The sequence below is a fragment of the Lissotriton helveticus genome, chromosome 3_1 (genome assembly GCF_964261635.1).
Source record: "Lissotriton helveticus chromosome 3_1, aLisHel1.1, whole genome shotgun sequence".
Classification (NCBI taxonomy): Eukaryota; Metazoa; Chordata; class Amphibia; order Caudata; family Salamandridae; genus Lissotriton; species Lissotriton helveticus.
The window spans coordinates 2089281585-2089353673 of NC_136061.1; the positions used below are offsets into that span (position 1 = coordinate 2089281585).

At 44.9% G+C, this 72089-nt stretch overlaps 1 protein-coding gene across 1 annotated transcript; it reads right to left on the bottom strand.

Annotated features, from left to right (window-relative positions):
* Positions 1-11060: 11060 nt before the first annotated feature.
* IDH2 (isocitrate dehydrogenase (NADP(+)) 2) lies at positions 11061-54696 on the bottom strand. Its single transcript, XM_078683243.1, has 11 exons — positions 54466-54696; positions 38033-38124; positions 36002-36167; positions 33410-33570; positions 33185-33328; positions 32725-32861; positions 26035-26186; positions 25578-25690; positions 22247-22344; positions 21093-21188; positions 11061-11448 (listed from the first exon to the last, which is right to left on the bottom strand). The coding sequence occupies exons 1-11, from the start codon at positions 54584-54586 to the stop codon at positions 11364-11366; spliced, it is 1365 nt and encodes a 454-aa protein (XP_078539369.1). The 5' UTR covers positions 54587-54696; the 3' UTR covers positions 11061-11363.
* Positions 54697-72089: the final 17393 nt, after the last annotated feature.

Sequence of the window (72089 nt, forward strand, 5' to 3'; positions counted from 1 at the left end):
GCTCACTCTCTACCTACATTAATCTGTAATATTATGCTGTGAGCTCGCACTGCACTTCAATTCATCGACACTCATACTGTGAGCTCGCTCTGCACCTATATTAATCTGTAATATGCTGTGAGCTCACACTGCACTTGTATTAATCGATGCTTCTATGCCGGTTTTTCACTCATGAATTGATGCTTTGATGCTGGGTGCTCACTCTGCACTTGCATTCCTTGTTTGCAGTGTTATATATCGCACACTCGACCCAAAGGTTATTAGAGCGTTTTACAAGGGTACCAGTTACATTACGCAAAGATGCATTCATTGTTTGGTAGGCACTGGGGAAATTAGGTGATTTGCCCAGAAACACAGGATGAGCCGACCCAGACTCGAACCTGGTTCCCTATGACTAAAGACGGCAGCTCTGACCGCTATGTCATATCCTGCTTCCACCACTTGTTTATGTTAGCGAGGTCCAACAATTTTGTGGCTACCTTGGTTTCAGTCAGCAAACGTTCGCCCCACTGTTGACATCACAAGCCCAGAGCAGGACCCGGCCTCACTTAAATACAGTGAACAGAAGCACGGATCCGTGCAGCGAGAAAGAGGCTAGTGATGTGTATTACGCGGTGTAACACAGGGGCTGAGTAATGCGTGCTGTGCCCTGCAGGCTCAGGACTTGTGCAGTCTGCCGTGTCATGCAGTACTGGATAATGCACAGTCTGCCGTGTGGAGCACGGCTGGGTAATGTGTTTTCTGTCATGTAATGCAAGGCTATATTTCCCCTGGCGAGGTGTCTACTGCCACCACTCTATAGTGGGTTTGAAAATAGCTGCCAGTTAAATACATTCTTAGAATATAGTTTAGATGATGTTCTGACAATTTTATTGTGTACAGATGAGATATTTTCATCGCCCCTGTCAGAGGCTGCGCGCGCTGCTTTCTCACTTCAGATGTTTGTGGTAAAAGCATGAAACTGCAGTGACGCCTCATTCGGGGCCCAGAGCAGAGGGTGAAGATGGTGAAATGAGGCTACAGATCCCAGCACAGAGGGAAACTGGGGCGGCATCATTCTACCGACCTCCTCTTTTGCCCATTGTTCCTCAACAGTCGGGCCGACCTCCAGAGTCAAATGGCGGCCATGGCCAAGAGTGCTCGGTCCCACCCAAGGCTGCACCCGGGAAATCAGGCAACTCAATCCAGAGCAGGACTTAATATACGTTTTAATCAGTTTTACATAGCGCAAACTCGACCTAAAGGCATTGGAGCGCTTCAAATGAGCACTAGTTACGTTACACAAGGACACAATCATTTTTTGTAGGCACAGGTGATTAGTGATTTGCCCAGAACAGGGTGTTGAGCCTACGCCAAGGCTCAAACCCATTCCCCAGCGCCAAAGTAGGCAGCTCTGGCCGTTACGCCACATTGAGTTGTTCAGGCATTGGTTCTTTCTAGTCTAGACTACGGGAACTCACTACTCTGGGTTTTGCAGTTCTACCTGCTGTGGCCCGCTTTGTTACTGGACACAAGAAATGTGAACGCCTTAACGTTGCAGTGACTATCGCATGTTTGCTTTCTGACTTAACCGACTGGACGGCATCTCCTTTTAAATGCCAGGTTGTCTGGATAGCTCCTGCTCTGTCCGTGCGCGGTACGGGTCCTGTTTCACAAACAATTTGTGAATCTGCACCTTTGCACCGTATGTGTACAGATGTAGAACATTGCTAGTTGTTTCAACCCGTATTCTTACACAGTTCCAATTCGCGATTGCATCTGCTCTAGATGGATGAAAGGCGGAGCTAAAATGGTAAAGATTTTCATCTGGAGACCGAACGCATTCCAAAAACAAGAACTGGCGTTGCCAATAGGTCTCGCAGAAGGGAAGTTGGAGCTATTACATTTGCAAATAATGCCTTTTATTTTTGTTTTCATTTTAAAATCATAAAGGGCTTTGTCATTTACAAGACCAATAGCTCCAACTTTCCTACTGCGAGACCTATTGGCAACGCCAGTGCTTGTTTAAATCCTTCCTATCCAATCGCTCTTTCCAGGTCTTTGAGGGTAACAATACATCTCCCAGCAAGCTCCTTGGCTGTGGCGTACCGCAGGGCTCTTCCCTGAGCCCTACAATATTTAATATATACATGAGCCCCCTAGCTGAGATCGTCCGCCCTTTCGGCGTAAAAATCATCACCTACACAGACGTCACTCAGCTAGTGGTGGCTCTCAACCCTCCACAAAACGCGCCCAATGACCTTAAGAACTGCCTGGAAGCAGTCCACATGTGGATGACATCCTCCTGCCTCAAACTGAACGGGGACAAAAAAAGAGCTTATGCTCCTGGGCAGTCCCATGAATAATACCATCGATTTACTCTGGCCCCCATGCCTAGGAGCTGCCCCCGCACCTAAGGACAAAATCAAAGGCCTAGGAATCTGGCTTGACAAGTCCCTCAACTTCAACTGTCAGGTGGCCAAGCTCTCGGCTACCTGTTTTGGCTTGTTAAGGCTCTTGTGCAAAATCCTCCCCCTTCTACCCTTCCACGCAAGACAAACTATGGTCCAGGGTCTAATCCTGTCCCGTCTGGATTTTGGAAACTCCCTTTATCTAGGTGCACCCCAGACCACTCTAAACAAACTGCAAATCATCCAAAACTGTGCAGCCAGAACCCTCCTCCAAATCCCCTGCAGTCTCCCTGTCAAAACCAGACTCCAGGATCTTCACTGCCTCCCGATCAGGGAAAGGATTCAGTTCAAAGCAATGTGCATTGCGCACCGATCCTTCTGGGGGACAGGTGCCATCATCAACCAACCCCTGATAACCGCCTACCACCCAACCAGACACCTTAGATCGGGTTCTTCCTTCCTGGCCGTAATACCTAGGGTAAAGAGAGCTAGGTGTGGAGGCCGCTCCTTCTCCCATAACACGGCCGGTTTTGGAACTCCCTCCCCCTCCAACTCCGATCAGAACCCAAATTGCTTGCTTTCCGCAAACTCTTAAAAACGTGGCTTTTTAACAAACCTGTTTAGCTCATGACTGCCGCGGATCAAGCGTGATGTCTGCAGCGCTAGGACGCTTGAGGGTAGCTACCGCGCTATATATAAATGGTCTTTTAATTTGATATATATATATATATATATACATACATACATACACACACACACACACACACTACCCTATTTCCCATCCTCTACCTCCATCAATAGCTTAAATCTACATATACTTACCTCCTTTATGCATCTATATACATTCAATCTACTTCTGGATCTATATAGTTATTACTTTCTTCTAATTTAGCATTTCCAATGCACTACACTATTACTCAGCCTATATTTCTCTCAATATATTTTCTAGCCCAACTTTGACCCATCTCAAACTTCTTTCTACTACTCTTTCCAATGCACTGCCCTATCTCTCACCCTATACATCTATCAATATATCCTCTACATCCACTCTTTTATCCCAAAACCCATACCACTATTATGATCCCCAAAATAACTTGTTCTAGACTCTCTCCTACTATACCCCTCCTTGCATCATCCGACACCTCTTTTACTATACCAATCCCCCAAAACAAACCTTTCTAAATTCTTCCCTCTGACTCTTACCCTCCAAAAACCCTTTTACGCATCCAAAAGCCTCCTCCTACTGCTATGACCTAAAGAAAACAAATATATATTTTTAAACCAAATCCTTCACTCTATTCCTCCACTATCCTTCTCATCAAAACAGACTAACATGTTCACTTCTCAAATGCCATATTCCACTACACTAATTCACCACTAATTCTTTATGGGTTCCAGAGTAGCGTGCTACTCGCCAGAAAAGCGCTTAAACACCCATCAGGGGTAACAGGTGCTATATGAATGCAAACCTTTCTTCCCCTTCTATCCCTCCGCTATCCTTCTCACTCCAAATAACTGATTCACCTATCCACCACTCAAATTACTTTCATATTTCACCATACTAATTCACCACTATTCCTTTATGGGTTTACAGAGTAGTGTGCTTCAACACCCATCAAGGGTAACAAGCAATAAATACAAACCTTTTTTCCTCTTCTATCCTTCTGCTATCTTTCCGAATCCAAATAACTGACTAACCTATCCACCACTTAAAATTGGCTTGCATGTTTCACTATACTAACTCAACATTAAACCCCTATGGGTCCCAGATAAGCGTGCTACTTATCAAATAAGCGCTTAGACGCCTCGTCGGGGGTACTAAGCTCTATATAAATGCAATTACAAAACAATGCTTCTTAGTGTTATTATGAGAGGCGTGATGTTTGGATTCATAGTTTAGAAATGTAGGGCTATACCAGTAGATTTTGGTCATCAAGTTTGAGGGTGCAGTTTACTATGGTGAAAGACCTAAAGCTTCTGGTGTTTTTTTTTGCCATCAAGATACCAGCAGCGCGCTCAAACTGGGGACCTAGGGAGCCTTAAGAGCAGGGAGGTGCACAGTGTGGAGCAGAAGCAACAGGTCATCAGGCCCAGTGCGACAAATTTGGTCCAGACAGTTGCCATTGGTGGGCAGCAGGGGAAAATTTCAACATAGATATTATGGGCATTTTTTTGTCTGTTGCCCTCGAGTAGCAGGTGTACCAACACATACGTGCTACACATACACAAAATACAAGATGTCAAGCATACCATGACTTTCACAGGTGTTTCCAGGAGTTGATTTCTCAGAGCATATTAACTGGGTCTGTATGCCAGAGACCGAAAGGTCAATTTGACTTTACGTGCATATCCATTTAGCTTCAGACATGGTGCCAAGTGTGAGGGTTTACTACACATGTGGTATGCAGTGGCTCAGGTGTTTGCAGACAGGAGGTACAGGACTAGAGCAGAAACATGTGGTTTAGTTCTGGCAGGGCTGGGCTAAAACTATGAATAAAGGAATGATTTAACCAGGGCTTTAGTCAATACTGCCAGGAAAATTCCCTTGCACCCCTTGAAAGGCAACACCACAGGGGAACCCATAAGCTGGAGCCAAAAATGGGGCTCATGTGCTTAGACTTAAAAACAGAGTCAGAATTAGGACATGGACAAGGCAGTAACGAGCGCACAAAGACAAGGGTGGTGAGGGGCCAAGTCAGGAGACTGGGTGTGAGCAGAGAAGATTGCAACTAACTTTAGAGCCATTCTGTTCAGAGTGGAATTCAGGAGGCAATTCCTCTCTCCCTTGTAGGTCTTTTAGAGAAGAGACAAGCCAAGGTTTACTAGGATGGTGTGTGGGTAGAATATTCATAGGTACTTCCAGTGCCATATTAGTCCCTCACACAAAGCACCACAACTAACAAACTACTTCAGTGTCTACACCATCGGAGAGGCAAACGATCACCCTAGTATCGAGAGGTGTAGTGCCCCATTCCCAAGACAGTAGAAAGGCTCACAGCTATTGAATCTTCTACTAGCGAGAGAAACTAGCATTTGCAATGCAATCGGTCTCGTCTTTGGGACCTTATATGTATTTAGCTATGCAGCACATTAGCCTGGGTGCTGAACCATCTACTGTTCTTTAACATGGAGGGAAAGTAAGCACTAAAACTGTGTGACACGTAAGGTATGGGAACACATGGAGAGAAATATTGCCTTTCAGCAGGAAATGGTATAGTCCAAAGGTCTGTTTTTTTATTTAATATAAAGTCAGGGCCTTCGGTGGTCATATCACCGAAAATACAAGATTTGAAAAAAATATTGTCTACGGGTGCTCGTGGAAGACAATGTCTATGGACTGGAATTTAGAGAATGCTAAAGTGATTCTGGTATCATACTGACCTCTGCTGGCCGTTTTCTATCAATTAAGTTAAATAGAGGTAGTTGACAGAATAAATAAATAAATAAATAAAATCGTCCCTCAGCAGAAATTAATTCTGGTATTTTACTGACCTCTACTGGTAGTTTTATATCAAGACAGTTAAATAGAGGTCATTGAACAGAAAATAAAAGTCCCTAAGCGGAAGCAGACAAGTCCTAGGGCTGATCTCCAGAGCCCACAAAGTACATGCACATATACGTATATACATGAGGCCTTGAATGCTCGACCAAAAAAGGGCACCACAGGCAGCAAAGACTGAGAGAATGGCTTTGCACACAGATTGCGGAGCTCTGCACTGGTAGACAGTAAAACAACGTTATAACGAGTTTTACACTTTCACTGTGTATAGTCGAGTGCTGCATGTAACCACTGTTACATCAGAGTGCTATTAGGTCAGGAAGGCAGATTCCAGTGTCAATAAAGGTGTCCGCTGGTATACCTAATCAGATTTACAGGTGCAGGAGGCTTACTTGAAAGAAAGCTGGAATCCTTCAGTTTTCAGGTCCTTGCCATATATATGGTTGGGCTGTGTTACACTTGTGGCAGTATCACAGTAACCTAGTTCCGTCTCGTGCACACAGACGCTAAGAAGTGCGCTGCTCCAGACTTTGCATGGATGGTGGCCAGATCACATGACCACCTGCACCATCCTTCACCATTGATGGAAGTGGTCAGTGGTTAGAAACAGAGGGGGGTGAACCTCCACCATAAGACTCCTGACCCCACAATCCTAGGACACGTTTTAAGTATCAGTGGATTTTTCAGTTGGGAAGGAAACACACATTTGTACCAATAATGTACTACTTGAACTGGACTAGACCAACTGGAGTCTATAGCTATCTACATCACTCAATCAGTTTCATCCTTCGAGGAGACTATAAAGTTGGGGCTGACGGGGCCCAAGTTTGCATGTCTGAACCTGTAGCCTCAAGTCCTCTCCTGCCTTCAAAAAGATTGGTATTTTTCAACAAGCTCTTTTTCTGTGTAACAGGCAGAGATTCAGGTATTCCCCCACACAGCTTCACATGAAGTACTCTAAAAGTCAAGTTCTACATGTTTTCTCAGCAGCTTTGTCAGTCTGCCTGCTCTCCAGTCACGCTAGCGCCTAGTGTTCCTCCTATGCACAACAGTTTCAATGTATACCATAAAAACACAATATAAATCACACAAATCTGGACAAATGGTGGGGGAATAATTTTCTGCCAGGCTATTTTCATTCTTCATCCTATAATTTCAAGGCTTCATATTTGGAAGCATGAGATTTTGGTGCAAGACTATCAAATCTTGAATAAAGATTTTGAAATCAATTGGAGTATAGTTTAGAAAGCTTGCGTCTTTGTTCTTTTGCTCAGTGACAAATAGCCTGCAGACTCTGCCTGGCGATCACATTCATTTTTAGAGGTCTCTGCATATGAAGAGAGATTCTAACCCCCCACCTCCTCACAAGGCCATATGGCTAAGCCCATGATAGAATCATTGGGTGTGAAGTCAGCCCACAGGACAATATTTGGGGGCTTCCACATGCACAAAACCTTGAGGGTTTTGCATGTCCAAGTACTCTGCTCTGGAATGACAAAGATCTTCGAAGAAGGGCAGATGGTTGGCTCACAGGCACAAGACAGTCATCATCGAAAATGGAAAGCTAGCCTGAAGCGTCTATTCAGGATATTGACTAGGAGATCTATTAATTCACTGTAGGAAAATGGGGCTTTCATCAATCCGATGTCCTGTTGCATGCACTCACACCACCCTCGGGAACCCCGCCTCCCGCACAGACGACGCACGCAACCTCAGAATCATCCTGGACTCCAAACTCAAAATGGACTGCCAGATCAACACTGTCACCTCCTCCTGCTACAACACCGTCCGCCTCCTCCGTAAGACCTGCAACTGGATTCCCCACAAACACAGTAAAACCATCACCCATGCCCTCCTCAGCAGTATGCACTATGCCGGGCTCAACAAGTACATCACCCGCAGATTCCAAAACGTCGCTACCAGACTAGTCCTCAACCAACCTACCTCACCACCGCCACATCAGCCAACACCTATGGACACTACACAGGCTCCCCGTCGAGAAGAGAATCCCCTTCAAGATCCTCACCCACAAAGCCCTCCACAAAGCCCTCCACAACACCGGACCAGCCTACAAGAACCACCACCTCTCGTTCCACGCACCCCAAAGATCCCTCCGCTTTCCCCAGCTCTCTCTGGCGACAGTACCCCACATCAAGAAGACGCTGCATCTCCTTCCTCACGGCCAAGGCATGAACACCCTCCCCTCTGACAGACACCTTCACTCGTCAAGTTACAGAGAGGCCTCAAGACCAGGCTCTTCGAAGAAGCACTGAAACATCCTGGAGCCGCGCATCTCCACCCCTAACCCCCCTCCCCTCCTTAAGACACCTTCGGGTGAGTAGTCACGCTCTACAAACACTGATTGTGACTGATGGAAAGTGCCAACATGAGAAAGGAATCATTGCACTTACCAGGGCAGCAGACTTCACCAATACCCCACAAGGACTTGCAGTTTCATTACACTTTATATTTAAACTACTTGGTGACTTGAAATGGGATTACATTTTTTTTTTTTAATACTAGAGACTCGTATGGTTGATTTCAATAGGATTGTTCGATTAATTGGGGGATCATAAACTTCAAGACGCTTATCTCAAATTTACCCTTTGAATCTTTTTGGTTTCTAATTTCCACTGAACAATATGGTCTTCTTCAATTTAACTAGAACTCCTTGGTTCGGATCGTTATGTTCTTTGTCTTACCTATTTCTGGGCCAGGGCATACATTTGGGAGAATGTAATTGGTTTCTGCACGATCTCTTGGATCAGGAATATGTTGGCATTAGGCTTTGTGAACAAAGATCTAAGTTTGCCGTCCCTACTCTACCTGCCAGATAGACTTATTATTTTTTTATGAAATAGGGTTCATTCAAGGTGCTTCTCCAGGTTGCTTTCTATGGCTATGATATTTTAGCATTTGTCAACCTGAGTGGGACGGTGAGGGGCCAGTGCTCTCCATGCCACTTAATTCAAGCTAGCCTGGCTTATGAGGGGTGATACCCCAAAAACGGTCCTAGGATGCTTGTTTGCAGTCCAGAGATGACCTTGCCTGGCAGTTTGTGTTTCCATGGAGTATAGGGTCAAGACTGATTTGCATATGGCTGGGTTTTAACTGGAATGGCATGGTGAGCAAAAAAAAAACCCAAAAAACATGGATTTAGGCCTAGATCTCTGTACTGGGGTGAATGTATGACATTGTTCAGCATTTTGTCCATCATTTTTGTTATTTTTGCAATGATCAAGACCAGCCACCAATTCTAAAAGCATAATAGTCCTGGAAGTCACTACTGCTGCATTCTTCCCGGTCATCCTTGAATGAAGTCTGTAAAACAAGGCTGCATAGATTTCATTCTTACCATTAGGTCTCGATTAACTAGATAAACACATTTTAAATTACACCCAAACTGACAGTATACATGGTTTGTCACTTCTTGTACATTATCTATACATTACTAAAACTGGAACATGGTATCTGGGATTGCGTATGGTTTATAGCCTTTGAGACTCTTAATTTCACCAACACAGGCCTTTCATGGGGATTTCAAAGAAAGCCAATTTCCAAGGCACCCACCACGCTGCCTGTGATCAGTCATGACCAGCAACATGCCCACAATGTTTTACTCTCTCCTTTTTCTCCTGGTTGAGCCACATCCCATTATACCTCCAAAGACCTGTGTGCAACCGGCAGTCCGGTTCACATCCTGGTGAGCCCACTCGGCAACAGTGAACTGGACTGGATAGCATGAAAACCAAGTCACAAACTAAGTCTAGGGTTTTCAAGAGGGGGCGGGGGTGGGGGGACACGGGACAGCACGTTAGACGCCACTGGCGTTTTTCCAACAATGAGCTAAATCGCAAACAAGGTGCAGTCCGGAGGCCGGTTCAGAAGGTGAGGTCTCATGTGTTCAGTGTCTAATTACTAAATAGTTTTTGCCAATTAGTACTGTTGTGTTGGAAACAGTCTATAAATCTCCATGATTGGACGTAGAAAATTACAATTCTCGACTAGCCCAGGATCACACAACGGTGTTTTGACCCAGCATGGACTGGACTGAAAATTCGCACCATTTCAATCATGAAAGCAGAGTGGCCCCTCACAACCCTTAACCACCCCACTTCCCCCACATACTCCCAAAACAAATTGCGAGCCGCCAATATGGCATGCCCGACCCAGCATGGACAACAACGTAGGGGTTTCCTGCCTCGACTGCTCCTCGCCGCATCTCAAATTGTTAATTCATTGAGGCTCAAGTAGAAAAATAAAAGCAACAGCAAAGAAACCTATGTACCGTGATAATCTGATGGACCCAGCAGTTAAAGTAGAAATCACATGGGTCCTAAATACATCTCAAAGATTGAATTCCAAGTTACTTTATAAAAATGTTAACAGTGATCTAAACCAACCACTAGATGGCAGCATTGGGAAAGCAATATACATTTTTAAGTTAAAGAAGCTCTAAAATAAGTTGAATACGACTACAAATATCGTCTGCCCCGGCGCAAAGCAAACGCCCCTTAGAACAACGACAACGCATTCTCGAATGCGTACAAAAACATACGAGACTGGACCTTTTTTTATCACTTTCCCTCGTACAAATTCCTCTTTTAGCACAGGCAGCCATGCTCAGTAGTGGCTGGTACAACACACTCCGTTAACTGGGCATTAAGAACCATTCCCTTACTCCAGTGGCCCCCATTGTGGAATCGTTTGGTGTCTTGCACCACATTAGTTAATGGCATTAAAGGCTACATGAAAAATAGGCCATCGGGCATTCGCTTCTCTTGATTTCCGCAGAGCGCCGGTCCTTACTGCTCCATCGGGTTTATTGCAAATTGCCGCTCAATTTGCCACAGCAAGATCTAAACTCAAGGCTCGCCAACTTGTTCTGCAGCCCAAGGAGACGAGTTGTCTAGAACCATTCACCACCCGTCCTTACCTGGGCCGCAGTTATGGTGACAAACCTTGTGATTACCAAACAAAAACAAAACAAGGCCAGGTGAGGAGTGAGGACACCAACATGCGGATGGAAGGAACGCGCAAGTCACAAGGTTACTTGGAGGTCATCCTTGGCTTCAGGCACTTGGCAAGAACGCATCCCTCAAGATTCATAGCTTTGTTTTATTTACTGCACTGACATCCATCCCCCAAAACATCACAAGGGGCAAAAGGGGCACCGTAGAAGATTTATTTGCTAGAAATGTACCATGGAAAGCTGGTTGACATGACATTTACAGTAGGTGAGGTTGCTTCCTGCTAAGAGTCCTGGGGAAGTCCAACACTACGTCCAATGGAATAGGGGCACATTCCAGCTCCACCAGACGAGTTTAAAAACAATCTCAACAGGTTAAAAAAAAAGTAGTTTCTTCTTGATGAGAACCACGTACGCCACCCTGAAACTGGATTTTCTACCCTGTTTTTATGTTAAAAATGAGGTAAAAATATTCTCTGCTGCTTCCCCATCAACGGCTCCTCTTCTACTTCCCCAGTGCCTTGTCAAGGTTGGTCTTGATGGCGTCCAAGAAGTCTGTGGTGTTCACATAATGCTCGTTTAACCGCACGCTGAAACACAAAAGAAAATTTGTTTAGGCAGGGATGCTGTGTGTCACAGAAGAGAGCCAATGGCACAAAAACTGAAATTTTATTTGCCAGATTTAAAACCTTTCCAGATACCCTCATTTCATTTTGGCAAGATGATCAGTATACAAGAGGCCTTCTTTCAATGGAGGTGTCTGAGGAGGTAGGCAGTGGAACACTTTGCTACAAGTAGAATAAACGTTGTAAGAAAAATGAGGTGAATGAACTAAAAGCCCAGGCCTGGCAGACCAAACCATACATCCTGCAACATGAGATTGCTAATGTGTGAGGTAAGCACAGGGGACACGCCAGCGTCATGACAGCCCACTGTCATTAAAACCCTTGCACTTGTAAGAGCTAGTAACTGTGCAGTAATGGTCGGGGAAGCAGGATTTTTTTAATTGTGAGCGGGGGGGTTGGGGGGGTGTAGAGTAGTGGATACGTTTAGTTCAAACAGCTTTATTTCGACAATATATGTCATAAAAACATTCTAAATACATCAATAAAACGCAAATTATAATATTCCAACACTTCATGCTTGAGAGCCTCAGCATCGATCGCAACATGCTAAAAGTACTTACAATTAGTGAACGACAAAAGTCACCTTCATTAATCATTAAAAACAGATGAGATAAAAATACAAAGATATTTTCTAGCTGTGGCGACTAAGAACATGACGACTTTGGGATGCCCAAAAGATAGTGAAAAGAAAGATCTCAGATTGGACAAATGGATAACCCTTGAACTTATAGTCCACACTTAGCCTAGAAACTTGGTAAGAGTATGCATACAGTGGACGTGGGTCAGATATCCATATTATTAGTGCAGCTATGCTGCTCTAGTTCCCAAGATCTTACATATGGTTTTATCTAATTATTACGTGGTCCTACATGTGCTGAGCACACGAACAAAATGTGGGAAACTGTTTCCATTCGATCAGTGCAGATGGGACATTTATCATCCATTTCAAGGGTCGTTACTTGTAAAAGATTTTAGTGGGAGAGATTTGACTCTGAATTGGAAGTAAAGCCTCCTATTGAACAGGGTAGATTTGTTGTTCCAATATGGTTCCAAGAAGTGGGAAAACTTGAATTCTGAAAACCTCCCTGTCAAAATTGTGCTGTTGATCACTCAGAGTTCACCTGTCATGATCATGTACCAGTAGTGTTCTTTATTTTTTTCTTTTGAAGGAAACTGGGCACCGGATGCATTGTCCCATAGAATCCTCATTCGCATGTTGGTCAGTATTCTTGATGTTTTGGAGCCAATTGATTTTCAGGGAATGATCAGCCTCCACAAAATCCCTCAGTGCTTCAGCATAGTCTATCAACTCTAGCCAGTAGAAGAGTGGGAGAAGTTTTGCTCTGTTAGCTAGTGACAGAGCTAGATTTCATCAAGATTAAGCATTGCTCTGTTTTGTGTTTCAGACAGACTGCATTTAAAATGTCTGAGATTTGGTGCAAGTGAAAACACATGGCACATGAAATATGAAATTAGGCCTAGTCAAATGCTTTTCAAAAGGGGCACTTTTGGTGAATTTAAAGTGAAAGACATGAAACGAGCCATGATAAAACCTTTCAGTCTGAAATGCTTATGCTGAATTAACATGCGTTTTTGCAGTGTAGAGAAACTCGGGATTGCAGTTTCCTTTTTAGCTTTGAAGATAATCGTGGAATGTGTTCTTTCCTCCCATCTCCTTTTCCTTGTAATCTACACTCCCTGTTCCAGTCTTAAGAGACTTTGGCTTTGTTGCATATTTAGACAATGCATATTCAGTTCATACCACATCTTATAATGTGTATTAATTAACCATGCACCAACACTACATGTGGGGCAAACACATTTTGCATGAAAAGCTATTTAACCCGTTTACTGCGGCCGTTATTTTGGCGCAGTGCTGGGCGTTCTACAGAGTGGGTGGGGCCGTGTCGGCCGTTAAACGTTCGCAGCACTAGCCAGGTAGTGCTCCGAACGTTCAGCGGCCGATGGCAGCATCAATGGGGTTAAAACATTAGAGCATGTTGCTATGAGTATGTATGCCCTGGTGCATGTTTATGCTATTTTGTACATTGAACATTTTTGCTTGTTGTGCACAAATGACAGAAAAGCTGCTTTAAACTAATAGCTTTTGCTAGGTAATAACTAATACAGGGTAAAAGTATGGAGGGGGGGAGGTAAACATAATGGGTTTTATTTCATAAATTAATACTCTTTTGTGTTTGTTTTGGGCCCACCATAAAATGGTTGCCTAAGAATCCAGCATAGCTGAGAATAGTGCTGAAATGAGAGATGCATGCACAGATTATGCGAGCTGCCTCAAATGAACACACATGGGTCAAGGCCACAGTGAACTATACACTCTTCATCGTGCCAATGTACCAGTGTGTGTGCGATGTGAAAGCAAGGAGTAAATGGACGGATACATTTTTTTTCTATTTCAAAAATGTATAATTGATGGTGATACATGACTGCATTAAGCGTAAACACTTACTTTGTCAGAACTGGTATGGGTAGAATTTGCAATGAGAACAGGATGGTGAGATCCTGAGGTCATCTATGCTAACCAATCACAGAGCAAGTTTCTACTGAAACTGCAACATTACAAGTATAGTAAGCCAAGAATTAAGAGTATAAAAAATGACCCCAAAGGGGGCGTGCCTGCCTTAAGCCTTAGAAGTCTTAGAGGGAGGAGAGGAGAAGCAGATGAGACCAGACATCATATGGGTTAGGTACGTAAAAGTCGCAGGTGCAGCCTGGGAAAAGATTGCGTCCGAGGAGAGAGAGTGAGGTGGGGGTCCTTGCTCATTTTTCTCAGAGAGTCCTTGCACGTCAATTTTTGGCAAGGCAAATCACATTCCTCTGTGGTCTTGTGAAGGACGGGCAGCCTCTCTCAGATGAGCAGAACAGGGCAGAGTGCAGCTGATGGAAACAGGTTTTAGATGCTAAAACTCTAAGCTTATGCTTTGACTAACTAGTTTTGAAAAACATTTGTCTTATGCATTTATTTCTCTTTATGGGAGATTTTTGCCAATTAATTATTGATTTAGCCTTGCAAGACTCACTCTTAAATTATATTTTCCTCAACTCATTAAAGAATTCTGACTGACATTGGATGCCTCATGCCCTTCCTTTATGTAATGCCTTGTATCCAGTCTGTAATATGTTCAGTATTAATTCTATTTTTCCTGTTTTCCAAATTCTGTGACCTGATTGATATTGGACTAATAAGTAAAGGGTCAGAGAACTTAACTTTCAACTAGAAAATAAAACCCTTTAAAAATTACTCCCAACTCTTTATTGGCTTAAATATTAATTGCATTTTGATATTACATATTTATGTAAAGTCTCCTGAAGGTGATATACGGTGACACCTTTTCAGCGGTAAAATAGTGGTAAATGAGGTTTTGTATTGAGAAATTACAGTGAAATTACCGCTGGATCATTAGAGCCTTTCTGCCGTGATCTAATAACAGTGGTTTAAGAAGGGTGCTTTACAGGAGGCGTGTCACACTTCTAAAAAATGTATTCTCTGCGATGGTAAGTGTAACCATGTTCGAGAAGCCCCAGAGTTCTGAGCCATAAAGTACGAAGCCTAAGATTTTGGCGTCATAAATCTGAAGAACTGGGCTAATTGGCTTTAAGAATAAACAGTGGAATTCCTTTACCAATGCACCCACAATCTAGCGATGTTTAAGGGCCATTTATTCCACTTGAGTCAACTTGGCCTCAAATAGGTCAAGGAAACCCAAAAGTAACTAAAGACTTAAGTTAGCTCAAGGGGCTCGTTGGCTAACTTCACAGTGCCCCTAGAGGACTTAAGTTGATTAAACAATATAACGTTTGTTTTAGCTGTGTGGATGACAAGGACCCGAATCCTACAAAATTCCTCAAAGAGAAGAAGCACGTGCTGTTGCCCACTGGGGTTTTTTTTTCAAATGTTCTGCAAACATTTCAATGGGGATTTAAAAAATATATATATAATATATTCAGCCAGGGCTGGAGCATCAGTCGGACAACAAGCAAAAAATTGGGAAATATAGTTACAAAATAAAGAGAACAGTGTAGGGGCAATAACACACACTTGGCACACTCCTTTTCTTATAGGAAACTGGTATGAGAGTTCACCCCAGCTCACTTGGGTAAAGTTGTGGCCATGGAGGCAAATTATTAAGGAAAGCACGTCCAAGGGCACACCCAGATCGTGCAAAACCAACCACAGCTTCTTGCGTGAAACCAAGTCAAAGGCAAATTTAAAGTCAACAAACACAGCATACATGCTGCCAGGGGCAGATCCTCCTCTTTCAATTATTACCATTTTATGTTTGGTTGTGGGCGGGCGGGGCTGCTCTGCGAGCAGGCAGGGGAGGAGTGGTGTGTCCACTCCTGAGGGCGCAATGACCGTTTGGTTGACCGCATCATGTTCCATGCCGCATCTCACATTCTAGTTACAGTTACTCATGCGCACTATGATCTTTCCCAAGCAGGCTGCAATGCAGCCTGCATGAAAAACATTGCCTCCCTGTAAGCCCCTGGCTGGGCAGCGTCTCCACCAATCACAATACTGCTTGTAGCGTTGAGATTGGCTTAGTGGAGGGTCCAAAGGGAGCCTGGCTGCCTGATTCCAGTTCCTGCAGGAGCCGTGAGGCCGGCAGAAAGGGAAGTCTACTTTTTGTTGTTAAATTAAACACCCTCCTCCCTGCGCAACCCCACCCCCCTAGAAACATGCCGGCTGCGACTGCATGCTGCCCATGCCGATGACTACAGTAGTAGTGGATAATCTGCCGTATTTTAAACAGAATGTCCTAAATTTGGCGTTTATCTGCTTCTGAATTTCTTTGGCAGATTTTATACACAATGGGGGGGGGTGATTGCGTGGAGGGGACCAAAGTTTACGACAAATTTTAAGTCATAGAAATTTATCCTCTACGCACTGTAAACTACTGGACATATTTACACCAAAACAGAAAGTAAGGGCTTGGTACAACTTGGAATGCTTTTGTGGGCCGATTTATATCTGTACAGTTGATTTTGATTCTCCCCCGCACCAGTCAACTATTTAAAAAATCTAAACCAATCTGGCTGGTGATAAAAACCCTGATGTCCATATGTAGATTCAGAATTGTCCAACTTCTGCAATCTAACTGACCAACTGCTAACTGGACGTTAACGTCTTCCTTAGCCTACTATTATGATGTTGGAGAATTCGCTGCTCTGTTTCTTACAGCTCGTCAAGAAAAGCAAAATTATAAATGCTGGTTCCCTGTAGAGTGAGGTTGAGCAAGGTACTTGTGATGTAATTTGTGGTATTCCGAGAGATGTTCCAGGCACTGGTGAAGGAGGCAGAGCGGAACAGTGATAGTTAGAAAGTCACCTGCGTAGGTCTGCCTGGATCACAGTGCAATTTCCATCCTCGCTAGGAAGCCCATGCACTAACGCGACAGACACTATTCCCCAAACTTCTGATAGTAGTGGCCAGTTGGTACAAAGCTGTGATACTCTGTGTGGGTCGCTTGCTGCCCTCCTAATTTTTTTTTACATGAGGCCTCCTGGCGAACATCAGTCTGGGTGCCAGTTTACCACACTGAGCATTAATGTTTAGAAAGGTAGGTTAAACAAATGGGTAAGCATTTTTCTTTACAGGGATTTGGAACTGGGTGTTAGTGAGGTATCAGGCGCTCATACACTTATCACACGTGTGTTATAGTACAGGGTTTTTCGCCCGCGGTGCATCCAATGACAGGAGGAAGCACCCTACTACCAACCTAGGATTGGTGAACATTGAGTATATGTTTGAAGCAGACGGCAATCATATCAGTTACAGTTTTTTACAAACTAGACAAAATTAAGCAGGAGCAAATGATACCTGTCTTTTTATTTCATTCTCTTTAGAAGGCCTTCTCTTAGCTGTGGCCAACATGTGTCATCGTTTCTGGGAATTAACACCACGACTAAGGGCTAAAAGGGATATAGATACCAACGTTGTACTACTAAAATACTGATACATAGTTTATATACAGGGTTTACAGTCAGGGCCGGACTGGGAACCACAACCGGCCCTGGCAAAGTGCTCGGCCACGCCCCCGCCTCCCAATCGGGTTGGGTGCCACCGAGCTCTTTGCCGGGGCCGGTGTTCGGCCGATTTTGGTACAGGGTCGATTTTAAAACTATGCTGCAAAAACGGCCCTGTAACAAAACCGGCCACCACCTGTTCGGCACACCAGGGATTGCCCGGTGCCTGCTATGGCCAGTCCGGCCCTGTTTACAGTACATGCGTTTACATAAATTAAGGTACCTAGGGCACTATCATACTTCATGTGTATGCAGGTAGCCTATGCCAGGTGGTAACCCATGCCAAACTCATTTAGAAACTTCACTTGATTAAGATCACGTGACACACTGTGCAGAACTAAGGCGAAAGCATGTGGAGAGTGACAAAACACTCCTTATGTTAAACAGAGGCATATGAATGAAAATATAGTACCACAAAGCAAGCTTATGTGGTGTATATGGGACATCCTTATGTATATACCCACCGCCCATACTGAAAAAGTGAAGGACAGTTCAAAGGAGATACCTTGCTTATGTTGGCCGAAATGCAATGCCATTATAAACTGGTGCATTCAGGATGTATAACTGCATTCAATTTGGGTATGCATTAGCAGCGCACATCACATGGGGCACTGTGCTTGAGGACTTATCATTAGAGGAGCAAATACTAATGGCGCTGTTACATTAACGGGTCGATCTTATGAATATATAGAAAGCTGATCAACAACTCCCCTGATACTCTGCAACAGCTGCGGCCCAAATGGGAAACGGAGTGGGTGACTTTGAAGATGGGGAGTGTGAAGAGGCCACAAGAGCATTAAAGTTAATCGCTATTAAGACTGGTCTAACTGTGTATACTTCATCGATCCTACTACTCCTGTACGGCCCGCCATGCCATGGTGAAGCGCCCCCACGGAGATCTGTGTAAGGGGGTGAGAGGAGGTGGGCACCTTCTTCCATGTGGTGTGGAACTGCCTAAGGTTACAACCATATTGGACGCACAAAGATCATGAGAGTAGACGGGCTGCCTGATACAGCTAAATGCTGCTTTTGAACATGTGGAGAGCTGAGCCCCCAGCCACACCTAGGTACAGCAAACTGTTGTTGACCCTTGGATTGGGAATAGCTAAACGAAATATGGCTAGGCAATGGATGGGAGGGTCAGACACTGGAGGTGTATGAATCGAAGACAGACATGGACTGGTGCATGTTGACCGAAAAAAGCTAACTACCAAAGTAGAAGCTGTCCCTATGGTAGCGAGAAAAAAAAGAAAAAAGTTCAAATCCACCCCCCCAAAAGTTGAGCAGTTCACCGAGGTGGGGCAGATAAATACGCAACCTTTATGGCTAAGTGGGAACGTTCCAGCCATGACACTAGGAGACTTGAGGTATAACCCTGGCTATACAGCATTGCCAAAATATGATGACAGGTTCCACAGCAGTCATTTTTCTTTAGTGAGTAGCTCCGGAGTCTTTCCATCAGAACCACTTGCACACCAGTTGTGTAACGAGCAACTATGGAAAGCGAAGACATGGTTTTGATTAATATTAGGTCTCTCCTTGTGATAAAGTGTGGTTGGGGGCCATCAATTTTTTAATATATTCCTCTGCGCCTCCCCAAGGTCTCCCTCCAGATAATTCCCGGTACCAAGGTTCACCTCTGACCCACACCAAGAAGCTCAAGAGCCAGGGCGAAAATCAGTGGGGAGGTCGGATAACCCGGTCTGGCTCCCGTGTGGGGCAAAAGCACGAGACACCACCCGTTAACTCTAAACTGGGCCATTGAGCCCTTGTATAAGAGACTGATCCATCCTATGAAGCCGTGTTCGACTTCCAGGCTTTCCAGTACCACAAACATGGAATCCCATTCAAATGTGTCAAAGGCCATGGAGGATTCCACTGACAGTAGCACACTGACCACTCTTTCATCAGCCCCCTCTGCCATCACCACAAAATGGCGTCTGAGGTTGAGCCTGGTCCCTCCATTCGGCATGAATCCAGACTGGTCTGGCTGAATCAGGGATGTAATCACCTGTCTAAGTCTATTAGCTAATCACTTGGTGAGGATTTGAACATCTCCATTAAGGAGTGAGATCGATCTGTAGGAGCGGCATCGGTCAGGGGACTTCCCATCTTTGTGTAGAATTACTATTGTTCCTTGTCGTTGGTCCTCTGGGAGTTGGGTAGTTGATTTGACCTCCAGCCACATGTTTAGGTAGGTGGGGCCTTATTTTACTCGTAAGACCCTTATAAAGCTCAATGGGAGATCCATTAAGACCCATTGCCTTCCCTGTGTCAAGCAACAGATGGGCTTGGTCAATCTCACTGGGCTGGAATTTACTATAAAGCATTGATCTAGTCTTTTCGGACAGCCTCTGGACTTCAATAGATCGAAGGCTTGGATTTGGTGTATCTCATATTGCCCACTCGTAGAGTAAAGATCCTCGGAGTAACTGACAAATTCCTCCGCTATATTATCTGGGTTAGTTGGTCTCTCCTCGGTCATTTGTTATTCGTAGGATCTGCTTTCACTTAAGAAGCACTTATCACTCACTGCAATATAACCAGTTATGAATTTGTATTATGTTTTTAAATAACTGAATGAAACATCACCTATCAAAATAAAATAAAGGAAGAACATATTTTTTTCATAACAGAAGTCTCCAGCAAATTGATTTTTCTTTGGGAGTTTAATCGTCGTGAATGATTGATACTGTTTCTGATTTGAAAATTATGGATTGTACTAGATCACTTTTGACATTCCAAATATATGGGCATGTGCTGAGCTTTCTTGAATCGAATATAACCAGTTGCACATTTTAATCCACAATCACCATATTTTAGTACAAGGCAGTACAGTCTTCACGAAGAATAGGGCAATACAACAAAGCAGCAACTGGTTGGTTATCAAATGCATCTCATGTGACTACACCAAATTCTACGGTCTGGTTCTTGGACAGTGACAGCCTAGGGTTTAGTTGTGCTTTTAATAAGCAGTCATGGGTTGTGTGTAATGCAACCTCCCTAACTACTTCAATTACACCCATTCCTATTGTACTTTCAAGTCAGATGTAATATGTAGACTTACTAAAGCGTTTTAGGAGCTTTCAAAAGTGTAGTCAGAAATTAAGCCAAACCTCGGGCTAAAAACAACTGTCTGGGTATTTCTTAGCTACCACTGAAGGGATAACTTGATGTAACTGTACACTGAAGTCTCTCCCTGGATACACCAAACTTGCTTCAACACCCTGGCGTGGCACAGGAAGGTTCCTTCACATTCAATAAACAGGTCCATACTAGGACCTGTATATTGAATGTGGACATACATGGGAGTCCCTGTCACTACTTTGCCTCTTCAAGCAAAGGAGATTGCAGGATCCATGCCACACACCCATACATAAAAAGGTTGCTGCAAGGCTGCTTTACACAATCTCACTCACTCTGGAAAGTGGTCAAATAGTCTGGCTCGCTATAAACTGCAATTCACTTATTGCTAGTACACAAGTTTTATTAGGAGCATCAACACTAGACATGAGATAGAATACTATGTCTAATTAGGAATTACCACTTCAGTGACTTACTTGCTGAAACCTCCATGAATGCAGCCAGCAAGATCCTTGGTCATGACACCACTTTCCACGGTCTCCACACAAACCTTCTCCAGTGTCGAGGCAAACCTTGAAATATATAAAAGACAATTAGAAATTTAAGATTCTATACATGTGGAAATTACATACGATTTTTAGAGTGTGGTCAAATTAAATATTGTAAGTCTCAGTCTACACCCGAAAACTAGCATTCGGTCACAAACCTTCACAAAACAATTTTTAACAGCTTAAATGCAGAGGACGTCATGTTCTATGCATTATCTCTGAAATGCGGAGGACATGAAAGTCTCGTACTCAATATTCAGAGAGAAAATACTACTTGTCCTTTCACACATGGAAGGCACTACGAGGAGAAGTGCAAAACAGCTTGAAGGTAGCAATTTTGTGGACCCTTGCCAATTATAAAACTTGCCACGCACGGAACTGTGTGGAAAATGTGTGATTTAAACCAAACTTAGATGTTTTCAGTGCACCATAGGTAACAAAACAAACCGGCACCCATGCAAGTCACCACACTGAAATCCCTGAGTCTCTAATTTTGTTAAAGTTTCGAGTTTAGCAGGATTTTGTGGGTGGGAGCCAAGGCACAAATAGCACAAATAACACTGCTACCCACATCACTAATATCATTCAATTATGGCAAAAAAGTAATGGCCCCACATAGCTTTTTTGGGACTATCATGTAGAGAACACAAAGCCTAGCTATATGTGGGGTACTCTTTCCTCCGGTGTAGTGTGGGGAATGCAGAATAATAGCATAATAGCTCATCGGTTATCAATGGCATTTGCTCTCCATTTCTGGCTTACAAATCTAAGAGTGAGTAAGGGAGAAAAATAAATAAAGAACTACACACATTTTGCAACTAGTCTACCATCACAGGAGAGAACAACCACTCCACCACCTGAATTCGCAAAACAGACTCTTACATAGAGAGAGCTTGGAACAACTGGACTAAGGATGGAAAGGCAATTAGTCAAGACCAGCCTTCTCAATATTAATGTGACCAATGGGGAAAGGGTGAGGCTTTCTTTAAAAAAAAGTATTCTGAATGCTGTGGAAAATGGGTTTTATATTATGTGCACAAGTTTTAATTAATCGGAGTAGTTAGTACCCAATTTGGACTTACTTGATGAGGTCCTGGTTGCCATCCAACTTGCCTCTGTGCTCCAATCCACGAGTCCAAGCAAATATACTTGCAATAGGATTGGTGCTTGTGGGCCTCCCCTAAAATGCAAAAGAAACAAGCATGAACGTAAAGTTAGTTCACTCGAATTTGGGAGTGGGGAGGCAGAAAGGTAGTTGGTGGTTTAGGTGGCTACCTTTAAACACAAACAATGAACCATTTTGAAAACAAAATGCCTTTTTACTCGGACAGAAAAACTATAAAGGACCCAATGTTGGAGGAATCCTTACGACTACAAAGAAGCCCTCTCCAATGCTTCACTGTCTGCACAGCACAAGCCACTGGGCACTTGATAATGCTTCAGTGCGCTTCCTAACCAAAGCAGACAAGACCCTGCTGCAGCAATCCAGCATTCCAGACCAAGTGTCAGACATACAAAGTACTTTTACCCTTCTACTTTTCTCATATTAGAGTGGTTTTCTTTTATTTGGATGCTTTTGAGGACTTTGTACCTAAAAAAAGGCAGCAAGTCGGGCTTTAATGTGCCAAGACTTGCGCCGTAGGCATGCTCTAGAGCTTACTGCATGTGCTACACATTGAAACAAAACCTACTGTTTGGCCAATGCGCGAGCTCCAGAGAATGACAACAATTTTCAGGCTCCTAGCAAAATTATACTTTGCCATTTGGAGACCAACTTTCCAGCAGCTACAAGGCTTTCAGCATCTGTTGCAATTTGGCAGCACCTTGGGGCCAGTGGTGGTTTCACGGATGGCAACAGCTCAGGCCGGCTCTGTGCTGTGCTGTACAGCCCTCCTTAAAAGAAAATCACCACGTGTCATAATAGCTAGGGTGTATGCATACAAAGGTCTACTTCTCGGCATACTCTCTGGGGTTCCATGTAACACCAATCACTGTCATCCAGAGACTGACACTTATCTTGAATGCTGGATCTTGATTGATTATTTACAACAAGGGGTGGTGATGGACAGAGTCTCTGAATTAAGCAAGTACTCTCACCCAGTCAAGAGATCAGGGCTAGATCCAACACCGTTTTTTAGCTCATTGCACCATCCCAGTTTCAGAACCTGGCTGTATGCAAATTAGTCTGTCCCTGGCCCAGTGCATCATGGGAACAGGGCAGACCAGACTACAAAAGCCAATTCTTACACTGGGAAGGAAACAAGCTTCCGGGGACCGGTTTCTGCCATTTCAGGCGTCTTCGGCCCGGCTTGCTTGAATCCTGATGGTGCAATGAGCAAGGGACTCACATCTGAGTATACCCTTCCACGCTTAGGGTGGACAAAATTATTTACAACAAGGGTTGGTGATGGACAGAGTCTCTGAATTAAGCAGAGTACTCTCACCCAGTCAAGAGATCAGGGCTAGATCCAACACCGTTTTTTAGCTCATTGCACCATCCCAGTTTCAGAACCTGGCTGTATGCAAATTAGTCTGTCCCTGGCCCAGTGCATCATGGGAACAGGGCAGACCAGACTACAAAAGCCAATTCTTACACTGGGAAGGAAACAAGCTTCCGGGGACCGGTTTCTGCCATTTCAGGCGTCTTCGGCCCGGCTTGCTTGAATCCTGATGGTGCAATGAGCAAGGGACTCACATCTGAGTATACCCTTCCACGCTTAGGGTGGACAAAATTATTTACAACAAGGGGTGGTGATGGACAGAGTCTCTGAATTAAGCAGAGTACTCACCCAGTCAAGAGATCAGGGCTAGATCCAACACCGTTTTTTAGCTCATTGCACCATCCCAGTTTCAGAACCTGGCTGTATGCAAATTAGTCTGTCCCTGGCCCAGTGCATCATGGGAACAGGGCAGACCAGACTACAAAAGCCAATTCTTACACTGGGAAGGAAACAAGCTTCCGGGGACCGGTTTCTGCCACACTATAGGTGTGGCAGGGTATACTCAGACATGAGTCCCTTGCTCACTGCTCCATCAGGATTCAAGCAAGCCGGGCCGACGAGGCTGAAATGCCAGAAACCGGTCCCCGGTAGCTTGTCTCCTTTCTGGTGAAGAATTGGCTTGGTAGTTTGGTCTGCCCTGTTCCCATGATGCACTAGGCCAGGGACAGACTAATTTGCATATAGCCAGGTTCTGAGCTGGGATGGGGCAGTGAGCTAAATAACGGTGATGGATCAAGCCCTGATCTTTGGACTGGGTAAGAGTGGTCTGCTTAATTCAGACACTCTGTTCATCACCACCCCCTTTTCTGAATCGTTTTTGGCCACTATAGGTGTGGCAGGGTATACTCAGACATGAGTCCCTTGCTCACTGCTCCATCAGGATTCAAGCAAGCCGGGCCGACGAGGCTGAAATGCCAGAAACCGGTCCCCGGTAGCTTGTCTCCTTTCTGGTGAAGAATTGGCTTGGTAGTTTGGTCTGCCCTGTTCCCATAATGCACTGGGCCAGGGACAGACTAATTTGCATATAGCCAGGTTCTGAGCTGGGATGGGGCAGTGAGCTAAATAACGGTGATGGATCAAGCCCTGATCTTTGGACTGGGTAAGAGTGGTCTGCTTAATTCAGACTCTGTTCATCACCACCCCCTTTTCTGAATCGGATCTTGATTGATGGCTGTTTTCAATCCCTTCATATTTATAATTCTGTTCTAGTTTGATAAAGCTTCCACATGTTTTTACTTCTATTACCTGTTTAGTGTGTGACGGAACCTTGCATTACCGCAACGGCACGCTCTGTGCGTGGCAGTGAAATACAAAGTATACACTTCAACTAAGCGACCAATATTTTAATGTATGATGATTTGGTGTGCTTGAAATGTCCATCATGCACTGCAGTAAGAGGTAAAAGGAATGGTGCACCATTCTACTATTAGCATGTGGTAAGCATACTACTCCTCCTCAGGAACGGAGCCATGGATCACTGTGTACATTGTAAATCAGACAGCTGTGCTGCTAAGGCAGACCTAAAAGGCCACATTGGGAATCACACTATCTTTGAGGAACTGTATAGTCCTGAAATACAGGGAACTTGGGTCTCGAGCTGGACATCTGGCTGTTGCTAATTTATGGATCCACCACCTTGCTTAGTCTACCTTTTAAAAAATCAGTCATGGGGGTCTCCTCAATCACCACTAGTAAATCCCAAGGAAAAAAGGAAGCACCTATTACTATTAATTTACTATTTAAATCTAATCTTGGGTTCCAGTGCCGCAGGCCACTTGCTGTAAACTGCTTTAACGCTTCGTCGGGGTAGTAAGCGCTATATAAATACAATTGGAAATTACCTATACACCTTCAGCAATTCATTTAACTACGACTGCCAATTAGAGCACAGTCTGTAAAAAGAAGTGCAAACCTTTTGGTGTTCACGGTAATGGCGGGTGACTGTGCCATGAGCAGCTTCCGCTTCAATAGTCTTTCCATCTGGGCAAACCAAGACAGAAGTCATCAATCCCAGGGAGCCAAATCCTATGAGAGAAACCCAAACAAAAAAAAAACATTAACACTAAAAATTGGTCTCAGTCTGGCTTTTTGGAATGTCAAGTAGTCCACTAACCAGATTAATCATATATGAATATTACCATTGCCACAATAATGACAAATATTTAATTTTCAAGTGTAACATGGAAAAAAGACATTGCACATGAGAATCAGGTTTCAAGGTTCGTGATTGGATTGATTAGTGACGAGCTGACATTACACAGAGTGCAGCCCAAAGGGTCTGCTGGGGTGACAGTAAAAGCTACAAAAGCACCAGATAGCAGCACTATAGGTCCCCTTCTGCCCCCATACTAGAGGGCAAGGTAATTTACCTTGAGCCAGGATGTCAGACTGCACGTCCCCATCATAGTTCTTGCAGGCCCACACAAAGCCGCCAGAGGATTTAAGTACCTGAGCAACCATGTCATCTATCAGGCGGTGCTCGTACCAAATCTTTATCTTCTCAAATTGTGACTGGTAGTTCCTAGAAAAGAGAAAAACATTAACCTGTATCCTGAATGCTTATTTAGCACAATGTATTCGGAAAAGGCTACTTAGATTGTTTTGCAATTTGAGACTAGTCTAGATACATATGATGTGCATTATTCTGCCATCTTCAGAGGACTTCTGTTTTTGAAGAGAACAAGACTCTAGCAAAGCCAGAAAACAGCCCACTCAAAGATCATGGTTGAATGGATGGAGTAAAGGTCTCTGTAATAAAACATGGGTCCCAAAAAAATACCCATATACTTTATTTTTATTTTTATTTATTTATTTTATTTTATATGCTTATAGAGCGCCAGACTAGACCCCCGAAGGGGTATCTCTGCGCTAAACTGCAGGTATAGAGAGAGTAAGAGACTGTGTCCAAGGATGGGAGGGCAGTTAGTAGCTGGGAAACAGAAGGGTCTTGAGGTTTTTCCTAAACATCATGTGGTTGGTGATTGACCTTAGTTCGAACGGCAATGAATTCCATAAAACAGGTCCGGTGTGGGCCAGTGCACGTCCACCTTGCCTGGCTTTCTTAATTCTAGGTACTTTAAGTAGTAGTTGGTCGCTAGAACGCAAGGAGCGTCCTGGGGTGTAAGGCTTGAAAATATCTATAAAATACTTAGGGCCCATCCCCATTAGACTCTTGTGTATGGTGCACAGAGTCTTAAAATGAACACGCTTCTTCACAGGGAGCCAGTGAAGCTGAGACAATAGGGGACAGGATGGAGTCCTAGGAGGAGCATTCATGATAATCCTTGCGGCTGTATTTTGAATGACCTGCAATTTCTTGATTTGCTCTTCATTAGCTCCTTGGAGCAATCCGTTGCAGTAGTCGATCCTACTAATAACAAGAGCCTGCACCAGGGTTTTCCTGTGGTGATCCGGGAGATAGGGAAAGACACGTCTGAGCATCCCTATAGCCCGGAAACAGGTGCCGGCTACTTGATTGACATGGTCCTTAAAAATGAGTTGTTGGTCAAACATAACTCCCAGGTTCTTGACCTTAACCTTGGGGGTAGGAACAGGACCAAGTTCCAGAGGCCACCAGTCAGAGGACCAGTGTGTTGTTGCTTGGCCGAACAACACAACCTCTGTTTTCCCGACATTGCACTGCAGACAATTCGATGACATCAACCATTCTTGCTCTCTCCCAACGCCTTCCTGTACTGCTAGCGGTACTTGACACAGTACAGTTCCCGCCATATAGAGCCAACAATCGTCTACTAACTGCATCCGTCACATCACCCTTCTCATTTTGAAGTGAAATAATGCAAACTTGGGCCATTAATGAGACTGGGGTGTGACAGGAGTACACTCCTTGGAACTAATCCATATCTTTAGCTAAAAGGACTTCATGAACTACATTGCCTCAGCTGATCTTACATGCAACTACTGCATTTCTTCCCCAGGACTGATCAACCCTGGCCTCCACCTTGACCCCCCCACCCCCTAATCACCTTCCAGCATCGTCCAACCCAATCTACCATTCAAGTCCTTGCTCTTCAGTGTATAGCCACATTAGAGCAATGGCATCGAAAGAGTCTGGTAGACGCCCTTGTGAGAAGTTAAACTAAGCAAAGTTTTCAAGCCCTAAAGTGGGATATGCACAATGACCCATTTGAAACTGGATTAAGAATATTAGAAGGAGGCAGTTTAGACATAGCTGATGACCACTTCTACAAGCACTGCATTTAATATGCCATAAAAGCCAAACTCTAAAAATCCAATAGCTTCAGCAAACAAGGTTTCATTTGTAGTATTTTTACTTTGGAAAGATCACTCTTCGTTCATAAAGGACCATGACGGAGTACAGTGCGGAAAGTAGATAGTTATGAGGGTCCCAAGAGGCACCCACGCACAGAGGTGGGCTAACCAAGCACAACTGGCTAATTAAAGGGGTATGTAGTCTGAAGGACAAGACTAAATATTCACAAATTGAAATGAGTTCTAGGCAACTTTCAGAACATGGACTTGGTTTGTGTCGAAATAATCAAAGTCATAGGATTGCTAGTTCTTGCGTAATACAAACAAAAACACTGGCTGGGTAAACCAAGCGCACTCTACTCCTTATCCAAAATGATCTGCAAATGAAATATTCAATTCAAATAAAATTTCATCTGGTGCTCCAGGAAGAGAGAAAGCCAGTCGTCCCTCCCAAAAGGACAGAGTCCACAAGTTATAAAACAATTTTCTCCAAGCACACAGAAAGTAGGCTGAGGTCGCGGTTTCAGATGTTCTTTATTCCGATATCTTTGTCATAGCCCATATGCCAACAAATAATTAATCTATAACGGTTTAAAGTCACAGCTAACTTCATCAGGGCACATGTACCTACAATACAAATATATAAAATAATCGGGAGTAGTAATTCCCTATCAAAGCACAGTTCCCATCACCTTAATTTTGTGACTAGACTTGGTTTGAGGAGGAGAGGGTCTGGGGCAGGTTGAACTCCCAGTGGTCACAATACATACATTGAGGGAGATTCATAGATGATATTCCTATGCTATGGACTGGTTCTTTGAGACAACTACATGATTTTGCACGATATTTGAATGACAATCCTTACAATATGTCATTCACTATGATACTCTTAAAATAAAATTTTTGAATATGGAATTGTATATTCATGAATCGAAAATAATGAGTAGAACGTATAGTAAAGAAACATTGTGCAATGCTTTATTACAGGCAAAAAGTGCTCACCCCAAACATCAAATACAAGCCATACCCTATGGGGAAATGGTCAGAGAAAGAAGAAATTGTACCACTGAGGAATTTGTTAGAACTGACAAATATGAGACAGATTTTCAATCGGAGGTTATGATAAAGAAATAAATCAAGAAAGCAACTAAACGAGTGAGTAATCTTGAAAGATCTAAAACACTGGCACAAAAGAAACAAGAGATTAACCCTATTCTTCCATATGGCAGCAATACAGGCGACATAAGGAGGATACTAAACAAACACTGGCATCTGCTTAGAGAAGATAACATCCTGGCACAACACCTAAATGACAAAGCGAAAGCCACATTTCGGAAAGGTTTAACACTTTAAGGAATGATTAGCCCCAGCTTCACAAGCACATCACGCAGTTGCTGGCTGACCAAACAATAAGTGTTCCTACAAATGCGGTCACTGCTCAATATGCAGGCTAAAAATAGAGAAAACATACTTGTGTTACAATAACAGCCGCATGTTTAACATCACTAATAACATTACATGCACCAGACGATATGTAGTTTACCTATTGTTATGCAAATATAGCAATATACTGACGGTACTACAGGCCAGTCAATGACTTCCCCGGCATCACCCCAGGCAGCACCGCAATCCAGGTGATGGTTAGGCAGCTGAGCCACGCCGCATCACCACACTGTCAGGCGAAAGTCGCTCTCTGAATCATTTAAAACTGGGCTGCATGGCGCGGGCTGCCTGCAACTGCAGACTCAGGCCATCTAACAAACAGTCCCGTACTCGCAGGCAGCCAGCCAGGCCCGTCTATGCCACTGGTTGTTGGGCAAATGAAAACATGCAAGTGAAGACTCTTGTGATCCTGCCGTAACGTCAGTGAAATTTCCGCAATATCAGGTTAAACACAGTTGCCTGCCCGCAAGGACATGGCACTGCCAGCTAAGCTGTGCGTAGTCCGGAGGTGTCAAATAGCAGAGCTCTGGCAGACAGCGGAGGCACTATAAATGTGTGATCATGCATTTCAGTGCGGTGATGGGGACCACCACACTGACATTAGTTAGTCTAACACCTGATGCGTGGTAATTGGTATAAGCCATCCATACATCCAAAGTTTACCTGAAATCTACTGTAGCGGGATCAATGACTTGCGCCGTCTTATATTACTTGTTACCTGATTGTATATCGATATGTTTTCTGTACATTACTGTTATCCTATTATGTTAGTGACTATTATACTGCTCCCACTATTTCTGTTCAGTCCTGTTGCCCCTACCCCTATCTCTGTGAAGCGCTCTGATATCTGTAAAGATCTTGTTCGCGCTATATAAAACTTTGAATAAATAAATAAATAAATAAATACTTGGCAGGGCTGCAAGTGGGGTACAGAAGGTCTAAGTTTATGGTTGCATTCTATGGGAGACAAATAGGGCATTGGTGAGTAGTTTAATATGTATGTGTTAAAGAAGTGGTTTTAGTGGCCAAGTAGCACCAGGTACATTATCGAATACGCCAATTTCTTTAAATTTGGTCTAAAGTAAAGTTTGTGGCAAGAGTAGATCAGCAGTGCAGGATAAGGACTTCTGCTGTGATTCTTTCCACCATTCTTTGCTCCCTCCACCCCCTTCCGCCAGACTAGAGCATATACTGTTTAATGTTTCAGGCTTAGGTAGTTACATCCATATTTGGATAGTTAAGACTCCACTGGTTTAATCTGTAGGTATACAAATGTGTATGCTAGACAAAATATCAGGACTAGCAACAAAATGGTGGGGTGGACTGTATTTATTTTATTTTGAAAGTTTTATATAGCGCGAACAAGATCTTTTCAGATAACAGAGCGCTTAACAAGGCAAGGGTTAAGTGAGTGGTAGGGTGGGTACACGAGGGAGCATAGTTAAGAAGGTAGGTCATCAATGCAAGTAGTACAAATAAGAGGTAGCATGAACAAACAGGTAGGACAATAATACAAGTAAAACACATGTGCAAAGGGATCAGACAGGTAGTATAAATCGACGCAAAGTCTTAAAGGATCAAAAGTATCAGTTCAAGTGTATTTAGCCATGAGGATAGCTTTAACTTCTTTCTTAAAGCGAAGAGTGGAGGAGATGAGCCTGGTTTCAGGAGGGAGCGAGTTCCAAATCCTAGGCGCCATTCCTGAGAAGGAGCGCTTATATATATGTAAGAGGGTTGGGTATGCAAGAGGTCGACAGAATGCCCTTAATCCATCTATGCTAGAGTAAAGCTGGTCTCAAAAGACAACCAGACCTATCTAACTTTTTGGTAAGAAACATGGTGTATAACTTCCAGCACCACTGGCAGAAACCCTGCAGGACCATGAAAGAAGGAATCCAAACGTAGATTCAAGTGCAGATTAAGGGATCCAGTGCATTTCATTCTCTTGCACCGGAATAATAGTTTAAGCAATAGAGTGAGAATGGAAGCTGCAAGGGAGTGAGGGATCCAGTAGACGTAGGCTGGGTGAAGCTTCAATTCTGCCACCTACTAGTCCAACAGGTGGGAAAGGAGTTAGTTACAGCCATCGAATGATGTGGGAGATAAGTCTTTAGTAAGGGTTGCAAATCTTAAGAGGCCAATAAACAGACCATGGAACTGGCTTCATTCATGAATTTCTTTTAGTGGTGAACAGGTTTACCATAGGATGTGGCTGGAGGCCTGAACCTGGGGTGTGACCACCAGGATGAGTGGTCTTTAGTACAGAAGACCTGTCCAGTCTTCAATGGGAAAAATGCAAGAAGTCTACATGCAACAAGAGAACGGAAGTCAAACCCAACGAGGAAGGGATCAACTTGGAGTAACAAACATGACTGGCTTATTTCCAGAGTAACAAGAGGCGGTGATGGTCAGAACCACAAAGGAAAAAGTCAGGTTACAGGCACATATTCTGTACAACCGGAGACATTGAACCGAAGAAGGTATAGTAGATTTTGGTGAAATTTCAGACAGCAGACATTAGTAAATAAAGGCAAAAGATTGGCAGGGGGCGGGTGGGTGACTAAGCCGACAAAGCCAAATTGCACAAAGTAATATAGAGGCAAGCTATAGGTAGGGGCAAGGACACAAAGGTCATTAGTTACCAATTCAGATCTGTGCTGGTAAGCAAAGCAGTTCTCTAGTAGCCACCCAGGATATACACCAAGAGAAAACTGGGGTTCCCAAGTTCCCCAGCAGGAGTACAAAGAATTGAGGTGGGAGTTTTAGGTTGTTGAGCCTGTGAACTGAACAGGGGTCTTAGTGTGTGGTTAAGTGGGCAGTGTAGATGTGTGTACGCGACAAAAGGCAGGGCACAAATGAGGATGAGTAGAAAAGCTGTTGAAAGGGCAGGGAGGTAAGAGACCTCATAAGACGGCTACAGGCAGCTTAGTGTGGCGAGGGAAGAAGACTGGAGTAGAACATAAAATTCTATCTGGATGAAAATAGTCCCATGAGTGTTTGAGGTGAACAGTGGTTACAGTAAGAGCTGGCGCAGAGATAACCAAAAAGTGATGGAGGACTGATTGAGACGCAAGTGCATTGCTTCACAATTAAAATCGCCATTGCGGATTACCAATGAAGTGACTGTGGCAACAGGAGAATACTGTTGATTAGTGAGGTAATGGATTATTAGGCAAGAACGAGTACTAGGTTACCATTTAGTGTCTGTAAGAGAATACCAAAGAGTTAGTAGCAACAATCAATGGTTGCCAAGTTAACTTTTCACAAGATAACGCTAACCGTACATTTATCAGAGGTCATGCATGCACGTTGCTGAACCAGGAACCCTCATGGCAATGGAATCTGTTATATTCACAAAGAATTATGTAGGTAGCTAAACTTACTTCTCATAAATTTCTTGGAAGATGTCTTTAAAACGCCCATCGTAAGCCTTCAGAATGGTATTCTTAGTGCTCATGTAGAGAGGCCATTGCTTTTGAATTGCATACTGGAAGCAGCTGTGTGCAAAGCCAGAGATTGACTGCAAATAGACAGGATAAGTCAACCAGAAGAAAACTGAAGTTTAACAAAGTCATTCACTAGAACATTTAAATTTGGTATTCTACTCGCTCAATCCCTCCCCGCGAGTTCTCCAATTATCTATCTTTTCCCCCTGAGATACATAGACACACACATATAGATACATATTAATGTTAACCAACACCATGTGAAACAGGACAGTCAGTACAAAGATTAACAACTACACCCCACAAAACAATTGGTGCTAGAACACAACCAAATAAGCTCTCAAGTTATCTGATGAGCCGTGGGTTTAACAATCACCCTCAAACACAAGACACTTACCTCATCTGTGTTGTACATGCCCATCCCTACACCTCCTGCCGGAAAATTGTACACCTCCCATTCCTTGGCTGCAGTACCATCAGTTGGAGTGAAAACCATCTTGAAGGTGCCAGCTCGGTCCACTACAAAGTCTGTAGCTTTGTACTGTAATTTTGAGATACATTTATATCAAAACCTTTTCACTGCAACATGTTCAATCACAACTCTTACTTCTAATCATATTACCTGGTCACCAAATGCATGTCTGCCAATCGTTATAGCTTGTGTCCAACCTGGAACAAGACGTGGAATGTTCTTACAGATGATTGGCTCGCGGAAGACGGTTCCACCCAGGATATTTCTGATTGTACCATTGGGACTTTTCCACATCTTCTTTAATTTAAACTCTGATTTGAAAACAAGAAAAAAAATGTATGAATGCTTCAGGCGCCAAACATGGCTTGAATGTTTTGACCGTAGTTTTACTGGTTTGAAGCTAGTTCATTGTAAATAGGAGATTTGTCAAAGGGATCAATCGGAAAGCATATTTATGAATAGCAACTATCAAGAACGATTTACATTGGCCACATTAGGAATTGCACGGCAAGGATCTCTTTTAATGTCCTTACTGTTTGTAGAAATTGGGTGATTTGTTTTGGATATTAATCTCTTTAAACGCCATCTTATCTTCTAGACTCTGTACAAATAGAACACGCTCAGATTTTTTTATATAGCTTACATTATGTACTTTGTACAATTCATGTACTTAAAGTATTTTATTTAATGTTCATATCCGAATTAATTTTGATACATTTCTAATCAACACTGGTTCCAATACTGCCAATATAAATTGCATTAAATACTGCATTGAGGTATAACGAAATATTACTGCAAAAGGAAACTAAAAGGCCACTGGGGTGAAGTACTAGATGGGTTCTTGTTATATCATATTCGATCTATACAGCCGTCAAGGTGTGTGCTTCAACTAACCCCCCAAAATTCATGTCAAGAAGAACATGGAGTCCTTAAACATATAGAAACGCATAACTAAATCCAATACAATCATTTGATAAAGGAGAGAAAAGCAACCAATGATACTCTATACCTCTAGCTGCCCAAAACTGAGGGAATGAAAAAGAAGTTGCTCAACCAGAAGACATTCTTTAGCAACTGGGAGATAAGCTCCTATGAGGGAACATTTATTTCCTTTGCTCGTGTGTCCTGCAAGTTACATTTTAAGTGGTGGATAGGTTAGTCAGTCAATTGGATTTGGAATGATAGCAGAAGGATAGAGGAGGACAAAGGTTTGAATTTATATAGCGCTTGTTGACGCACGCTATTCAGGAAGCCTACAAAGGATTGGTGGCGAATTAATATGGTGAAATATGAAGTAATTTCAGTGGTGGATATTAGTCAGTTACTTGGAGTGAGAAGGTTAATGGAGGGATAAAAGGGGAAGAAAGATTTACATTCATATAGCACTTGTTCACCCAGAAGGGTCTCATGGCGCTGCAGCGGGTGCAATGGAGGGAAATCATTCACGGCATTGAAAATGTTTAAAACAAGACAGGTTTTAAGTTCCATTTTGAACAGTATGTGGTCTATAATGCCTCGAAGTTGTGTTGGAAGCTTGTTCCATAAAAGGGGGGCTAAGTGGGAAAGGGATCTGCCACAATTTCTGGCGGTTCGGATTTTAAAAGGGGTAAGTAAATGTTTTGTTCCCGACCAGAGATTCATAGGTATTCAGAGGGGTGAAATGGCCCTCACAGACAATATTTTCTTTAAGATAGTTCTGGGCACAGGCAGAAGAAATTATGCCCAACTATGGGGACCTCTAGTAACATCTATAAGCGATAGCTGGTTTAAGAATTTTTATTGGGGAGGATACAACGGGTCCCGCTAGAAAGCTGTTGTTGCCCTAATTAAATTAAATAGGAGGATCCTGGGCAGTCCGATAGCTTTATTTACATGGGAATTACATGGGAAGACTTTACAGTTGTGAATCTACACTATAACTCGCCTTTGTATAATCATACAAACCCAAAATGTTCTTTTATGGCCGCCTCATTAGTAATAATGATATCTTCCATAGATAGCGGAATCCTCAAAAAAACTGTATGTTATATGGTGTGAAAATACAACCTCCCGTCACCAACCAACCTGGTGAAAGGAATGCCTGGCTGTGTATTGGTTATATTTAAAAGTAAAATAAGTTAAATACATTAAAATAATAATAATAATAATAATAATGTCCCACCCAGGCGTTTGGGGTGGCTGCAAGCCTGATAAAAAGGAGTGATGACAAAGCCACCAGAGGACAAACTTCTGCAAGTCTCTTTAAATCTCTGCTAGCTGAGCTACCTTCATAAAGAGCTACACACCAATAAAGAAGGAATTACTGGTGAGAGATATTCACAGCCGAGAAGTTGACGAAATCAGGCAGCAAGTGAACGCACTTAGTTCAACCAAGCATCAGACTAAGTATTGCAATGATCAGGGACCCCATTCCTTAACCTGCATCAAGGACGCTGGTGAAGGAACCTAAACCAGAGACACCTAAAAACAAACCTCTCAATAGCAAGAGCCATAAAAAAAAAAATGAGGTGACCGTTTTAATGCACATTATCAGGAGACCGTTGCATTTACTAAACATGCAATTGGGCGTATGGGTGACAATTTGGTTCTGTGGTTGTATCACATTTACTGCTTTAAGGTGTCGGTGTTGTAGTGGCGAGAAGCTGGAAGGGAAGGAAGAGGATGCAACATAAAGGCTAGAAAATTCACTGGCAAACATTTCCTGCCCACCCCTCCTTGCGTTACTGAATAAATGAGCTGTACCTTCAACTCTGGCTTCATCAGGCGTGATGGTTGCACATTTGACAGCTACGCTGTATTTCTGGGTTGCTAGTGCAGAGTCAATGGTCACCTGGTCATTAGTCTGGTCTCGGTATGGAAGCCCAAGATCATAGTATTTAAGCTCAACAGCTACGTTGGACAGGATGAGCTAGAACAAACAAAAAATTGTTTTGAACAAAAATTCGAAATACACATCAACTTCACTTGGGGTTTAAATAGGTTTCGAACCATTAGGTAAGACTTCTAACCAAGGAAGCAAACAGCTACGAGCAAGACACCGGCCCAAAGCACTCCAAGTTATTAGCTGGAGGCCTTGCTAATGCTGCAAAGGATTCAAGTGACCCAGCATTCGTATCAAACCCTTCACTCAAGCAATGCAGATACCGAAGTCAAGACAGATTTCCAAGCCTACACCAACTGTAGACTTGGCCACTAGGATTTCCCAGAAGACTTCAAGCTGCTTACCCGCTACCGCGCTTTCCCGCTGTGCGCAGATTTTTGAAAAACGCGCGGTTTGTGACAAAGCCAGCTCGTCATCCGCGTAGCGCAGGTAACGCCCATGACGAGCTGGCTTTGTCATCAGCGCGGAAGGGGTTACAAGGCTATCAGTTCATTCCTAAAAATCCACCCTGAAGAAGCGGCTGTGCCAAACAGCCTCCAAATGGGCCTGTGACACCCTAAGTGACTGCGCCACGGTCATCGCTGCTAGCCCAGAGCACTGGCACTCCATACAGAAGCAGGCCTCGCGCACAGATGCAACCCAGACAGGGACAGGCATGAGGGAAACAACAGCACACCGTAGAGTGATCTGCAAGAGCTTAACATCCACTTATCTTATCTCTGAATTTGTAAAGCGCACTGACACCATAAGTTTCCTGGTCAGTCAATCTCATTTTGCGACACTTCTCAAAATCTGGAATGGGAATTACAGGTCACATCAGATAATTAAATGGCTTAAGATACCTGCTGCAGAGCTCAGTTTTAGCAAGTAGGCAAGAGGGTCGAATCCCAGTAAAAAAAAAAAACAGTGCATAAATGCATTTACTTCAGGTGTGTGGTCAGTGAGTTAATGCAGCTATCGCCAACATTTATGAGCAACATGCACATACTCCGATAAAAGTGCAAGGGATCAATGCACCCAACCCTAACATCAGGGGAGCACCCAACCCTAACATCTGGGTGCAATTTGAATGTCACAGGTTCAAATCCTAGGGGAAAAGGCTTTAGGGCCGGTAGGGGTAATTTGATGCTGCAACTTGGCATATCAGTGGTCTTATGTGCACTTTTTGCAGTGCGCAGGCAACCGTAGTTTGGACATGGCAGGCCCTTTGTCAGAGTGTGAGCAGTTCAATCTCCAAATCCACCAGAATCACCACAAATCATTAAGCAGACCAACCAAACCTCTGGTAGAAGCAGCACTTGGTCGTGGTGGTTCTCGGTTACTGCCTTATAGCAGCCTAGTAGATCCAAGTTCCTTAATATACTTCATAGTCTCAAACTCCAGCCATAGTGACTCGAGGACCCAATAAGAATAGGGCAAACAAGAAGTAGCGCATATGCACAATGCTAACCGGTCTTTCCCTAGCAAAGTTTAGGATATGCCCCCCTCCAGAAGTTATTATCCCTTTCCCACACTGCGCTCAAAGTGGCATCAAGGAGTGCCAGACGACCTGCTCTGCACATCGGCTTCATAACATACTTTGGTTTTGACTGTTTTCTGCAGAACACTTAAATATAAAGCACTCCACAGCAATGCCTATTCAATAAGAGGATCAGTTTTAGCAAACGCTGGCCAGGCACAACACCAGGGTATGTTGGCACACCATTATTATCCAAGGAAATACTGCATGTAGTAGGGGCTAGGGAAAGCTTCCTAGGCGCATGAAATTTGTACATTGCAGACAACCATCAATCAAATCACAGACCTGATGATTGCATCAACATCACTGCACTAACTGAACTCTGTACTTCTGAGAGGGCAATTTAACGTGCATCCACATTACCCTACATTACCTTTTCCTTGATGAACTCCCAGATGATACGGGTCATCTCATCCCCATCCATCTCCACCACTGGGTTTGCCACCTTAATGCGATTATCGGCATCTAGCAGAAAGGTACAAAAACATTAGACGGCTATAAATTGAGTTTCATCAACCGAAAGAAGATCCTCCTGAGCTACTGATAAGAGATGCAATTTTAACCACATTGGACACGTTTACATTTGTGGCAATCATGGATGATAACCAGCAGTGATCACCTCGGTGCATCAGGCACATCTGCTGGCTGTAATGTAAAAATTGCTATGTCAATGTGGAATGTCCTACCTGGGTGGTCAATAACAGCCATAGTTGCAAAGCCCGTATCACCAAGTTAATATTAGTAAAGAGTTTCCCCGAAACCATTTGATTTTTATCACTCAAATATCAGTTTAAAATATATATTGGAAATTCAACCATTTTCTCCAAGTATCAGCTTAGGAGTTCTGAAAATAGACCTATTTCCATCTCAAGCACATGCTTTTCACTGTTGGCATACATATTTTAATTCAATCAAGCAAAAGCCAATTTGGTTCACTGGCCTGCTCAATGGAGAGATACTTAAGTTGAAGTGCTACCAGTTGCTATCGAGCTACTCCTTGAAGAAGGCAGCTGTTTAGCATTGGCAAAAAGGCATTTTGCTTTTTTGTCGACACTGCCCAGCATAGGTAAAAAGCATTAGCAAAGCCAACTGGTCAAAAACGTAAGATTTCGTAGGGCAGATGAGGACCAGGGGCGTGGGTGCTTCTTTTCAGTTTCCCCTCACTCTGGTCTCCTCCATCCCAGTCGCTAACATGAAGGTGCATTCCACACCTCCAGCCTCAGAGAAAAAATTGCCATCCAAACAGACTACAAGCATAGAAAAGCACATAGTCAGGGTTGAAGCTTTAGATACATTAGATAGCAATGCCTACCAATGAGAAAAATATGCTAGAATCCAAACAAAACCTAGAACTGGCATATAATGGGTTGCATGTTGTTCTAGCTCTTTGGATAGGAGAACTGGGGACTCAAAGGCATCTTGGTAGTCACAGCAACTTGAATTGCAACATGGTCAACTGGTAATCATTTACTTGGATGGAAACTAGATCGGAAAAAAAATGGGGGAAAGGCATCAGCTTTTAAGTGCTACACAAATAGAACTTTCACAGCAAGTTCTTTTATCTCGATTATATCCTTAATCAGACCCAGGTTGTGGCTTTCAGGGCAGCAGCATATTATGCAAGGGGGGTCTTGGACCATTCCACAGAAGGAGTACTGCTAAGTGGGTCTACCCTAACCCTAAGATACCCTAACAATAAAATGGTAGTGAATACAGAAGTTAAGTGGGGTATCCTTGATGGCGGCACCAAGAATTCCGCTGCAGAAGTCGACTGCATTTCGGCCTGTTGAGGTATTAGGCTATCATCAGGACCAGGTTACAGTTACTTATATGGCAGTGGAGAGTAGGCGCATGTCCAAATTTCAGTCGGGCCAGGTCCAAAGTGAGAAAGGATTGGATCTGCGAAGGTATAGCTAGGTGGGAAGCCACTGGGGTCCCAAGGATCAGCGAATGATAACGGTCATTGTTGCAGTCACGAAATCCAAAGGGCTGCTGGTACGAACATTTTCTGAGTCAGCTAGAGAAGGCATGGCACATCACCGGGCCAGCGTTAGTCAGGGTCTGTGGCTTCGCAGGTCCAATCCTTACTCAATTTGGACCTGCCCGGACCGAAATTTGGAAGTGCGCCTACACTGCCATATAAGTAACTGTAACCTGGTCCTGATGATGGCCTAACACCTCAACAGGCCGAAACACCGTCGACTTCCACAGCAGAATTCTTCGCGCCTCCATCAAGGATGCCCCACTTAACTTCTGTACTCACTACCATTTATTGTTAGGGTATCCTAAATATGTAATTTTAACTCCACTTGTTTAGTGTTGCACCCGTCACTAGCGCTGTACATACTTCTTCACGAGCACTTGTGCACAGTATCTGACAGGTTACATGCCAGTCACTGTAACTCAGTGCTATCGTTCCATATACTTGTACATATGAAACTTAATAGGTAAAATAGGTTTATTCACTAAAATACAATTTATATCACCAAACAAATGTCTCCCTGGTTTTCTCCCCTTTTTTGATTTAATTCTCAGCAATTAATTGTGCTACATGTATTTGGGTTCCAAATAACACCCTTTTGAGACATTGTTGTATGTTACAGATGATTGCCCTAGTCTCTTTAGGGCGTATGGGCTACCTCCAGTAGTCTGATACTGCTTAGCAGAAAACAAGGCACGCAATCATGCACTGGCGTTGCAACTCTGATCATACGATGTGGTAGATAAGGCCAACAAACTCTTGGCCTGGCTTGAAAAGAGGGACAGAGACCGCTCCTGGTATTAGGAGTTCTGAATGAGGAATGTACTGAGAGACTATACACTCCTATGGGAGTCAGGAGAGGCGCAGACTGAAGAGTTTCTAGAAGACCTTACTCTGCAGACACTTCTTAGTGATGCCAGGGAAGCCCTAGAAGCAGACCTTGCGACAGAGAACTGGCAGCTGCTATTCGGGGCCTTCAATCTGGAAAGGCTGTGGTGCATAATGGCCTGACAATAGTTATTTATGGGTCTGGCTGATAAAGTATCCAAATCCATGCTAGAGATGTTTGAGGCTTCACGAGAAAAAGGCTGCCTTCACGAGAAAAAGGCTGCCTACCCGAGGACCAGCGTGCAGTCACAAGTGTGGTAATACACAAAAAAGGCAAAGCCTTAACAGATTGTGGCTCTTACCGGCCTATTTACTTATCCAACATAGAAACTAAAGTGTTGGCAAAAACCCTGGCAACATGGCTTTTTAAAGTCATCACTAGCATTGTACATCCAGACCAATCTGGCTTTATGCAACAAAGGAGCACCCGCCTTAACACAAGACTCTCTATGGTGTGCACCACATGACTGGGCAGTCTCAGGGAGAGCGTGTAGTACAAAGGGCCCTGGATGCGAACATGGCATTTTATAGCATAGAATGATCCCAACTCTTCACCACGTTGACCAGACTTGGTTTTGGGCTGAAATTCTGCAGGTGGCTTAGACTTTTATATCAGGACCCCCCCAGCCACGGTACAACTTAAGGTGACTTCTTCCTGGGTCTTCATGCAGAAGGGAACTCGGCAGGGGTGTCCTCTCTCGCCCATGATGTTTGCCTTTGAACTCAAATAGTGCAGCCAGGATCCACTTGTAAGGGGAATTAGGCCAAACGGAGGTGGGGAGGAGCATGTCTCCCTCTATGCCAATGACATCCTATTATAAGTCCCAAAACCCTACCGCTCGAAAGCCAGAATCTTGACAATCTGATCTTTTCGGCAGCTACTCAGACTATCGAATAAATTGGACTAAGTCCATAACATTCCCCTTATGGGGCTAGCACCATGACTCCCTGCTGACTGTTTTGATACTTGTGACCAAATTTGTTTCTGCGCAGGAACATCCTACCCCAACTGGACAGACTCTGCGACAAATTTGTCAAATTGGCATACTCTACCGCTGTCCTTAATGGGCAGAGCTGCTCTCTATAAAAGGAGAACCCTCCAGCGCCTCCTATACATGCTCCAAAACACACATTAAGGGATTCCACCGGAATACTTCAGGAAAATAGACCAGAAACTGAGGTTGCTCCTCTGGAATGGAGGTGCACTGTGCATAACCCTGGGTAATCTGCAAAGAGGAGTGTACGACTCGGGGTTAGAAATCACAGGTATCAGAGCTGTTGGTAATTAATGACTTGGTCTTCTCGGATAGACAAAAATCTGCCTACCATGTCACCAGAAGTGCTAAGGGATTAAATGATCCCGAAGCAATTCTTCCCTCTAAGAGAAGGGAAAAAACACTACCACCACACGCAGTGACCGTTGGAAAGAAACTCACAGCTTTAACTCCACTGTGGCACAGTGACTTGCTCCGAGAGTTGGTACTCTGGCAGGTTTTTGCAAGTGGGCAACAATAGGTATAGAACATCTGGGGGGATATGAGGATGGATCAATCATTCATAAAATTTGAGGTTCTCCGCCAAGAATTTGAGATGGCGGAGATCGAGAATTAACGTCATCTCCAACTGGCGCATGCATTGCGCAGGCACATCATTGAGGAGGAGCAACTGCTGGAGGCATCCCCTCTGGAAGATAGTTTTCCCATGGAACCAATACCCGGTAAAGGGATCTTCACAATCTCTAGAAAAACAGGTTAATAATTACCATGACCTTCGGGGACCCCTGAGGAACGCCTGGACTGAATACCCTGGGGACATACATGATAAAGACTGGGCAGATGCTCTCCAGAGCCCGTGGAAAATAGCCATTCGAGCAAGCTTTAGAGGAGTCCAACTTAAGATTTTGCACAGGGTATATTTATATTACCCATGGACTTACATAAAATGGGTACAGCTGAAGCACCATTGTGCCTCAGAGGCTGTAACCAAGACAGCACTTTTTCACACTCCGGGATTTCCCAGTGGTTCAAGAGTTTTGGTGCAAGGTGACAGAGGTCATGTCCTGAGTTATTATCTTCAGGGCGCCCTCGATGCAAAATGGCTACTACTGGTGGTGGTGCAAGGGGAGGAACACTGGCCTAAATAGCACAACATTTTGTTAATGATCATGACCAGTGTGGCCAAGCGCAATATAAAAGACAATGGGGCTCAGTTACTCTGCTGAGCACTATAGAGTGGGAGTCAGACCTTGACTGGTGCTAGAGAGTGGAAGAAGTGATCTGCCAGAGACGTGGCAACCCCAAAACATGAGAAAGTGCGGGGGCCTTGAGAGATTTCAGGGGTACAAAGGAGGGGAGGGTCTCTACTAAAGGGGAAACAGGAAAGAGGAAAAGTGTTGCACTACTGTGTTAAATGCACGGATGATCCTATGTGAAATACTATGCCATTAAAACGCCAATTTTGATATGCACTGGGGACTAATATTTGAACTGTACAGCCTTTCAGTGACAACCTTTATTTTGATAAAAGCTGTGTAACTCCGATATGCAACGCATGATCAGCAATGTTTAAATAAAAAGGAGTTTTAAAAAAGTTGCTTAATTTTGGATCAGTCTATCCTTGAATAATCAGGTACAGTGAAAGGAATGGGATGAACAAATAATATGGCTACAGGCTATTTGTGGAGGTTCTGTAATCCCAATTCAAGCATGTGACCACAATTGTTGCACTCTTCCCAAACAATACATTTCCCGGTAACCGAACAGACCTAGACAAAAGACTATACTGCTTGCATTCTACATGGAGGACGCCCATCAAAACTGGTTATGTGGCGAACTGCAGACCAAGCATTTGAATGCTATGACCTCAATAATATGTACATTTAGGGAATAAATCCCTTGCCCAGAGTTAAAATAAAATCTTTCCTTGTTGAATCGGGCATTAGGCATTGAAGAGTGAACACCCAACTACACCGCTCCCTCCCCAAGCTCACCCCCATTCTCATTAGATAGTTAAGAGTCTAGAAACGGCAGGCAAAGTATGGGACAAGGCTTTTAGGTCAAACAAGGAAAATCTCCAACTTGTATGAGAAGATTTTACGCAATAGGAACTCTAGAACCACGCAAAACAAACCGGGATATTCGTACTACCTAGCAATCAGAGCTGGAATCTTTTAGATGGGAGGCCAAAGAGCTACACTGTGGTATGGCATTGTATGCCACTTGATTGCCACAAAGGGCAGAGAGGAACAGGCGGGAGGAAAAAGAATGATGAAAGGGCAAGAGTAAAAAGTAGAGAGGTAACAAAGAATGAGCCACGAGAAACCAGTAGCATCTCACATGAGGGAGCAAAAGCATCTCGAAGTCTGTCCCTCAAGGGACGAGGGAGCAAGGAGTTAAGCAGAAGGGGAAAGGAGGTAAAAGGAAGAGACCATTAGGATAAGGATTACAGAGGAAACAGAGCCAGATAGAAATCATGATGGACAGGCACAGCACACAGACCTGGAAGGCAGACACCGATACCACGTTCACCCGCCATACTTTTATAAAATCTATAGACTGAATTCTCATGTAGTCTTTCACTAACAGACTTAGCTGTGAGTCTGGAAGGTACAGGGACCAACTGACAGTTGGAAGCACTGTTTCCTAGGTGACCAAGCTTCTGGGAAGACAGATGCTTCAATGATCTGTCCTTCAGATGATAAAGCTTGGCATTAGCACTCACCTAGCATGGTGCGGCCAGGACACGAACCACGACAAGGGAGGGCCTTTTAAAGCTGAATACCTCAAGTCATAGTCAGGGGCAGGTAGTATCGTACTCTTTCACTCCAGGATTTCTGGAACAAAACCTAGAAGAGATTTCTTAGACAAAGGACTTAGGACAGATGCATGGATTGTAGCTCGGATTGGACTCTTTCAGATATCCGTATGGGGGTGTAATGCACTGTGTGATAGCTATGCTGTGGTTTTTGTTTTGCTTTTATCACTTTCTGCCTTTTATGAGCGGTTATTCACATACACAAAACCAATAAAACAGGTTTTAGGAAAGGTATGAAACAGGAAGGGGTAAATGTAGGGGGAAAGTGTAGCCCAATGTGGATTTTCAAGATTCCAGTGTACACTGCATGGTATGCCTTCATATTTGCAGTCTCTGGTTTGCACTCCGGAGGGATTGGTGCATTCCACTTTCCATGCCACCAGGTCCAAGCCAGAAGATCAAATTGCAATATGAAATAACGGCCACAATTTCCAAATTAATCTATAGGTTTCACACAAACAAAAAAAATCAATTCAAACACAAGCAATTCAAAACCAATTGCAACATGATGGTGATGTCAGCTGAGCGTGTTAGATAACTAGGTTTGCTGTGCCATATATAGTCTTGCCTAATTACGTTTTAGGGGAGCTGTATTGATGCAGTGTCATGACTGCATACAGAAGATGGGCATACACCCTGGTCTTCTCTAAACTGATGCACTGTACATGACATTCTCTAAAGTTCTACAGGTGATAAACTGGAGAAAAACTCAAAGATTCCTCCTCCACCCCCCAAAAGCAGCATTAGAGTCTTCTGACTGGGAGTAGTGTCAAAGCTTTTTGCACTTATCTTCCATATCATAGTGCTTCTCAATTTACCCTGGTTAATATGATTCAGATTGGCCTGTAAAGGTTATGAGGCGGACAAAAAAGCAAATATTTGAATTTAATACAGGCCACTTGTGGTACTGTACCGCTGTACTACAAGTGCTCCCAAAAATTGCTAGTTCTATGCCCAGGGACAATTTTTCCTCAATGTTTGATATGGTTCTGATGTACCTATACTACATTGTAACTCTTGGTACTGAAAGGGTTGACTATACCGAAATAGTTTTGTTTAAATGTTTGTATGTACAAATGCTTCTATTACAAAGTGATAAAAGATGTTACAGCTAAATATGCCTAGTAATTACACCTTAGTTACACTTTTTACGAAAACTTGATTTTATAAATGTCACAGGCAAAAATGCGTTCCACAAATGACTCAGAAAGATTTGCACTGAAGCTTAAAAATCTGATTAAACTATTCCTGGATTTTAAGTCCTTTCAAAACAAAGAAGAGATACAAAATACAGGCACACCAACAGATATTAAGCACCAAAGGAAAACAGAAGATCCTTGGCCAGGCCCTCTCCATTGGTGGATATTCCAATGAGATGTTTCCAGTGAGGTAGCAGAGATGATGACCATATATAATTTGCAGTGTCAGTCTTCTACACTTGAAGGCCTAAGGAGGGACTTGGTTGGGTGTCTTTTGTTGTGAACCCCAGACCATTGCTCTAGATCTTGAAGAATTTATTTTGTTTATTCTCGAGACAGTATGTATCTTTGGCTCTGTGCCTGAAGGACGTTCTGGGTCCGAGCCAACCCAGTAGAATTGAATCATCAGAATAAAGTAGAAGTGGCATGTTGGCCTCTTCCACATGCTCCGGTTATGAACTGGAAATGCAAATGAAAGTGTTCTGAACACGCCTCTAATCTGAATTTATGTTGTAACAGGAAGGTTCAAAAAACACATTTTATAAACAAGTCAAAAGTTGCAAAACCCTTGTTTCATGGACAGTGACAGACAAGTGGACTTTGGGTGTAGACTGCTAAAAAATTCACATGCATCCCTGGCTAATACATCAAGCATTGGCAAAGCCAATAATTTGCCACTGGAACCGATTGGCTTTGGCAATTGCTTTTGGCGGGGCTGTATAGTTGTGACATACACTGGCCAACACACACATTAGAGAAGACAATCTCTGAAGTGCTTCGCTATGGGCACCCCGCTGATACATGGCACGGCTACCGTTCACTTCCTTTGTAAAACTTTATCAGGGCAACCGATGTTGGACAAACAATTTGCAAGCAGAGCACCTTTACCCAACATCCTTGGTGCATACCAGAATTAGTGAAAGGAATACAGACAAACTTCAGTATACATATGCCACTGGAATTCCAGAAATAAAAAGTATTGCACAACATGTGGTTTGTGCATGGATCCCCGCATAAATGTTTGAGTACCGGCACAAGCACACTGCCACGCCAGCTTTCCAAGATACCTTGAAACTAAAGTGGAAACAGTGTCTTGAATAAACAATGGGGCAGGAAGTGGAAGTAAAACTGGAGGGAAAGGGATGGCGAGGTGCACTTACAAAGGCTGGTTAAAGAAAAAAAGTAACGCCCACTGAAGAAACAGGGGAAGGACACAAGTATTTGGGCCATGCTCCATAGGAAGGTTCAGTAGAGTGAGCAGTCATGTGCTGACCAGATACAAGCAGGCATATGAGAGTAGCAAAGCTAACAAATGGGAAGTAATGGGCGGGCTGTAAACCGGCAACAGTAAACAAAATGTATTGAGGAGACAGCACATGTGTCGTCTCGGCAAGACTTACAAATGTGCTGTATGTACACCAGCAACACACCAACAGTGGTCTATAAGGTAACATGCACATTATGGCTCGAATAACCCACCCGTTTTTAGCTCTACAAAGCCTACAGAGAATCTAAGCAAATGATGCAGTCTCTCTTGCACAAAGCACCAAAACCTTAGACAACTCAAACTGAATACAATCCTGAAAAGAATGAGTCACACTAAATATCAGTGCAATTCAAGTTTCTTTACAATAATCTACCAAAGTTACAGCAAAATGAAGCACACCAGCAACAGGTAACTGCCAACTGTAAAGAACAAGATGCCAAATGGGAAAGCCCACACGCAAAAGGGCGATTCAAAGGAAAAAATCTTGATACTGGACAAGGTAATAAGGGTCATCAACATTCATTAACGAAGTAGAAAAGATTCAATTCTCACCAGTCAAACTTTATCTTTACAATCTGTCACACCAAACAAGCCGATGCAACCCAACCGCCAATCAGCAATGAAGCCAATCCCTGTGATCAAACACCACGTGATATAGAAGTGCAAGTACTAAAACTATAATGTAACATAGGAAGTAGTAGTAACCTTTCTATTGAAGGCTCACTGCCACCACAGGGCCAACTGAGCATAGCTCAAGGTAAATTAAATGATGGGCATGCGCAGACCGCACGCCCTGAGGAAAGACATGGACACTCACATGGTTAGAAAGTAGAGTTACACATGCCCAACTACCCTTTTAGAAACAGGATCACAGGACTGAGGGGTGGGTGTGTGGGCGTCTTGCACGAGTGTCCTCCCAGATACAGGGCTGTGGTAGAACGTGTCCTCATTAAAATAAACTTAATTTTGGCATTTTAAGAGTCACCCTGGACGCATTAAAACTAGGGGGCTTTACAATTCAAAATGTGTTCAAACTATGTTGGCGGTTTTGCTGGATACTGCTTATTTTTATTTCAACTGTAAATTAGAATTATCAACAAGCACTTTTTATCGCGTTGTCTAGCTCACTTCCTTGCACTGCTGTGGGGCCATTCTCCCTCTAGTATCTAAGGCAACCAGTATGCCAACGGGTCAACTTACTTCACACACAAAAATTTCCGCAGACGCGCATAAGGTGAAAAGGAGATCAGCTCCTGAAACTTTAACTTTGAAATCACGCACGAGTTACCGAGGCGACAGTTTAACGGGCAGCTAGCCACCCCGAGGCAGGAGAAACTAGTTTCACGTAATCAACAAGCCGCTAACTGTGAAGGTCATTCACAGTACACCTGCGCCAAGGACGTCTCACTTACAATGCAAGAGTAAGGACGTCTCCCCATTCCAAGTTAATGGACGTCCGTTCCCTCATTCTAGTGGCAGGATTAAAGACCCACCTCAATCTCCCCCTCCTCCAAATTCAAGGATGAAAGATTCCCTGGTTTCCCCACCAGGAAGAAAGACGGCCTCCATCGACACAGGTTACTACCCCAAGGGAGATCATTCCAATGTATGACAACGAATGAAACGCAGCCCTCTTTACCATACACGTCCTACACCAATTCATTCATAGGTACTGGTGCCCTTGGTCGAGTCGAATGCATGCACTCAACTCCGAGTAGACACAGACCCCCTACGGAATATGGCTGCCCCCAGACATTGGTGCACCTCTTCCTCAGAATAGAGCAGGTACCTCCAACCTTTTCTGTAACATGAGCTATTTGTGTTCAACGAAATCATCCCGAGCTACCAATATCAGTGACAGTCGTGGCCACCCCATCCAATAGTCAGCAGTGAACACATCATTGCATCAGGCAGGGTTACCAGCAGTAGTACACTATAATATTACAGCCAAAGCTGCACCTCTTGGCACCAAGGTATGAAAAAGTGCTCCGACTCACGCATCGGAAGAAAGTAGTCCTTTTAAACATTGCACACCAATTAATAGGAGCACAAACATAAGTATTTTATTACGTGCATTTGTGTAGCACTCATGACCACTTGGAGAAAGTAGGAACAAGATCAGAGGTTACAGAAGTTCAGCGGCCTAGAACAGAGCAGGTGTCCTACTCTCCCACCACCAATACTTCAAGAGGCAAACAGTCATCATGCCTGGTGTGCTCTGCTGGTCGAGCACTAGTCATGTAAACTGTTCCAGGGTCAGACAGAGGGGCCTAATTCAGTGAACGTTCTATTGGTGGCCAAAGCAGGGACACCTAGCACAAAGAAGCAGAGAAGTGATACCCACACCCCAGGAATTAAAACTTTAATGAATTCCAGCCATCTCGGTCACAATGCATCAAGCCCTAGATAAATAAAACAAACCTCCTCTTGGATGTATTGAAGCAGTCAGCAAACACTTAGCCTGTGCCATTCTACTGCTGTGGCAGGTATAGCTCAGCAGCATCAGCAGGGCTCGAAAATTCTACTCGACCGCTCGCATAGTCGAGCTAAATTTAACATGGTCGAGCTCTTTTAGGTCCTACTCGCCCTTTCTGGCGAGTAGGAAAACAAACCAACTTTTGTCCTCCGTCTGTGAAAACGGAACAAATGGGACAAGATAACAAGATTTAAAGGCATTTTTATTGCTAACAAAGTTAATGAGCAATAAAGATGCCTTTAAATCTTGTTATCTTGTCACATTTGCTCTGCTTTCAGAGACGGAAGTCAAGTAGGTTGCATTTTTTAAGGTACTAGTCCTGCAAGACTAGTACCATTTTTTTTTTGATTTTTCGAGCCCTGATCAGGGTACGTGGGATTACAGATAACACTCATGGGGGAGGTCGGTCAGCAGGTCCATGTAGACATTGAAGAGGTCAATGAGGACAAGCTGTAGCAGTCCATAAGGTATACAGGCGGTAGACAACCTTGTGGATGGGGATGCTGAGGCGGGATGCCACTATCCATCACTTAGTTCATTGGGAAGCTACTAATACACGGAGTCAGTGTAAAGGATACTGCAATTGCTGTAGAAGGCTGCTGAGGCAGTGAAAAACGATCAACGCACACGTGTGGTCCAATTATCTAGTTGGGAACGTTTTTTTCTGTGTATCCATCGGAAGCATCAGTAGGGCCAAAACTGGTATTACATCTCATGCCTGAAATGCCTATAAATTCTAGTCTTCATAGCTAACACCTCAACAAACTACTTCTTCCGGGGCAATTCAAATTTGAAAAACGAACACTTTTCCAGATCGTTAACCTCTAGGACTTCAAATTAATTGCAATTGATTAATAAAGGTCTCACATTAAAATTGAAGTTTCAAGACTTCTTTACACACCTAACAGTTAAACTGTTGCTGGCTTTGAAACCAATAAAAAAAAGTTACATTTGTATAGAAACAGCCAAGGAAGTAATACTTGAAATCTACTCTGCATAGCAGCACTACATCATCATCATCAGGACCCTATGACAAACCACCGCATGTACAACTAAAATAAATTGTTGTTCAGATGACACTAGAAATGGACGTTATGAAACAATGGGCCAGAGGGGGCTTGGCTACAACTAGCGAATTTGAATTAGAAAATGACTGGCTAGTTTGTTCACAAGCCAAGGGTCAATTCTTATATTTTAAAGCAATGAGCGCAATCAATACTTAAACCAGAGGTCAATGATGGCAGCAATAAGCAGGGTGCACAGTGGTGTGCAACCCAAACAACAACCCCTACAACAGCTGAATGAACTGACCATACAGCTGTCCCATTGCATACTTTGCAGTAAACCCCTTGAGGAATACCAATTAGGGGGGAGGGGAGGCAGTGGAGGAAAGAGTTGGAGGGGAAAACTTAAGATCCGATCTTCCTAAAGATCTGCAAACCTAGCAAAGAAATAAATTAATGAAATGAATGTGGCGTCCCACGTTGCCGAGATTAACAATTGAGAGATCATGCTATGTGGAACCAGCAGCTGAATAAAGGTGATGGGTGGGGGGTGGGAAGAGACGGAAGGCAGGATGAGAAATCCACAAAAGGGATATGAAGATTTGAGAGCACCTAGGGAAGGATTCTGGAACCATCTTACAAAATGCAACGCAAACATGACAGTCTGTCCTGGATCAACTTAAAATGAGACTTTATGTCCTATCCTAAGAAACACTGCGAAGACCAACTGTTGGGAGAGGCAGGCTGAAACAGGCAGGACAGGTGCCTTGGAGGAAACCAGTTATCACTCGAGAAAGATTTTTCATGCGAAATACATCTAGAAGTCTACAATCATCTGCTTGAAACTAAAGGAAAGTGCTACGCAAACAAATGATGGATGGAATGCTCAATAAATCATACATTCACCCCAGTCAAGAGATCTGGGTTAAATCCATTGTTCTTTTGCTCACCATGCCACCCCAGTTTAGACCCAGCCATATGCAAATCAGTCTTGACCCCGTGACACATGGGAACAGTCCAGACCGAACTGCCAAGCCAGGTCCTCCCTGGACCGGAAACAAGCATCCTGGGACCAGTTTCTGGGTATTACTCTTTATCAGCCAGGCTCGCTTGAATCCAGTGGCACAGTCAGCAAGGGAAGTAAAGGAAGAGAGGGAAACCCGGATTGTGAGAAAAGGATAGTTTGTGACCTCAAGAAGGCACAGAAAGGCCAGGACCGAAAGAAACACTGTGGAAAGCGCCAAAATTAAAACAAAAGAAAGTTCACCCAATGCATATGTATATAAAAAAAAACATAGCAGATTAACGCAAAGGATGTCCGGACCTAAAGATCAAACTGCTCATTATGCAGGCTAAGCAAAGGATAAAGCTGGGGGGTGGGGTGTTGGATTTATCCAAGATTGGATTGAATCGAGAGCTGAGCCAAGAGTTACCATCTCGCTTAGAGCAGAACTGCCATAAAGTAGTCCATTAAAGTCAATGTTATCTATTGGCAGATGGATCGGGGGGGGAGGGGGCGGGGGACATAACAGTTGGTCAGATATTATATATCTAACGTTCCCACCTACTCTGTGGCGGATACTTCAACTTTTATGAGAATAATGTGCGTAATCGGTGAAGACTAAACTTTCCAAAACTAAAACTAGTTTTGGAAAACAAACATTGGAGACCACTGAAACCACTGGCTAATTTCACTGTTCGCACACAAAGTCGTTCCCTTTTGTGCCAAGAGTTACAAAGGCAAAGTGTGCTTTCCGAGACCAAAATATATATTTTTTTGTTTCCAGTCAAGTTTTTTTTTTAACAAAAAGATTGGCGAGGTTCTGGCCCCTTACATGGCAAACAAAAAAAGTTTAATAAAAACCATAATATAACAAAACAAACCCTGACAACCCAAAAGGTTGGCAGCCAGAGCAGATGGCTTTTCTAATGCTTCTGTCTCCTGCCAAAGACCGCTGAGGTCAAATCGCAACAGTAAAACAAGCACAGAACGACATTGCTTCGACCTCTGGCGCAATAATCTAGCAGATTTGTTCAATGGGCATTACAGTTTACAAAACACGCCGATTTGTACTGCGTGGGGAATGGAGGCCGTGGTTACCAACTACAAACCAGGAACAATCGCCAAACCGGGAAGGAGGATCATCACATTGTGGCAAAAACAACATTTAAGTGGATCCCTCCGTTTCCGATAACCTTGGGACAGGACTCCTGGCGCGGAAGATACCTTAGCCGGGATTTTGTGATGAGCAACAGGTGCCATGGCAAATCGCCAACCGATGACTTTAGATGCAAAAGTTAGTGATGAAGTCGTCTTCGTAATTATTTCTACATTTCAGAAATTCAATGAGATCCCGCGACTTCATCCGCCTGCCACCTATCAATTATGTACTCAAAATAGGTCAATAAACAGAGCAGGGCGACAGACAACGGTACTGCAGACAGCCGTGCAAAAGTAACAAATAGCACATAGTCTAGACTCTAGTGTGTACGTACTGAACGACCGATTCCGACACCTCGCATCGGCAGAAACTAGTGTTCACTAATCTGGAGGTGCTTCGGTCTTAAAGGGCCAATGCAAGCCATCTATGCGCGCATGTAGACGTCCATGACGTGACCCAGCTGGTAATTAATGGATAGCTGTAAGCCGTGGAAGGGCCGGGCGGATCAGGGACGCGCACAAGGTGGAAGGAGGGTGGATGGCGTTCTCTTTACGTAGAACCCAAGGAGTTAACATTCTTATCTAACGTTGAAGCTTCCAATCCCCTGATTTCAAAAGAGCCGCGCTGCCCGCCATTCATAAAAAGACATGAAGAACGGTGGTACCCAGCACCCGATAATTTCCTCATGAACACACTCGCTTGCTGGTAAGCGGCACAGGGTTAACCGGTGGGTGTCTGACTTCGCCGCCCTTCAACTCACCCCCGGCTACACCCCCCCTCACCCGAGCCCACAGAATAAGTGCCTAAAAGATTTCCATATGCCAGGGAGCAGGAATTTTGGATGCGTTTGGTCTGCCATTTAGGTTTAAATCAATGTTAATTTCACTTCACCCCACCCCCTTCGCACCAGACGCCCACAGCGTCACAGCTCACTGTGTAAATCAGAAACTGCTATTAATAGGTGAGTGGAGCTCCCTGCCCCCACCCCCTCCGTGCAGGGAGGGGGTGGGCTGCCGGCAAGGAACAGGCTTAGATATATTCATCAGAAGAGCGCAAGCATGCAAGAGGTACAGTAAATGAATACGCGTCCTGGGTTACGAGATTACTGAAGGGCATTGGCTCGAACCAGTAATACCCTCCCGGTTGAAGGACAAAGGGTTTCCGGAGGCGCAGCCTTCTAGGAATGACAGCGCTAGCTGAAGGCGAGCAGTACTGGGGTTTCCACTAGACACTCTAAAAAAACACTCAAAGATAGGCGAGGACCACTCTTCCATCTGCGGTGCAGGCCACTACTTTTCAGGAGGGGTCCCCGCAAGGACAGGGGCCAGTGAGGGTTCAAGCAGACACTGGGAGAAATAAGAGTTAACGATTTTAACTGTAGACAGCTTTTGATGGGGGGGGGGGGGGGCAACCAGAATAAAAAAAAACCAGGTAGCGTGATAAAGAGAGGGTGCAAGTGGAATTAAATATTTATTCCCCATCACCGGGGCCACAGGGCTCCTTCAAGGTCAGACCCGAGGAAAGGAAGGGCACAGCCTCTAGCGAAGGCCCAGAAACTCATCTGGCAGCAGGCCGGTGCTTACCGCCTGGACAGGGAGAGCAAGGGCGCTGAAACTCACTGAAAGAGAGACTTGTAGGGAGCTGGTCACCCATCAGGGTCCCGGTACGGCCGTTACCCAAAATAGTAGGCTGGGTGTGCAGCTGGGTTGCAGGTCCAGAACTTGCCTATAGCTGAAAGCCTGTGCGGCGATTACAGGATCTGCTCTCCCCCTGCGTACACTTCGTGCGCTCCAATGACCCGCTGAATGTACTGCACACGAACCCCCACCCGGCACAGCACAAGCGGTCCCCACGTAGTCACAGCACCCACATCCCAACAACAGAACTCTCGTTGCTCAACTGGCGTTGGCAGAGCACTCCTCCACACCGCCTGTACCCGCTATGTACAGTGGCCGCGCCGATGCCCTCACTGCCGGTGATACTCCTCGCACAGCTCCATTACCCTTTAATACTCACAGTTCCTACGCTGCTGTGCCTGGCTCACGGCGGGCCCCAGGGTCCCCGCGCTCTTGTTGAGAACGCCGCTGGCATGGGCTCTGCTGCAGACGGAGTGCAGTCCTCGGAGGTAGCCGGCCATCCTGCAAACAGAGCGGGGCACGGAGCGGAGGCTGCTGCACGCGCGCACGGGGAGAGGGAAAAGAAGGAAGCTGCGGCCCTGCGCGCGCCGCTGTAACCGGCTTCAAGGGCACCACGTCACCAGCCTGTCTTCCTATGGGAGTGCAGGAGGGGTGCACGCGCAGTTCAGCGGCTGGCGCCTCGTACTCCTCTCGGTCGTCACTCAGGCATCGCATTTCATTCATTCCTCTCCCTGCGCGTGACCGGGCTCAAGGGCGGGTAGTAGCGGGTGTTTGGTTGATTCGTCCTCTAATTTAGCCCGTTATATGCCTGAAGGAGAAACACGCATTTGCAATGGAATAGGTCTCGCTTAGGAAAGTTTGAGCTATTGGTATTGTAAATGACACATTTTTATTTATGTGTTCTTTTTGAAAATAGCTAAATTAATAGCTTTGTCATTTTACAATGCCAATAGTTTTAACTTTCACAAATGTGACACCTATACAGACCCTCCAGCTTTTCGCAATTTCGCGATTTGCTAAATAATCGCGAAATCAGCTGAAGGGCGCGATGACCGCGAAATTGACCTTTTTGGCCGCGAAAAAGGTCTTCGGCAGGCAGCAAAAAAGATGGTGACATCTTATTGGCTGAACGTACCTACGTCACCACATGAGCGCGTACAGCCGTAATAGCCACACAACCAGCCGAGTTTCATTTAGTACCAGTAAACATAACTTTGCCCTTATCCCAGTCCCCTCTCCAATCCTTCATGCTCTCTCTCCCTAAACTAACTGAAACAAACAAAATAAATAAAACGTGTGTCTCATTCTTAATCTTGTCATTTCAAGATCACCCTTTTTGCGAATAAACAATCACCCCACTGTAACTCCAAACATACCCCCGATTTTCCGTGCCCAATACTTCGAAACTGTGATGAAATACCTTGCCGAAGCCGCAGCCGGCGACCTAACCTCCTCATCCATCTTCCCCATTGCCTCGAAAAATCATCTGCTCCCGCTGTCACTCAATCCGTTCATTTTTAATCACATCCTCACCGGCTCATATCCAATCCTTTCGAACATTGTTAACCCCGTGACTTGCTCTCATCAGCTGCACCACGTTACTCTCACTGTTCTCGAACTACTGATCCCACAATGCACCCTCCCCTACCTCATACCAAAAGTAATGCGTGAACCTAAATCTAAGTATTAAACCCCCCATCCATGCTCTACCTTTTATCTCCAATGTGAGTGTAGAACCAAACATCCGAATGATGTTAGAAATAATATGTGATAATTCCTTAGTGCTTCAAAATAACTACGTCCATTTCTATGCAATTATATGTGCTAACAGCGATCATAACACAGGCTTTACATGCCCAGTTGTGACAACTTCAATGCAGAGGAACTCGTTGCATTCTGCCATCAGCGCTGAATGCCAGCTCCGCAAATTAACTCACTTTAATATCAAAACCAAAAACTCAGCTTACAGTACTTGGAGGTCTCCTATCCAAGTACTAACCAGGCCCAACCCTGCTTAGCTACCGAGATCGGGCGCATTCAGGGTGGTATAGGCCTAGGCCGTAAAACTAATTACTTACTTGATTCGTTGTCTGGGCACATTGCCCCGTGCTTTCATTGTGCTACATGGTTTTGTGAGTACCTTCATTCCCTGAATGTGTCAGTTTGCATACAGAAATAGACACGCTCTAGGTGCTCTCCTTTGGACCCCAGTGCAGCCAATTTTTTACTTTTACCATATCATTTTGCTGCTGAGACACCCATAGGCAGAAGCTTGTGACATTTTTGCGGAAGGTTAAACAGGCCCCTGCTGACACTTTCCATTGGTCCATTTTGTCTGAATAGTACAGCCTGTCACTGCCTCTGATATACTTCACCGAGAATGTAACTCCAAAGGAGTTCGTGTTTCAGGCTTGTATAGCGCGAACGCAGAGCACTTCACATGGGCGCCAGTCACATTACACAGGACATATTCCTTATGAATAAACGAACGTAAGACTGTCATCTCAGATCAAAGGTCGGCTGCTCTAGCCTTACGTCACAACCTCGCCCACTACACACGCTTCTTATTCCCTTGAGGACTGCAGACTGCTCTTCCTGCATTAGACAGACCCTCTAGCTTTTCGCGATTTCGCGATTTCGCGATTTGCAAAATAATCACGAAATCAGCTGAAGGACGCGATGACCGCTGCATTGCCTTGTCTTTGTCCACTCACTAAGTGGCACTTAAATTGCCACACTTAAATCGTTGCATTACTTTTTAGTAAGGCGCTCTAGCAGCAAAGCAAGACTTACTCTATGGGTCATATTTGTATTCACAATATATTTTCAATGTTAAAAAGGGTGATAGAAATTACTGTTTTTTAAAATGGACGAGTCTAGGAGGCAGTGGTGCCCCGGCAGGGGTGCATACATGGGTGCTAGAACATCCCAGGGGGAAATGGGGCCCCCTCTCACGAGGTGCATAGTGGAGCTGTGCTTCCGTAGAGCCACAGACACTTTAACCATGCCAGTTTCACAGTGGAATACCCTGTTAAATCAGTTTACATTGATTTAAGGCTGAAAAGGAATGATTACGAAAAAAGTAAGGTGCCGCAAGAATGCCGCTAAATACCCACGTTTGTGCCGCTATATTTCATTTTTTGTGCCGCTAAATTTGCAAATCTATGCCGCTATATCCTGGGGGGTCAGGCTATAGCATTTGTAATGTAATCTGTGTTGTATTTACGCGACTTAATGTATTGATATTACAAATAACAATGGCTTTTATTTTTTTTTAATAATGAATACTTAAATAAAAGCTATTGTAATTTATAATGGCAATATCTTAAACTTTTGTAAATAACTTTTGTGAAGATTATGTTCAGTGTATTTTATTATGACGAAAATCCAAGAACAGAAGTGAACTATTAACATCTTTTTGTGACATTTGTAAGGAAGCTTGAAACATTGAGAGAACATATTTGAACCAGTTGTTGTTGAATGGTTGCACAGATTGATGCTCTGGTAGCGCTGAGTGATGTTGTGGTGGCGACGAGTGATGCTGTGGCGTTCAGTGATGCTGTGGTAGCGCATAGTGATGTTATGGTGCCCCTGAGTGATGCTGTGGTGGTGCTGAGAGATGCTGTGTTTTTTTTAAATAAAAATCTTTATTGAAATATTCAAACAAACAAGTTAACAAAAATCACAAGGCAAGAAAACAATGAAACATGATCATGAGGCCATGCAGGCAGCGCTCCAGCGTGTAGTACATATAGTGCAACCAATATTAGTGGAGGGGGAGGGGAGCAGCGAGGAGACAAGCGACAATACAATCAAGGACAAAGATCAGAATGTCAGTTAGGGGGACAAGGAGGGATCGGGAGATGAATCATGTGGGGGAGTACATACATTCCCACGATATGCGTTCCATTGCGACCAAATCCTGCCCCATTTCCTGGGCCTACCCCGTGACAGATACACAGTTTTCTCCCGAAACATGCATCAATCCATGTTCTCCTTCCATTTCGATACAGTGGGTGACCCGTGGGAGCCCCAAAGCTGAGCGATGTCTCTCTTCGCTACCATATCAACACCTCCCATCAACACCTCCACTCTGACCTGTTTCCCCACACTCGACCCCGACTCTTTAGGCAAGTTGGCTACTCGGGTGAAATCTGGCTCCCCTAAGGATTGTTGCCCCCCTCGTGTGTTTTGTGACATTTGTCATGCTTTACCGCACTGTATTCTACCCCTACTCAACACCTCCCTTAATTCTGGCACAGTCCCTTGTTCTTTCAAGGAGGCCGTACTGGTGCCCTTGTTAAAAAAACCTGGCGCGGACCCAGCGGTCCTCGCCAACTACCGGCCCATCTCTCTCTTGCCTTACCTGTCTAAAATCTTGGAGGCACATGTGACTACTTGCCTCTCGCAATTCATCGAGGAGTCCAACTTCCTGGAAATGAACCAGGCCGGTTTCAGACCAGCCCATTCTACCGAGGCTGTGATCCTCGCCGTGTTGGACAACCTCAGTGTAATGCTGACAGAGGACGCCCCCAGGCATTGGTCCTATTGGATCTGTCGGCGGCATTCGACACGGTGGATCATAACATCTTACTCCACCGTGTCGAGTTCGCCGGAGTCCGTGGGCTCGCCCTGTCCTGGGTTAAATCCTTCTTAGAGGGTAGATTTCAAGCAGTTAGTTTGGGTCCCTTCAGCGCCACCAGTGCACCATCACCCTGTGGGGTTCCCCAGGGCTCTTCTCTGTCCCCCCTCCTTTTTAATTTGTATCTTCAGCCTCTTATTCACTCCCTGGGTAGTTGGGACATCACCGTATTCAATTACGCTGACGATTTACAAATTATTTTTCCCCTCTCCTCCCCTGACGCCGTCACCAACTTTAAGGCGGTCATGATACACATCCAGCATTGGATGAATCAAAATCAATTAAAGCTCAATCCTGGGAAAACTGAGCTCCTCCTCCCTGGGAGAAGCGCTTCCCACTGGGGCCCCCAGTATTGGCCATCTGAGCTTGGTCCGTCTCCTTCTCCTGCTGGCTGTGTAAAGAGCCTCGGTGTCATCATTGACTCTGAGCTCACTCTTAAGGCCCAGGTGAGCACCGTAACATCTTCCTGTATGTTCCAGCTACACAGGATACGGAAAGCTGCCCACCTCTTGACCCCTGAAGCTTTGCTACAAGTTCTAATAGCATTGGTGTTGTCCCGCCTGGATTTCTCTAATTCCTTGTACCTTGGCCTCTCCAAATCCCTGCTGTCTAGGCTACAGATCATTCAAAACCAGGCTGCCAGACTGGCATTTAAAATCCCCAGATGGCAATCGGCCAAACCTTTATTACACCAACTACATTGGCTTCCAGTTAGTGAAAGAATAGCCTTCAAGGCTGGCTACCTGGTCTTTAAAGCCTTGACTGGTCCCTCTTCTGCTTTCTTGAAGTCCCTGGTTACCCCCTACTGCCCCTCCCGTACTCTGAGGTCCACTCACCTTCAGCTTCTAGTCATTACCCGGTTTAAACTTATCAAATTAGGCGGCCGTAGCTTCTCTCATCTAGCTCCCAAATTATGGAATTCTTTTCCACTCTCACTCAAGACTTCATACTCCCTTTTATCATTTAGGAAATCTTTAAAAACTCTTCTCTTCTCACACTCCCAATAAAATCCCTCTTGTACAGTCTCAGTGTCTTATCAGCGCCAGGAAACTCCTGGTGACAGTGCGCTCAACAAATGCCCATTAACATAACATTAACATGACATATTACCAAGGGTCGCCCAATTAGTCTGCGCCGTGTTGTAGTCGTTAGGTTCCCAGACATTCAGCAGACAACGCCTGGCTTCAGGCAGCAGCGACACACCAGTAACCCTTTCCATCACCGCATGTATTCGGGACCAAAACTCAACCACCTCCGGGCATTCCCATAGAATGTGGAGGAAGGTGCCAGTCATACCGCAACCACGCTTACACAACCCGTCTAAAGAGTAAGCCATACGAACCAGACTCGGACCAGTAACATACACACGATGGAGGATCTTAAGCTGGACAAACCTAAGACGAGCAGGTATGGCAACTTCCTTAGGCGAGGATAGAGCAGATTTCCAGTCCTCGTCATCCAGTTCGAGCCCGTCAGCACTCCGCAAAGCCCTAAGGCGCACAAGCAAATCAGCTCTATTATTGATCAGTTTCTTATAGATCAATGAAATTGTGCTGTCGGGCACATGGCCATCCAGGATGCGGTCCTCGAGGGGGGAGGACTCAGGAATATCATGACCCACAGCAAAAACTGACAATAGAGCATGGCGGACCTGAGCGTACCTAAAGAATTCCGTATCTCCGAGCTCGTACTCCGCCTTCAACACCTCGAAGGACTTAACGGTACCCTTAGACCACAGATCACCTACCTTACTTATACCAATCATATCCCATTTATCAAAGCCTTTCGTTCTCCATAGATATCCCAAACATTCAGAATCATACAAAGGGTAAATCTACCACACCACCCCAATGCCGCATTCGCATCCTGCCACACCCGTACAGCAATTCCAGTAGGACCAGTCAGTGTTTTACCGAGCCCCTTGTAGTACAACGCCCTGTTGAAATTCCCTCTTGGCAGAAGATATTTATCCATAGCGAAAGCCGGGGCAGGGCCGGAAACGTAAGTCGCATGGTTGACCGCACTTAACTGAGAAGCTATTCTTTCACTAACTGGAAGCCAATGTAGTTGGTGTAATAAAGGTTTGGCCGATTGCCATCTGGGGATTTTAAATGCCAGTCTGGCAGCCTGGTTTTGAATGATCTGTAGCCTAGACAGCAGGGATTTGGAGAGGCCAAGGTACAAGGAATTAGAGAAATCCAGGCGGGACAACACCAATGCTATTAGAACTTGTAGCAAAGCTTCAGGGGTCAAGAGGTGGGCAGCTTTCCGTATCCTGTGTAGCTGGAACATACAGGAAGATGTTACGGTGCTCACCTGGGCCTTAAGAGTGAGCTCAGAGTCAATGATGACACCGAGGCTCTTTACACAGCCAGCAGGAGAAGGAGACGGACCAAGCTCAGATGGCCAATACTGGGGGCCCCAGTGGGAAGCGCTTCTCCCAGGGAGGAGGAGCTCAGTTTTCCCAGGATTGAGCTTTAATTGATTTTGATTCATCCAATGCTGGATGTGTATCATGACCGCCTTAAAGTTGGTGACGGCGTCAGGGGAGGAGAGGGGAAAAATAATTTGTAAATCGTCAGCGTAATTGAATACGGTGATGTCCCAACTACCCAGGGAGTGAATAAGAGGCTGAAGATACAAATTGAAAAGGAGGGGGGACAGAGAAGAGCCCTGGGGAACCCCACAGGGTGATGGTGCACTGGTGGCGCTGAAGGGACCCAAACTAACTGCTTGAAATCTACCCTCTAAGAAGGATTTAACCCAGGACAGGGCGAGCCCACGGACTCCGGCGGACTCGACACGGTGGAGTAAGATGTTATGATCCACCGTGTCGAATGCCGCCGACAGATCCAATAGGACCAATGCCTGGGGGCGTCCTCTGTCAGCATTACACTGAGGTTGTCCAACACGGCGAGGATCACAGCCTCGGTAGAATGGGCTGGTCTGAAACCGGCCTGGTTCATTTCCAGGAAGTTGGACTCCTCGATGAATTGCGAGAGGCAAGTAGTCACATGTGCCTCCAAGATTTTAGACAGGTAAGGCAAGAGAGAGATGGGCCGGTAGTTGGCGAGGACCGCTGGGTCCGCGCCATTTTTTTTTAACAAGGGGACCAGTACGGCCTCCTTGAAAGAACAAGGGACTGTGCCAGAATTAAGGGAGGTGTTGAGTAGGGGTAGAATACAGTGCGGTAAAGCATGACAAATGTCACAAAACACACGAGGGGGGCAACAATCCTTAGGGGAGCCAGATTTCACCCGAGTAGCCAACTTGCCTAAAGAGTCGGGGTCGAGTGTGGGGAAACAGGTCAGAGTGGAGGTGTTGATGGGAGGTGTTGATATGGTAGCGAAGAGAGACATCGCTCAGCTTTGGGGCTCCCACGGGTCACCCACTGTATCGAAATGGAAGAAGAACATGGATTGATGCATGTTTCGGGAGAAAACTGTGTATCTGTCACGGGGTAGGCCCAGGAAATGGGGCAGGATTTGGTCGCAATGGAACGCATATTGTGGGAATGTATGTACTCCCCCACATGATTCATCTCCCGATCCCTCCTTGTCCCCCTAACTGACATTCTGATCTTTGTCCTTGATTGTATTCCAAGTGTACAAGTTCCACATTGTTAGCCTTCTTGGCGGCAGCAATCAGGGACAGGGACTGCCCACGAATAACCGTCTTAAAGGCTTCCCACAGTGAAACAGAAGAAGAAACAGACCCCACATTTTCATTAAAGTAATGGTCAATAGCTTTCTCAAGTTCAGAGGGGGTTTTGGGATTGCGGAAGTACTAGGGATTAATAGGGGCAACTCTACCCTCACTGCCACCCCGACCTCAAAACAAAGCCACAGAGGGGAATGGTCAGAGATACCCCTGGGAAGCTGGCGAACTTCTCTAATGGAGGAGGATTGGACCGATGGCATTAAGAAGTAATCCAGCCTGGAGAGACTGCCATGGTCCCCCGAATGGAAGGTGTATTGCAACTGAGTAGGGTGCATCACCCTCCAACTGTCTATCAACCCGAAGGTTTCGAGCAAGTCACTCAGCCACATTTGGGACCTAGCCAAGTCCCTAGGGGGACAACGATCAGAAGTGCCAGAAACCACCGAATTAAAATCCCCACCAAGGATCAGGAGGCCCTCAGGAAGTCCTAATATAACCCTGCCGAGATCAGCGTAAGTTGAGGCCTGTAGGCCCGGAGGGATATACACCGAGAGTATGGACAGTGTCTTCCCCTCCCATCTACCAGTGAGCGCCACAAAGCGCCGCCTGTCGTCAAGCGTCACATCATCGATTTCAAAAGTGAGAGAAGACCGGATAAGAATGCCCGCCCCCCCTGGAGCCCGAAGTAAACCCAGAGTGAGCCACCAGCCGATATCCACGTCTATTCATAGCCTGACACGCATTACCTATGAGATGCGTTTCCTGCAATAGGACAATGTCGGGGGAATGGCGTCTAATTAACTGCAAAACAACCCCTCGCTTTATCCTGTCTCCCAATCCATTGACATTCCGAGAAGAAAGCAGAGCAGCACCCACACAAGACCCAATGACCAGAGCAGATGAAAAAAACAATACGATGCCTCGTGAATAAAGGGAAACAAACACACACCCCCCACCACCCCCCAACTGAAGCCCGTTACAACACCCCCCACCCTGCACCCCTGCGTACGACTCATAAGCCTCCCCAACTTGCAGTGTGCCTGTCGCCCCGTCATAAAACTAATCTACAAAAAGAATCCAGGAGGAGGAAGAGTCCCCATTCGCCCCCCGCCACCCTCGGACCGATCTAAACAAAAACAAGAGAACCAATGTCCAGACTCAGCTGAAATAGTAGAAAAGTTCAGACGCCAGGATCCACAGTGTCACTCTCAATCCGGCATGCCACCGTCGGCGCCACCAGGGTGCCCAGATCGACCATCTTTCTTGGGCAAAGAATCGAGCCAGTCACTAACATTGTCTGGGCGATCAAAGAAAAACGTACGTTTCTGATATTCGATCCGAAGTCTGGTCGGGAACAACATGGCGTACTCAAGGCCCAGGTCCCGCAGCCGTCTCTTTACTCCCTGAAATTCCTGCCTCTGAACGAGCGGTGTAAAGTCGGGATAGAAGGTCACAGAGGCATTTTCGAATTTCATAGGGCCTTTGTCCCGCGAGGCTTGAAGGATAGCATCTCTATCCCGAAAGTGGAATAGTCTTGCAATAATGGGTCTCGGGGGGGCACCCAGCTTCGCCTTTCCGCCTGGGACTCGATGGGCCTTTTCCACAGCAAAGAATTTGCTAAGTCCGGCGGGAGCGAGATAATTCGTGACCAGATCTTCCACGAGAAGGTCGGATGCAGGAGTCTCGGGACTTTCAGGGACACCAATAAGGCGTACATTATTACGACGGGCCCTATTTTCATAATCCTCGAGGCGACGAGCCATCATGTCGTGAGAGGGGCGCAAGTTACCGATCTCAGTCTGAGCGTCCGTGACATCCGTAATCAGGCTGGAGGTCTTCAAATCCAACGATTTGACCCTCTCGTTAGTCTTCGCCAAGTCCGCTCTAATCAGCGTGACGTCTACGGCCACCGTGTCGATCTTAGAGGCAAGGGCCTCATACTGCTGTCCCATGGAGGCCCTCATGCTGGTGATGGCACTCATGACGTCCTGCAACGATACCTCAGAGGTTGCAGCAGAATCGGCCTTAGGATGGTCAGAGGTGCGGCCAGCACCGCTGGGGGACCCCTTTAAATGGGAGTAGTGATCCATAATATTCGTCTGGGTCTGTCCCCCACGGAGAGGTGTCTTGACCTTGCGTCTCTCAGTTTCAGGTTTGGTGGCCATATTGGAGAAGGGACCCCAGAGGGGCCCACGCGACCTGGTGAAAATGGCCAGGTGTAGAGTGGCCAAGAAGACAACGAAACTGGGTCAGAATAGCGTAGGCGCCAAGAAAGCTGGAAATAAGGCACTCAGCAAGGACAGCACACAGCAATGTAAAAACACCAGGCCGGCCAAAGGTCGATTAGGGCATCGCTTCACTCAATCCGAGCCGGGAGTAGAAAACGAAACTGAAAGTTAAACTGGGGCGGATCAGAGGGAGACCCCTTCAGCCGTTGTTGTTGAACTACTCCACGGCCTGCCGATCAACCGAGGCCCCGCAAAAGTTTGATGCGATGTAAAAGTGGACCCCAACGTCCGAATTCAGTTCTTCAAAGATCGTCGAGGTCAGCGAGGGATTGCGAACGAAAGCCCGTCTTCAAAAGCAGGATGTAGTCAGGATATTTGCGAAGGGCGGCGCGGGTCCGGGGAGCTCTGTGCTCACACGACCATCATGGATGCCCGCGAAGCTCCTCCTCCCGAGAGATGCTGTGTTGATGCGATAGATAGAGTGAGTGTGATAGATAGAGTGAGGGTGACAGATAGAGGGAGGGCGATAGATAGATAGAGGGAGGGCGATAGATAGAGGGAGGGCGATAGATAGATAGAGGGGGGGCCATAGATAGAGTGAGGGCGATATATAGATAGACAGATAGATAGTGTGAGGGCGATCGAAAGATAGAGTGATGGCGATAGATAGAGTGCGATAGATAGACAGATAGAGATGACGATAGATAGATAGACAGATAGATAGAGTGGGGGCGATAGATGGAGTGAGGGCGATAGATAGATAGAGTGAGGGCAATAGATAGATAGAGGGAGGGCGATAGATAGAGTGAGGGCAATAGATAGATAGAGTGAGGGCGAGAGATAGATAGAGTGAGGGCGATAGATAGAGTGAGGGCGATAGATAGATAGAGTGAGGGCGATAGACAGATAGAGTGAGGGCGATAGAGTGAGGGCGATAGAGTGAGGGCGATGGATAAATAGAGTGAGGGCAATGGATAGATAGAGTGAGGGCGATAGATAGATAGAATGAGGGCGATAGATAGATAGAGTGAGGGCGATAGATAGATAGATAGAGTGAGGGTGATAGATAGATAGAGTGAGGGCGATAGAGTGAAGGCGATAGATAGAATGAGGGCGATAGATTGATAGAGTGAGGGCGATAGACAGATAGATAGAGTGAGTGAGGGCGATAGATAGAGTGAGGGCGATAGATAGAGTGAGGGCGATATATAGATAAATAGATAGAGTGAGGGCGATAGATAGATAAATAGAGTGAGGGAGATAGATAGATGGATAGATAGATAGATAGAGTGAGGGAGATAGATAAAGTGAGGGCGATAGATAGATAGAGTGAGGGCGATAGATAGATAGTTAGATAGATAGATAGAGTGAGGGCGATAGATAGAGGGTGATAGATAGATAGATAGATAGATAGATAGATAGATAGATAGATAGATAGATAGATAGATAGATAGAATGAGGGCGATAGATAGATGGATAGATAGATAGAACAAAAACACTACGGCAGTGTAGGACCCGGGGGAATATTTAAAGACCAATCTCTGGGAACGGCCCCCACAGATACAGAACAACGAAGAAGTACCAGAGGGTCTAAAAGAAAAAGAGAAAAAGAGAAAATTGTTGTCAGAGAAAAGACTCTCTACTTCTTTCTCAATAGCCTGTTCGAAGGCTAGAACCTGTGGTGGCATCAGATGGGTGGGAGGCGTGAAAGTAGACTTACACTTCAACCCGGTATTGATATCCCTGTCATCTTGTATAGGTGGTTCCTTGTCCGCAAAGAAGAAGTGTAGTCTAATCTTCCTCAGAAATTTCGCGAGCTCCAAGCGAGTCTCGAAATGATCATTCCGATGGGTGGGTACAAATCCAAGGCCTTTGTTGAGGGCCTTATCCTCTATTGGAGTAAGGGTATGTCTGCTTAAGTTGATTACAATGCTGGTTCCGCACTGTTCTGTGTCGGGTCCTTGGTCTTCGCAGAATTGCTAATCAGACTCCTCGTCCCTGTCGAGGTGGACGGGGGACTGTAGTGGACCTGGAATTGGGTTTGAGATTGATATAGGAACATCGCGACCCTGGAAACTAAACAAATTCACGAATTGCAACAGTGATCGACTAGTCTATCTCATCACATGCCCATGTGGATATAATTATGTGGGGATGACCACACGTAAAATACGTATTAGGATATCAGAACACAAGAGCACAATCCGTTGTAAAAGGCAGGCTACTAAGCTAACTACACACTTTCTAGAAGCTAACCATCCCTCCACTGCATTCCAATGGACTGTGCTAGAACAGCCCTTCATTCCCTCTCACACCGCAGATGTAGCAACATTTCTCCTTCGGAAGGAGCAGAGATGGGTTCTGAAACTGGATACTCACCGCAACGGGCTGAATGATGAAATTCCCTGGTCCACCCTGTAAATACATGAACATCTAATAGTCTCACCTTTGATACCAGTCATGTCATTCACCATCTTCTCTGTTATGACCTGCTACCCATTTAAGTAGGTCTGGCATTGATAAAAGTAGTCTTGAAGAGTAGTTCGTTTAACTTTATGGACACATCTGTGGGCTAAATCATAGTGACCTCCACGCGGTTATGTATACAAACACACTGGTTACTCAGTGAATGCACTACCGCTAATGACGAGCGTTGTAACCCCGTGGCACTTCCTCTATTTGCTCACATAATTATACAGCTGTAGGACTTGCTATCCAAGTTTTTGTGTTCAGTTTTTGAGTAACTTAAAATCTCACAGAGAGATAACTTTTATAAACACTATCTATATTTCACACGTGACACAGCAGTGTTCGAGCAGAATCTTCCGATTGACTTTGGCTACTATGCAGCCCTCCACAACTAGGGAGTTGACCCTGTGTTCGTGGTCAAGGAATGTGTATTTTTTCTGTATTTTTTCTACAACCTTGTACAGGTCTAAGACAGGGAATATGTACAGTATTTACCGTCGCCTTATGGACACGTATCCTGGTTTGGATTGTAGCGATCGGCTACAGTACCATGTGTATAAACACAAGGGTTACCTGGAGAACGCAATGCCACCAATGACGAGCGTTGTAACACTCTTAGCTCGCTATCTAACCAATCATAAGGCCGATGAGTCTGTCACGTGGTCGTTGCGGCGAATCAGGTTATCCCTTTTATTGAGACACTAAGCGACCGTTCGGTGCCTCCCCAGTCGGTTCAGACGCCGGCCAGGAAGTACCGACGGTTAGGTAAGATTGCTACCTTTCTCCTAGCGTTTGCGCAAGATATTTTAAGCGACATACTTCAGTTGATTCTGAAGTACCGATTGATAGCGGTCGGTTGAATAACTAGTTTGCACTTTATCACGGACATACGAGTCTAGTATCCGGGGTACTCGGTTTCATACTAAATCTACTAACCACCCCTGATAGACTCGAGAGACGGGTGTGGAGTTGTTGTATATAACTCTAAATTCCCCGGAGTTACTAAGTCTCCTGAAGGCTTCTTTATCATGCAGGTGTCTGTACACTTTGGAAAAACATGCCTCTATTTATTTTATTTTGTTCATGTTTCGTAGAGCGGTGCTTCACTCTATTCCGGAGCCACTGCCAGGTGGGGTGAGGTCTTCACGTCTTACAAGCTATGGTAAGATTATATTTGGCATATAAATAATGTATCCCGACATGGTAAACCGATTACACTATTTCTTTGAGTGTCCTTAGTTAACACTACTGGTGTGACTGAGTCTAAGGTCTATTTTTATTAGACCTATCTTACAAATGAGGTTGTGTGTATGTGGTCAGTCGGTCTGACTTGTGACTCTCTTTTCTGTTCTGACCTCTTTAGTGAACGACATAAGCTGTAAGCTACAGACAAGACTCTTCACCGGGAATCTGCAGGTGATCTCTGTACTTGTCTGCCATATTTGTCTTTTAGTTGTCACTCATTATTTGTTTTATTGATGCAGTAGCATGTATTTGTTGTAAAGGTCCTGAAGAAAGCAAGGACTATTATGTCCACTTGTTGCTGAAACATGTCGACCCAGTTCCACCTCTAGACAGCGCATTTTTTCAAACTGTCTTTAACAAATTTTTAATCTTGGTAGAGTGAGCATCACCCGAATAAAGTTTGTTCTATGCTTCCTCACCCAATTTTAAACACACTTCCTTATGTTTATTACTTTTTCACGTTAAGACTTTTTTTGCACTGCACTCCCCCAGTCATACCACACTTGACCACTCACCAGTTTCTAGGAGTGGTAAACCATACTATTGTTTGCTCAGCGGAAGGGACCCATTCACATCTTGGTCTCTTTCTGTCTGTACAAAACACAACTGTATAGATGGTTTTGAAAAAATCCCAAATGATGAAGGGCGGTTCCGAGTGGTGACTGATGGGTATCTCTGACCATCTAATGGGTTGTCATTGTATATCACCTTTTATTGGTTAAGTTCACGAGTCCTATGTCGTTTGCCTGTTCCTCATACACAGAAAACCTCTTTTTCGTTAGACCCTCTGGTACTTCTTCGTTGTTCTGGATAGATAGATAGATACATAGATAGAGTGAGGGCGATAGATAGAGTGAGGGTGATAGATAGATAGATAGATAGAGTGAGGGCGATAGATAGATAGATAAATAGAGTGAGGGAGATAGATAGATAGATAGATAGATAGATAGATAGATAGATAGATAGATAGATAGATAGATAGAGGGAGGGCGATAGAGTGAGGGCAACAGACAGATAGAGTGAGTGCGACAGATAGAGTGAGGGCGATAGATAGATAGAGTGAGGGCGATATATAGATAGACAGATAGATAGAGTGAGGGCGATCGATAGATAGAGTGATGGCGATAGAGTGAGTGCGATAGATAGACAGATAGAGAGGGCGATAGATAGATAGACAGATAGATAGAGTAAAGGCGATATATAGATAGGGAGCGAAAGATAGATAGATAGATAGATAGATAGAGTGAGGGGCGATAGATAGAGTGAGGGTGATAGATAGATAGAGTGAGGGCGATAGATATATAGAGTGAGGGCGATAGATATATAGAGTGAGGGCGATAGATAGATAGAGTGTGGACTATAGATAGAGTGAGGGTGATAGATAGAGTGAGGGCGATAGATAAAGTGAGGGCGATAGATAGAGTGAGGGCGATAGATAGAGTGAGGGCGATAGATAGATAGAGTGAGGACGATAGATAGAGTGAGGGCGATAGATAGAGTGAGGGCGATAGATAGATAGTGTTAGTATTGGGGGTCTCTAGTTGGCACAGGTAGGTACTTGTGACAAATAGGGACCCTCTCCTCTAGTCAGAGTAAGGGGGAATTACACTCCCAAAATAACCCCTGTTCACCCTCTAGGTGGCGTGGCGCAAGCAGTCAAGGCTTATTTCAGAGGCGGTGTAAGTTAAGCATTTATGACCACATACAGTAACCCAGTGACAACACTACAAATGGACACCACACAGGTTTTATATAAAAAATAAGTTATACTTTATATAGAGTTACCACAAGACCAATAAAGGACAAAAAGAATCCACAGTACTATTAGCTTTCAAGAGTTCTTGTTAAAAAGGCTTAAATCAAGGTTCTGTGCGAGTCGGTATCCCGGACGGGCTACAGCGTCGTTGAAAATAACAGAGTCTAGCAAATCCAGCGGACCGCGCCGGTACGGGCGCAGTCAATGGTCGACAGACTCAGTCACAGTACCTTTTACTTGGGGCGGCAGGCACGGATGTGCGAGCCGGTTCCGGTGATCGTCGCGGTGCAGAAAGGAAGCGTTGCAGGACGCGTTGCAGGACGCGTTGCCCCTCGATTTGGTGCAGGCAATGGCCCATTGACAGAGACGGTGAATCCAAGGCTTGCGTTGCAGGGCGAGACAGTGCTTCGATAGGGTGCTTGCAGTTTGTGGTGTGGTGTGGCGAACGAGCCGGAGTTTGGGAGCTGGCGTCGATCAGTCCGGACAGCGGTGCGAGTCGGGTGGTACGTCGCAAAGCACGAGAGGTGGTGCCCAACGCCGGTGCGGTCACAGGACTCGAAATCGGCAGCAGTGACCGCGTCGGTCAGACCAGTTCAATTCGGTGTAGCGAGGCGTTGCACGTCGCGTTGTCCTTCCAGTCGCGGTGCAGGCTTGGTGACGGCATCAGGACTGAGTTGGTGAGCTCAGAGCTTGCGTTGTTCGAGGCGGACATTGCTTGGTGCGGTGCCTACAGGACACCGGGCCGGTCGTGAGAGTCGGTCACAGCTCCCTGACTCTGTAGCCACTTGTTTCCACCAGCAATTCACAAAGGCTTTTGAAGTCCACTGGTCCTGGGACTTCGGTCAGGGGGCAAGCTCTCTTCCAAGCCCTTGAAGATCTTTGCACAAGTTGAAAGAAAAATCCATAAAGTTCTTTCTCCTCTCTTTGGCAGTCAGGCAACCACTGCAGGCCAATCCCCCAAGCAGCACTTCAGCTTCGGAATAGTCTCTCCTCAGTTTCTTTAGGTTCCTTCTCCTCAGCAGAGGTTTCGTCTTGTAAGTCCAGAAGTGATCCAATTTCATGGGATCAGTGTCCCAATACTTATACCCCTAAATTCTTTGTTCTCTGAGGGGAGAGGGGCCTGTGCCCAGTTCAAACCAGTTCTGAAGTACTCTGTTTACCAGACTTCTCCTTTCCTTTCACAGCGCAGGGCAGGCACATCAGACGCCCCACAGGAGGTGGACCCAGCATTGTGGAAGGCAAGTACAGTCCTGGAGCACTTTGTTGACAGTCTTCCTTCTCTTCTTTCAGTGTGCAGGGCAGAGACATCAGACGCACCACAGGGAGTGGAGCCAGCATTGTAGCGGAAGGCCCAGCCCTATTCAGGTCCCAGGTGCATCTCCTCCCTCCCATCTAGATGCAGATCTCCCTATTTATCACCGGGCTGCCCTAGCCTGTCTCTTGGAATCCCCCAGCCCTGTCACTCACAAAACCAGACAAAGTAATACACAACCTCGCAGAGGCAGGCTCAAATGGTTAGGCAAGCAAATACCTACTTTCTAAAAGTGGTATTTGCAAACACAGAATATTAAAATAAACTTCACTAAAAGATGTATTTTATTAGTCTGAGTCCAGGCATACTAAACTCAAATTTCTACCATGTTCTCTGAGTTTGCCAGGATTATAAACTGTAATATTTCTAACAGCCCATTCTGGCCTATGGAAAACAGGCAGCCATGCAATAGTGAAAAACGAAAATGGCTGTAATTCACTATTAGGACATGCCACACACATCAGGGCTTGTCCCACCTTATACTTACAAAGCACCCTGCCCTTGGGCCTACCACAGGGGTGACTAATATGAAGAAAAGGGAAGGTTTAGGAACTGGCAAGTGGGTACACTTGCCCAGTCAGCATGACAGTACCAGACTGCACGCAGGCTCTGCAATGGCAGACCTTAGACACATTTTACAAGGCCGCTTCTGTGGGTGGCACAATCAGTGCTGTCCAGTGCCGCAGTGCCC

Excerpts from the sequence above, each read along its gene's own strand:
- IDH2 (XM_078683243.1), bottom strand. The coding sequence starts at position 54,586 with ATGGCCGGCTACCTCCGAGGACTGCACTCCGTCTGCAGCAGAGCCCAT. Across the intron at positions 38,125-54,465 it reads GGCACAGCAGCGTAGGAACT|ATGCCGATAATCGCATTAAG; the intron begins GTGAGTATTAAA and ends CCTTTCTGCTAG. Across the intron at positions 25,691-26,034 it reads GTCTGACATCCTGGCTCAAG|GATTTGGCTCCCTGGGATTG; the intron begins GTAAATTACCTT and ends TTTCTCTCATAG.